This window comes from Anoplopoma fimbria, chromosome 5 (genome assembly GCF_027596085.1).
Source record: "Anoplopoma fimbria isolate UVic2021 breed Golden Eagle Sablefish chromosome 5, Afim_UVic_2022, whole genome shotgun sequence".
NCBI classification, from domain to species: Eukaryota; Metazoa; Chordata; class Actinopteri; order Perciformes; family Anoplopomatidae; genus Anoplopoma; species Anoplopoma fimbria.
Window position 1 is genome coordinate 8929863 of NC_072453.1, and position 71755 is coordinate 9001617.

The following is a 71755-nucleotide window of genomic DNA, read 5'->3' on the forward strand; positions in this document are numbered from 1 at the left end:
GATTATTATATTTTTTTACATAAAGATTATTATTATTTTGTATAACGATAGGCCCCGGCTCTATTTGGATGAGCCCATGTCTGCATAAAACCACGTTATGCTTTGCATTTTATGACGCATCTGTGTGCGTATGTCTGTTACGTATGCTTTTTTTAAATTTTGTGCGTTTAGCATGCATCTGGTGTCTTCAAGAAATTTCCTCTTGAGAGCAATTAAATTGCTTTGAATAGGGATGAAATTGAAATCTTAAAATAATTTTGGACATAATTTGTTTTTTATACATTTGATAGTGTAGCGAAACGCTCTATATTTATTAATCCTCATTTCATGCATCTTTGGTTGCATAATTTTGGTCATTCATAGCTGTGTGTGTGTGTGTGTGTGTGTGTGTGTGTGTGTGTGTGTGTGTGTGTGTGTGTGTGTGTGTGTGTGTGTGTGTGTGTGCAGACCCTGTGTGTCTGACTATCAGTCTTTTAGTCAGTGCATGACAGCAGAACAGACACATTGGAGGAGGATGTGATGTTCTGTGAAGCACACGAGTCCTTAGATGCCGGGGGAACAAGAAAAGAGTGTGAGTCGAGTACGAGAACGAGTCGGGACCACTGGAGCTGGAATGATTCGAGCCACTCCAGCTGTCAAGGTCTCTGGCTGGCATTAATGTATGAATTTACCATGAGGCGGAGTGTGTGTGTGTGTGTGTGTGTGTGAGATGGGATCAGATTGATACCGTTCTCCAAGTTAAGGCTGTGAAGTCAAAGCACGCTGTAACACTTTGCTTCAGAACATCTTCTTCCTCACCACCTGATCCTCCCTCGCAGCGGGTTATGAAAACAAAATGCTGCATCACTAGACCCAAACCACAAACCAGAACCACACTGCACATGTGAATAGCTTCACATTATGCATTACCTTGGACGTTCACTACCGCCCTAGCTAACTCATTTTTGTAATGCTAAATATGGAATATAACCCAGTCGGCTTTCATCCAACTACACAACACTTCTAACGAGGTGGGGGGCGAGGTTAACACGCCATGACCACGCCCCCTTATAGAAGACAGGAAGTGCATACCATTTCAGACCATTAGCTGAGCTTATTATGCGTTGTAATCTTTGTTATTGGGCATCTTTGGTTGAACTTAGATCCACCTCTAGTGTCACTTCTGGTTGCTAAAAAAACAAGATGGTGTCGGTAAAAATGCTTCAAAATCATATCACCGTGACTACGTCCACTTCTTATAAACAGTCAATGATTGTTACTAACTCCTGATGCTGCTCTTTAGCAACTAAATGATCCACTATGTCCAGGTGCACAGCTCTACAGCTAACTTGTAGCAACACCTACAAAAAAATAATGTGCTGTAATTCGTAGATATCCCATGATTAGTTTGTTGTATGTTATCCACGTAATCTTGAACTAGGACGTATAAAGAACTAAATCACACACCAGTCGGGCGAGAGGGGAGGTGTGTGGGTTCAACAAACAGAGATCTTTCAACCAGATGATTGAAATTTGTTCCCCACGTGAAACGAGAAGTTACAATTTTTGTCAAGTAACTTACGTACTTCAGTAACGGCACTTCTGTGGTTATTTTAACCCAAACAATGATCTTTTCCTAAACCTAAAACTTAGTAGTTTTGTTGCCTAAACTTACCTGAGTTTCCTGCAAAGACGGAGGTTTATTTTGAAAAGACTGTATGCATGCAACAAGCAGAAATTGACACGTGTTGCTGGACGTTTATAGTTAAATGCACAAAATACAAGGAGTAACTTTTTATAGGATATCATACAAACCATTGTGTGAGTATAAGTTGAGCTGACGGCATCCCCAGCTCTCTCCCTTTCTCCTCTCACCACATTCTGTGTCTCTTCTGTCCTGATCAGCCATCTTTCACTCCGTCCTGCTGGCGTACCAACTGTGCATTGTGTGAAAGCACCTCACTCTCTTTCTTAATGCGCTTTTCGACAGCTGAGACCAAATTACAAGCTTAGTTTCTCTGGGAAACACAGTAGTGCTCATGAGTCATCCAACTCACTCACCCCGTCAACATGTATGTGTGTATTGCATGTTCACCGCATGTGTTCAGGACCGCTCATGTAGCTGTGGTTGATTAGGGAGGCTAAGTGAGGTTGGTAAGTGGAGGGTGGGCTTCTTATCTGGTCCTCTCCGTCCTTTTCTCTCTGCTCTTTGCTTTCTGGGCTGCAGCTTAGCTCGACTTTGACTCAGATGTCAGAATGAGGGAATGAAAGTATTGGATTGGTTGTAGTAATAATGAGGGGATTAATGTCTTTTTATGGGGAAAGTTCTCATTCAAAGTCAAGATAAGAGGGTTTTTTCTTTTTGCTCCCTCCACTCAGCAGAGCTGTGATGAACTTTTGTGCAGTAGAATACCAAGATGGATGAATGACAGAGAGGGAGAGGCAGTGGTGGTAGAAGGGTTAAAAAGAGGCAGGGGAGGGATTGATGGTTTGATACTCTTCCTCTGGCGGAAAGAAAGATGAGAGAGGAGACAAAGAAGGGAGAAAGGGCGACAAAAAAATACAGCAATACAGCTCATTGTCTCCATCCTGCCCCTGCCATCAATCTCCTGAACGGCAGATGCCTTACTGTCACTCTCTCACACACACACACACACACACACACACACACACACACACACACACACACACACACACACACACACACACACACACACACACACACACACACACACACACACACACACACACACTATGTCCGCCTGCCTACACGGCTGATTCCCCGAGTGATGAATCATGGCGCGGTATGGCGCGGCACAGCGAGGCATTTGTTAGAGGTTGGTGTTTTTCTCCTGTGCTGACAGGCGTTGTATAAGTGCTTTGTATAGTTTGTGTGTGTGTGTGTGTGTGTGTGTGTGTGTGTGTGTGTGTGTGTGTGTGTGTGTGTGTGTGTGTGTGTGTGTGTGTGTGTGTGTGTGTGTGTGTGTGTGTGTATTGTGGACATGGACAGCAGTGGCACGTGGCGTGGGTGCTGGGCTGAGCTGTGTGTATAGTACAGTATGTGTTTTGAGAGTACACGATGTCTTGTAGGTAACTGAGTCTGAACGCCTCACAGCAACAGCAGCTTCATTATACGGAACCCAGAGCTTCATCTCAGCTTTGACATCACGAAAGAGAAGAAACAAATAAGATTAAATCCCACAATAACACTTAGACTAATTTATTATCACATTATAATGCTTTGTGAAATAATTATAATATGTTACAATTATGGAAATTATAATATACTATGATCCTTGCAAAGAAAGTCAGTGAGTGACCAGCAATTATGAATCATTATGACGGCTGTGGCGTAGTGGAGAGCAAGGTAGTTCTCCATTCAGAGGATCGGTGGTTCGATACCCGGCTTCGGCAGTCGATGTGTCCTTGGGCAAGACACTTAACCCCAAGTTGCTCCCGAAGGCTTGCCATCGGTGTGGACTGGATGATGAATGTTAGTTAGAGTCTGATGGTGGCACCTTGCATGGTAGCCTGTCATCAGTGTGTGAATGGGTGAATGATATGTAATATACTACTGATTGTAAGTCGCTTTGGATAAAAGCATCTGCTAAATGACTGTAATGTAATGTAAAGTAATACTTGACCTTCATTATAAAAATGCTTAATAATTATGAGTGTTGTTACAAAGAATTATGAATATGTATAAGGTCTTATAACTATAATTTACAGTGCAAAAGCGAAATATAACACGTAAGAAAAGTGTTTGTAATGTATTATAGACCAATGTTTTTTTTATTAGTTTGTTACATTATTCTGTTATTAAACATTACTGAGATTATTCATGTAACATCATTTAATTATTTATTTTAATTTAGTTCAATTCAACTATTTTGTCTGGGCCTGAATTTACATTTCAGCTGCTATTGGTGTTACCAACACGTCATTCATTTGGTACAATATATGGTAAATGTTACAGAGTCAACACTTGAATTAGAATTAAAAAGGTGCCAGTCGTCTGCATATGTTTGCATGCACATGAATGATTCAGAGGTGTCAATCATGTTCAAGAATGATGAATTTAAGAATACAAATCAGAGGTGGAGCGGCTATGAAGGACACTGACATCATATACTCAGACGGAGTTGTAACATTAAGTAACTTTAAAAGTGTCCGGGGAATTTTTGACCACTAATAGCACCAAGAAATGCGGCCAAAAATGTGCCAGAGGAGGCAAAGAAGAAGAAGAGTCTAGACCAACATAATGAAATAATTAAGAACGAGGGATGGGTGTTGATTTTGGGCCCAGTGGATGGCCCCCAGTTCATAGAAACAAATCTGAGTACCAGCATGGGAGCAAAGCAATATTCGAAGGTACAAAAGACCTGAATTATCCCTTTAAATTAAAAATATATATATAAAAAAAGAAGCATTGCCTTAATGAAATAAAGTCTAAATTAAGAGTAGTGTTCCGGGGTTAAATCAGGAAATATTTGCTCAACACATAAGCAAGCCTAGAAAATCTCAGCAAGTATTTAATTCAAGCTGTAAATACTGAACAGATGAATATTCAAAGCTACGGATACATTTTGCTCGGTTCTTAGAAAGTATTGGGTCCAACTAAACAAGATCCCATGCTGTATATATCGCATAGAAAGAGGCTGCAGTAAATAATAATGTAGTGAATAACTGCACAAGGTGAACATGCCGGTGCTCTACACTAGTTCAAGCACTGCATGTTTACTCTGTGTACTTGACACATGCAGGCAGGTGAGAAGGAAAACTTCTCAAGGTATCTGAATCAAATAGTATTAGTTTAGTGCTGAGATGTCTTGGCATTGGTTTGAACCGGTCTGGAGTACCAGATGGAGTTATTAGGCCGGTTACCAGGAAGGACATGGCTCAACGGGTGTGAACACAAATCATTTATTTTGTCTAAACTTTTACTCTGTCGCATTTTGTTTTCTTTTATTACATAGACTTAAAAATATATATATTTATTTAACAGATTAGGGAAACTTTCACAAATCAAGATACTAGAAAATAAGACCTTGTGACACGATTAAAAAAAAAACATTTCACTCTATACTCTAGTAGTAGCCTGGGTCAAATGCTGTTATCACCCTTTGACCCAGGTCTGACAGCTATCAGAGGTGTTTACCCACAACACTAACCCGACAACACTGGCCTGTCCATCATCACCAGTGATGACTGAACTCTGTGTGGCAGGTTTTAACACCTCGGTAGCGATCTGTCAATCACAAAGTAGCCCCACCCTAAAGCATACCCTGCTTTCTGGTCTATTTGACTCTAAATGGACCATAATTTACTGGATGAATATCATACTGTATAGAAAAAGACTTGAAACTAGAGATTGAGACCATAAACTCATGTTTACAATTTTAACACTTCTGCATTGGCTTCACTCGGCAGAACTCGAGGTGCTGCCTGGTCACGACCCAGTCTATGGGAATAACTGAAACAGATTATATCTCCTACTACATCGACCAGCTCACACACTCCCATAAGGACAGTGCACTGGCCCCTGATAGATGGTTAAACGTGGTCTCTGACTGGATGAAATAAAGAACGGGGACACAGGAACATCCATTTTGTCTGAGCTCCTCTCAGTGGCAGCACAGAAATGAGGCATTCATCACACACACACACACACACACACACACACACACACACACACACACACACACACACACACACACACACACACACACACACACACACACACACACACACACAGCTCCCCTTCCTCGATCCCTCTCTTGCTCTCTGCTCCTCTACCCGAAATATCCCTCCTCCGGCTCCTCCTCCTCCTTCCCCATCACGCACTATCCACTCCATCTCCTGGACCTCTGGGCTCATTTGCTGAGGCTCTCGGGGGCCCCGACCGAGACTGTAGAAGAGAGATCGTATACACTCCGCTCCGAGACCAGTTCATTACAGGGATTACCACAAGAAGTCATACATTACCGGAGGCCCACATGGCGTACGTTGTTCCACAGAGACTACCATCCTCTTCCTCTTCGTCACCCATTTCTTTCCTTTCCTCTCCAGAGGTTTAAGCATCACAAATTTACGTGCAGGTCTCCTGTTTGAATGAGTAGAGATCTGACGAGGTCGGACCTGCTGACATTTACTATCAAGTCTGAATCAAATGTTGTCACATTGACGTCTAGGCTGTTGACACTTTCAACCAGCACCTAAAAACATATCTTTTTCACCAAGCCTTTCTTTTATTTCTTTTTCAGTGTTCCACAGAGTCACACATATTTCTTTCAAATGACCTTTTATGCAGAGCTTGTTCTACATATGTAACTATTAGAAGTCCAACTGAGGTTGTTATTGCTCATCATCAAGTGTTCTGAAGTAAATCTACACACCTGGTCATCCTCAGCAAATTAAACAACACAAAATATTAATCATTATATAAATATTTCTCTATTGTAGCCTATAAATCGCTCTATCACCCGTTAGGAAATTCAGAATTGCATTTATTTTCATCCTTACTTGTTAAACTGATTGTATGTTTGGTTCTCCAAACATTTAGCAATATATTAATAATATTTGGAAATATTAGACTCTATACTGAACTTCAAAAGCGAATTTGTAATATTGATGTCTCCTCGATTAAACGTGATGCACAACAGCTGGAGTATCCAGCAGGGTATTCTATGATGGGTTGATCCATCATCCATTTAAAAACAATCATAAGCCTATCAAACCCCAGAGCTGGTGCTCTCTGTAAATACTGCAAGTCATATTTTTAGGAGCCTTTGAGGGCTGAAGCAACATGATTGTTCTTTCTCTCTTAGTGAGGTCAAGTTAGATAACAGTTGCCAGATGTAGACTTAAAGGAGCAGATCTCTTCTTACAGATGTTAATATTGATGCATTCTGTTCTGGTTCCTGCTTTATGGCTCTTTCTTTGGTAACAAGTTATGTAATCATACGTTATTCATTTCTTCTCCACCATAAAGCTTGTGTATATTCAAGGTTCTGTGAATAAAGTGCTGCAGGGAGGACGTATTTTAAGCGAGTAAGCATTGCACTGGTTCTCTCGACAAAAAGCACATTTTTTCCCATTGGATTTGGGATTATTGCAGAAAATAGGCTCTAAACATTTATGATACTTCAAAGTTTTGTTCAGCAAGGTAATCTTAACAAATAAACCCAATTTTTATGATTTTTGAAGCGTGAATACAATCAGCAGAAGTAAAAACTAATGTTAGGCTATAAAGCAACTAAACCACGGTCCACACAACCAAGCTAAAGGATGACTAGTGTTCTAGTGATAATGTTTAAGTTGTCTCTTTTTGACACTTGTTAGCAACAGCCATTATTAAGAATCATTAAAGTTTCTAAATTTAGCACAAGGCTATTTACTGACCTATTTTGTATCGTAGATCAAAACGTTAAAATCCTTTGTGCAGGCATCAAACGACAAACGCATTCAAAATACGCTTTGAATTCAAGACGAGAGAACCAGAGGTGCAAAAATGTAAATAATTTATTTTATTTTATTCTATTGATTAAAGGACTCTTTGAGGAAAAAAAGAAATGTATTCCATCATAAATCTGCCCTGCTTGGCCGTTTTGTTGCTTTGTTGCGTGCTGTGTAAACATAGCATAATTATTTCTGTGTCTCTGTTGCATCCCGGAGCATAAATATATAAGAGCAGCAGAAATCACGCCAGCTGGGTTGGGGCTGGGTTTTGCTGTGATAACAGAACCAGGACCAAAAAGGGAAACAGAGGAGGAGAGAGTCTGCACAGTGTGTGGTTTTAATGTTGGATCCTGAATAAGGGAGATGCGACCACTTCCCTCTCTGTCTGCAGCTCAAAGTGTTCTTTTCTCTCTTTCACCATCAAACCCCGCGGTACCTTTTTTCTCCCTTTTCACCCCCCTTCCTCCGTCCCGTCCTTTTATTTACTCTCTCCTCTCTGTCTGGCACTGTTAAACAGTCCAGCTCTTCTCAACGCCACCCTGTGATCCCCACGGGCCGAACGTTTGGCACCTCTGACTCAGACAGTATGTCTGTTAGTGGAGAGTCCCGGGCAAATGCTCCCATAATGCCTAGCAACGCGCTGCTGCACCTGTTTCCTCTGCAAGAGCTTCGTTCTCACGGAGATGGTCGGTCCAACACACACTGAGAACCTATTAACATGCCGGCAGGTAGCGTTTGATTGTGTGCGAGTTTGTGCGTATATCGATGCGGACATGTGAGCACATGCACATAAATGTGTGTGGGAAATGAGCCGGTGCACAGAAAGTGTGTGTGCGTGTTTTAGTATGTGCGTGTGTCAGTACAAGGACATGGCTGCAGCAATGCAAGCAGGAACAGTGCTCTGTATATGTGTGTGTGTGTGTGTGTGTGTGGGTGTGGGTGTGTGTGTGTGTGTGTGTGTGTGTGTGTGTGTGTGTGTGGGTGTGGGTGTGTGTGTGTGTGTGTGAGAGAGAGAGAGACAGGTAGGGAGGTATTGATGCACTTATCCACTGTACTGGATCTGTATCGACCATGTGCACTGACCTTATTAAAAGGATCAGTTATTAGCCAGACATGTCTGATCCGCATCAAATACTGTTTCTTAGCCACACGTATTAAAAAAAAAATGCAACTAATAACAAATAAGAACTTGAGGCTTCAAAGCCTAAGTCTATGTTTGGACGTCAAGAAAGTCGTCGGTTTGTTGTAGCAAAGCTTTCTTTACTTGAAAAATGATCTTTTAAGTTGACAAACATCACGTGCAATTCATGTCAAAATTCTAATTCACATAGAAGTTGACATTCTATTCATATGAATGATTGTATTGTTATGATAATTGTAGCCTATTTAGAACATTAAATCTAATATGAAAGAGTAGATTCCATTTGTTTAAACAATTAGAGGACTTAAAAAGCATTTAATTGGTCTTTGCATTTATTAAGTATTTAACATGTTTCAATAACACATCTATAAAACAACCTTTCTTCTAATTGGTGTACCTATTTCAGATAATATAAGATGATTAACAGTAAAGTTCTTTTACGCACAAATTAGCTTTTCTCTGGATTTTGTAAAAATCGGATCCCTTGAAAAAATAATGTTTGGGAAACCCTGCTTTATGGAATTGAGTCTGTTATTATCATGCAGCCTGTGAAAAGGTGCTCCGCAGGCAATTGAATCATAACATCCACTTGGCGATTTCATCAGATTTTTGGTCTACGGATAATTATGTGCTCGAGCCTGAATGTAGGCGGACGGCGAACGGTGAACGCCGCGTCCGTAGGAGATTTTTATGGAAATGTGGTCACTACATAAGAGCAAGGTGAAAGCTCAGCCTTTTTAATAAACATGTTCCATTATTGTTTATTTTTTTCTAGTGGGTACAGTCAGCAGCAACGTTTCAGTTTTTTTTTATAGCAACTCTTAAACATCACAGGACCATGATATCATCTCAGCGTACACACCTGTCTCCATGCTTCAGGTGACCAGAACAGACTGGTCCACACATGCATTTTGTCTTTTTGCAACTGTTCCTCTGTGTATTTTTTTTTTTGGCAACATGTGCACGGACGTGTGTTTGTGTGCACGTGGGAGTGCTTTTGGATCATCCTGTTAGACCAGCGAGGAAAAGCGCCGTTAGATTGGCTGAGGCTTTATCCCCGCTCTCTCTTAAAACACAAGGAAAATAGCAACCGTGGAGGAAGGGAGCAGATGAAAATAGCTCAGTAGGCAATCGCTGACTCACAAGGCAGCGCTGGGAGTCAGGAAGGCATCCATCGCAGTGTGCATCAAATCACTGTTGTGTAACTCCATCAGCACCCGTAAATCAAAACCCGTCCTCCGTGTTCCACAGCTACATCGTCTACTGTGACTTTTGAGCAAATGTTCCCCCCTTTTGTGGCTGCATAATAAGGAGGGCGGTGACATCACAGGCGCCATTCATCACTTTTGACAGCAGTCTTTAGGGGAAGGTGGGGGCGGGCCAAGGCTGTAGCATGGTCAGCTAACTACCCGGCTCATTCATCACGCAGATCAAAGAGAGCGGAGGGCTTTCTCAGCTCATGTTTCTTTAAGTACTGTGAAATGGAACAAGAGCACGAACCAGACTCTAATGTGAGTCTGATTTACATATCAGCTACCGTAATGCACTGGTTACTCATGCACCTGTAGGACAGCTCTCAGCAAAAAAAAAGAGACCTGTTGTTATTAACAAAAAAGAGTGATGAAAATGAAGGATAATGGTATTGGAGCAGCTAGAGAAAATCCATACGTTTGCATAGACACAAGTATCTTGGTTATGATCAAGTGGAAACCTCTGGTTCTGCAGAGTAAAGCCAATGCTTCATGTCTTAAAGCTGCATTCTCTCTACTGTCCATCAGGGGGCGACTCCTCTGGTTGTAAAGAAGTCTATGAGAAAATGACTTTCTTGATTTATTCCCTTTTGTAAACATTGTAAACATGAGTTCATGGTCTCAATCTCTAGTTTCAAGTCTCCTTCAATACAGCATGATGTTCATTTAGTAAATTATGGTCCATTTAGAGTCAAAAAGACCATAAAGCAGTGTATGCTTTAGGGCGGGGCTTAGTGTGATTGACAGGTCACTGCTGCTACTAGCGATGTTTACGGCGTCTCTACGTCACTCCTCAAAATTCCAAATATGTTTACTTCATTGGCTGCAAATACTTTTTTTATTTTTATTATAATAGACAAAGCTTCTTTCACACTTTCTATGACACCCATGTCTATAATGCATTATAACAAATTATTGTTATAAGCACTCATAAATATTCATAATGTTTTAAAAACAATGATAACACATCATAAAGATAAGATAATCGGATAAGATAATCCTTTATTAGTCCCACAGAGGGGAAATTTGCAAAATGATAAAGTGGTTTATAATGACTTGTAAGATTAAGTATCATAATACCTGATAATTGCTATGTCACTTGCTGACTTTTGTTTCTCCAGGATCATAGTGTTTAATAATTCCCATAGTTGTAAAATATTATTATTGTATAACTTTCCAACAGGTAATTATCACCTGAATCCTCGGCTCATACGGAGCTTCACAGCGAGTTTCAGCCCTTTGTTCAGCTGTCCGCCTGCAACTTCACTTCTTTTGTTCCGTTTAACTTGTTGTGGTTGGTTGGTCTCACTCACTCACTCAGAGTTTTCTAGAACCACAACAGTGGGAGAAAGTGATCGTCAGATGGGAGTGATGTGGAGATCTGTACCTCTGTAAATAGACTCAAAGAAACGCCGATACATCTCAGTCCTCAAGAGACGCAGAAGAGTTCTCTAAAAGCTAAGTGCCATTAAAAAAAGAATCTGCGCGGAGGGGTGCTGTGGTTTGGAAAATATTTGGGAACCGTAGCGCTTTATTGACGACAATGCAATAACTTTATAGACATTTTCTATAGTTGGCAACAGCTCAGCATTGACTCTCAGAACTTTACCAGGACTCTAATTCTTTCTGTTATTGTCTTCTTTACATTCCTGAATTGGGAGTCATAAACCCGAAGCGTTAGAAAACATTTTCCCACTATGTCTTCACTTCACTTTTTTGGACTAATCCCCATCTATGATGCGTCGTCACTCTGCCTCTAAAGTTCTCTTCAGCTTCGGTCTGAACAAAAAAACTTCCTGAAACCGGGAGATGAATGAATCAGATCTCACTTTGTTTCAATGTAAATGTCACAAACATGGTTCAAACCTGTGCACGTAAACAAACTCAATGTGATCATGTGACTCAGGGATTTGTCTGATGATTGTACAATTATTCACTGAGTCATCTTAAAATTTCACATGGACCAACAGCGTCTGCATCCCGTCTCTCTCTCTCTCTCTCTCTCGCTCTCTCTGTGTACTCACTCTGCTTTTGAATATTTTACACTGTGTGTGCCAGAAATTCGACCGACTGCCGCTTTGTTCTGTTTTGTTTGTTGCGAGTAGCCGCCAGCTTGATGTTTTTTAGTGCTGCTGCAGGGGCACCGATAGTTGACCCCTGCCGGGATTATGAAATGCTGTTTTTATTTCTTGGTAGGTACATTTAATTGAATGGAAGCAATCTGGTGATTTAATAATTCACGAGCAAATAACCGTCTGTCCGCAGGTTGAGGCCCTGAGCGATGCAATCTATGTTCGGCGGAGGGGAGCTGGGGCTGCTGGGAGGAGGCGGCGGCGACGGCGGGGGCCTGAAGGAGGACGGCTGCGGCGGCGTGGCGTGGCACTCCTCGCCGCTGCCCCCGACGACGTCTACTCTACCTCCCACTTCGCCCTCATCTCGGCCTACCAGGACATCAAGACCAGGCTGGCCCTGCTGGAGCGCGAGAACACCAGCATCAAGAGGAAGCTCAAGATCTACGAGATCAAGGTGAAGAGCTCTCACTTCAACGCCGAATCACAAAGTCAAATATTAGCATTTCTTTAGACCTGTTATATTTGTTGTCCTTGTTGGTATCAGACAGAAGGTCTCAAGTGCCACCAAGGATGAGGCCAGCTTGTTTTTTTGATTTATTAGTCTCTCAAAAAAAGGTGGTGAGCCGTCCACCCTTAGCATAATGGAGGCAGGGAGAGTGTACACAAAGATAAAAGGAGAGAAAGCTTTGGTGGGCTTTGATCATGGACCGGCGGGGGAATAAACAGGAGAAATAACTCATTTTTAAGTAAAAATAATTTAGAGCAACAACCGTTAGGAGCCCCGGGAGCAAACGGAGCGGCTATAAAAAGGGTTCTGCACACATAAGCTCTTGTTGAAACGGTTTAATCTCTCACAGGAGCAAACACAGACCTTTAAAGTAACAATGGAACCCACTTACACCTGGTAATAACAACGGGCTGTACATGCGTATCTGGATAATGAGGAAAGGTCACAGGCTTTTGGATTCAAACTGTTACCTGATTTCACCGCATTTTAATAGGATCCCGGCACATTTTTTAGGCAAATTTGTCAACAAACATGTATGTCCCGGGGTTATAGGAAGCTAAGCTGCTGAATGGGCCCTACTTTTTTTTATTTATTGTCACATGAAGAGAGCCAAATGTTAATCAGCCTGCAACAATGCTCATTAAATATCATATAAAGAAAAGCACAAAAAAAGAAGAAAGGAAAATAGAATATAACATGTGAAATGATATATGTGGACAGTTATGTAGTAGATGAAGGCTTATTGGGGAGTAATATATAGATAGATAGATAGATAGATAGATAGATAGATAGATAGATAGATAGATAGATAGATAGATAGATAGATAGATAGATAGATAGATAGATAGATAGATAGATAGATAGATAGATAGATAGATAGATAGATACACAAACACAGATGAAAATATGGTTGTAAAAAGTTAAGTAAAAGTATATAAAGGCAAAGGCAAACTCATAAGTGGTTGGGTGTATATCTTTCTTGGGCTTGCTTTAGACAGCAGTTCATTAACGATCATACTACACATTTTTGTATTGTTTTATATTAATTAAGTAAAAGAATATTAGAATTATGGGTGAAATCAATTCAGCTACTTTGAATGAAAAATTGTCTCTTCAGAGGGAGTTCAGAGCTCATCCAGAGGGTCATGAGGGTTCAGATATTGGGAACAGAGAAAATGAGCTGCACAGGTCTTATCTCACTCTTCATAATGTTACTCTGGATGTAATTTTAGATAACAAAGTTACATTTCAGCGCAGCCAGGCCTGTTTGCTTGGTGGCGGAAATCGGACTACTTTTCGGTTGGATGAGGGAGGAGGTGAGGCAGAAATCCACCTCCTAGCTGGGCCAACGGACACATATTCAGAGGGGGAAGGAAGCGTAACGATATAGCGTGGGAGGACAGAAAGCGAGGAAAAATGGAAGAAATAAGTGGAAAGAAGGAGTTAAACGGGCGGAAAGATGCCGTGTGAGGCCCAGAGAGGGGAAGAGAAATTAGGGAGTAAAGGGAGATAATGATGCAAAGAGCAAGGGAGAGATAAATTGCTGAAATTAAGAACAAAAGAGGATTAAAGTAAAAAAAAAAAAATCCTGGAGGTTCTTCTTATTATCATGAGAGTGTGGTGTTCCACTTATTCTAGGAATTATATGGTGTAATGTACCCACTCTCCCCTCAGATAGTGCTGCCCAGTTTTACTTCAGGTGCATGAGGACTTTTAACAAGCTGTGCTGTTTACAACAAGAGAGAGAGAGAGAGAGAGAGAGAGAGAGAGAGTATCAGAAGTACTTGTTTCTTGTCTGAAAGTAGAAAGAACGAAAAGCTTCAAATGACAAAAAGTTATCAGAGAGGCTGCTGACAATTCCAAAAAAGATTCAAGCTGTTGCTGCCTCATGGTCTATGAGGGATACTGTCGGTAGGGGAAAGAGAAAATCTTCTGTGATGTTGGAGTTAAAACTGAAGCTCCTGAGAGCTTTGATTCAAGGAAAGTTGAATCAAGAGCAGACCAGTCGCAACGGAAAAAAACATCTGCATTGTAAGTCTCTGTAAACCACGGATACGTTTACTGTGGACGTCTTTGCATTCGGTCAGAGAAAGTGACGGTTGTTAAAAAGTTACGTGGTATAATAACGAGTGAAACAAGGAAGAAAGTCCTCCAGATGGAGTGGTGGTAGAAGTGTCAAACAAACACAGGACTTTCACCCAGGAGGCCACTGTTCGTGTAAAAACAAAAAAGTTACTTGTCACATAAGAAAGTCTATTAAGAGCAGTTGTTTTTATTAACCGTAATTACTATTTGAACACAAACCACAATGTTTTCTTCTTACCTTAATCAAGTAATGTCACAACGATTATCACGTGGTACTGTGTTTTTCTGCAAGTTTAATACAAAGCTGATATAAAAGGTATTCTTGGTGCAGGAATGCTGAAATTCAACACATCCTGTGGTGAAGTGATGACATTTTAGACAGACATGGATGTAAACTGCAACTTGACAGGTTGGCAGAGGGTAAATCTAGTTTTTCCAGTACAGAAATTGATGGAAATGCAGTTTGACTTTGTCTTCCCTCTCCTGACACACGTGCCTGTCTAGAACTCCTGCATCCTTTTAGCGAGCAGCTGTTACTGAAGGCTGCAGGCTGCCACGTCGCTGTTGACTTACTCGCAGGCGGCAGTTTGTACAGGGCCGATTCCCAAAGAGACAGGTGTTGATTATTTAAGGGAGAGCAGGTGCAGATGTTGGCTGTTTGGAGTTGGAGCTGCAACACCTGTGACTCTGTAAATATAGCATGTGCCTTTTTTAAATTTGGAAAATCAATCGATAGAATCACAATATTGACTCCTGAAATGGCAAAATCCCCATGTGGGAAGACCTTTTGCTCATTTGCACAACTCTGGATTGTTTTCTATTATTTCAAGCCTTTTTTTTTTTCAATTAGAGGCATGTGTTGCTGCAATCTTCCTGAAAACAGAATGCCTAAGTACAGCTGCTGTAATGAAGCAGATGGCAATGCTTTCCTGCTACTTAGAACACGGGTTGTGAGAGCTCCTCCGATGCTCGGTGGTATGAGGAGTCTTGGAACTCCTCAGGGGTTTTTGCCCTTGTTGCGAACATTTACTGTTAAACTGAGCAGAGAGAGGTGTTCTGCTAAATGGAAAAGGGTTGTTTGCTCCTCAAATAGACATTGCATCAGCAGCGTCGACTTCGTACAGAAAATGAAAAAAGCCCTCCCTGCTTACGGCAGGCACTCTAAATGTAAATGTGTTCATTTAGGTCGAACCACATGCAGTTATATAACTTGTCGTGTGTGTTTTTCTATCACTGGAGTCTGCAACCAGACAACAGTTTAGCACCATAACTAGACAAATTGCTTACTTCACAAGTAAAACAACAGCAAATGTGGTGCAGCCCATAAAATACAAATTCTACAGGGTTATGATGACATAATCAATCGTATCTGCATAACCGTTGCTGCATAAAAATGCAATTATTTCTGCATAATTTAAATGTTTATATGTAATGCTGCTGCACATCACATAATATGAAACCGTTAATATGTTTTCCCCAAGAGCTGTGCAGCAATAAGATGTAACTAATATAATAATACTATTGATAAGAATAACAACAACAATAACATTAGCAATAATAATAGTCAATGATAATATTCTTTGTTTTTCTCTTTGTCAATTCATCCCATAAAAAAAGATGAAAACCAACAATTAATGTTATTAACAACATGTATCGGGAGTCTTTCAAATTCTGATTTATCTTCTTCCTCTGAGCCATAGAGCTCAATAAAAAACACATCAGTGAGCCTCACTGCTCCTTCATCAACATGAACACACACTCACTGTAGTTTGCTCTGACTTAATCACACACACACACACACACACACACACACACACACACACACACACACACACACACACACACACACACACACACACACACACACACACCGTTCTGCAACCACAAATACTCACTAGAGGATTTTTTACTCTGGTTTAAGTAACGTCTGTTAAAAACTACACTGACCAGCTTCTAAGGAAATACTGAGCATTAAAAAAAAAAGAAACTGCATGTTTGTGAGCAGTTTTTAAAGATTTTATCCTTCAGTAGAAACCGATGGGCTGAGTGCCACAGACAGGAAGTCAGAATGTTTTGAGAGAAAAACTAATATATTGTTGGTTTTGGTCTTTTCTTTTCAATTTGTTGACAATAACTAAATATAAAATATTGCCAGCTGTTGACTTTTGACTAATCAGTGTATTTATTAAAATGACTCAGTGGACTGATTTAAGAAAATCTGCTATATAATTGCTAAGATATTATGATTGGCAAAAAAAATTGTAGAACCAACAATGGGTGTCATTCTGAAAAAGTATTAATAATTCAGAGAGTTTAGTCAGGAAATATGAACAGATGGACAAACAAAGTAACTGATGGACGGACAAACAGCAGCTGAGTCACACGCCCAGATTTCATTGATTTCAACGATTAAAGCAACTTTCTATGTAAATTCACAGATTAGTTTAGGAGAAGTGGAACATAAAATCTAGTTCATGATGAAAAAAACAAAACATGACATGAGTAAAAAAAACACACTGATCCTATGAGTGATATCTGGGCCAAACAGAAGCTGCAGTTGATACAAAATGAATCTTTTATGATCCCAGTGTGAAATCACAGCAGGATAAACAAAAAAAAGCATAAATAAGCACTGCATTCTAGTTCTCTACACTTATTATAAACTTATTTTACCACGTCTAATCTTATGTTTCTGTAATGTCATTAACTTCTCTTTTTGTTTCTGCAGTTCCCCATGATCAATGAGTTCGGGGAGGACACAAACTCCTACTGCTCCTTTGAGAGCAAAGAGACGGCGCTGCTGCACTCCGAAAATGGCAGCCTGCAGCAGAGAGTCAACGTCCTGACCCACGAGGTGAGAGGAGGGATGAGGACAGGAGGGGGAGACAGACGGGGTGGGGGAGGATGGGGGACATGGGAGGGAGGTGAGAGGTGGGAGAGGAAGAGGAGATATGAGACAATGCAGAGGCGAGAGGGGATATGGTTGAAATAAGAGGAGAATTATTTTTAATAAACTGAATAAAATAAAAACCTTATCACAGCAAGTTTTTCTTTTCCTCAGTGCTTGAATTCTGCAGAAAATCCCTCATTACAAGTGAATTAATTTTATAAAAAAGAAAAGAATTAGGCCAACCCTGGTGGACATACGCTGAAAGATGTCCAGAACTAATTAAGCACTGAAGCTGCTATCCGAGCAAAAAAAAAGACTGTGTGAGATCGGGTGTTTTTTAAGAAACCGTCCAAGGAGCAATGCAACGTGGGATTTTCACTGTGGTGTTCTATTTTTGAGAAGCGCTATAATTGGGAGCAAACCTGGCCAAGATTTTGCTGAATGTGAAAATGCCTTTTAAACCTTTTTAAAATAACAGCCATGGTCATTTAATAATATATGCAAAATCTAATTCTAATCTTTTCTTCCTGTGAAAGAAAATATTAAATGTGCTGATGCAAGCTAGTAAGAACCAAATATCAACCAGTAATATCATGACATACATACATCAATTAACAGTGATAAGGGAGTACAACCAGGAAGAGACTCAAAATGACCACAAAGAGCCACAAAGCAACACAAAGAGACAGAAAACAACAACAAACTGACTCAAAATGAATAAAGAGACACAAAATTACATAAAAAGGGGCAAAACAACCAGAAAAAGACAAAAATCTTTAACTAACCCTAACTATAAAAAGACACTACATGACTACAAAGAAACACAAAACAACTACACAGAGACTGAAAATGACTTTGATGAGACAGAAATCAACTACAAAGAGACTAAAAACGATTATAAATAGACACAAAATGACAAGAAAGCGGCACAATAACTACAAAAAACCTAACACAACTACAAAGACACTCAAAAATTGCCAAAAAGAGACGCAAAACAACTAAAATGAGATTCAAAATAACTTCAAAGAAACATAAAACAACTACAAAGAGACTCAACATGACTACAAAGAAACATAGAATACCTACAAAGAGACTGAAAACGACTACAAAGTGTTTCTTTTTCTTGCTCCTATAAGAGACATGGTGGGGCCTTTGTATATCTGTGCCCAGGGGCCCTTTGTCTCATAACACAACCATGAGGGCGGTGTTGATCCACAGTCCTCTGTAGCCTCTGTATCGTACTTAACTCCAACCCCACCCAATTTTAAGCTGTCCAATCAAATGCAAAGGATTTTATTTAAATCCCTATTTTAACTGTACACCACTCAGATATTAGTTAAGTTAAAGTAAAGTAAAGTTTTGGAAATTAATTGGTTTTATTTAATTCAATTTAATCAGTTTTACTACTTTTCCACTATAAACTTGACTGTGGAGAGAAGAATGGCAGCCCCCATAATGTTCTTAGACTGCTCATTCACCTCACTTGCAATTCTACTATTTTCCATGACTGAGAGCATGGGGAAATAGAAATGACAAACGACTCACACAGGAAGGCAGTGGTAAAACTGGCAGCGGTAAAGAAAAAAAAAAAAAAGAATAAAAAAAAAGGAGCTAGAGAGCAAGAGAAAGAGGAAGGAAATGGTTTATGGGAGCAGCAGAAGCGATTAGGGTGGAACACACAAGGTCACACGGTTCAGACACCGGGAGCCCCCTCCACACACACACACACACACACACACACACACACACACACACACACACACACACACACACACACACACACACACACACACACACACACACACACACACACACACACTCACACACTCACACTTTATCCTATTCCTTTTGGTAAAGTGGTGACTTGCAGTTATCAAGGAGAAGCAGAGAAAGGTGACACGTTTCCTGTGTCACCTTTCCTGTCCAGAATTTAAAGGTCACAAACCAGAATGCAATTTTTTTTTTTATGTTTTTCCGATAAAATGCAGATAAAACAGACAGTCAAGGGTACAAACTGAGCATGCTGTGTGTACATTTTGTTTGGGGAATATACACGACTAAAGCACAATATGAGCTGGCATAAGTCTGCCTAATTACTCTACATTGAGGCCATGTTTTGCAGACGCTCTGTACAAAATGGTTCCACGGTACTACCCATCCAAACATTTACTCATAAGCTGCTCAAATGAAGATAGACATTTCACTTTGTCATACAGATGTTTACAACTAATGATAAACACATTTTATTGAGGCTCCAATGTACCCTTGGTTCGGAAACCTGGCTAATGTCACTGGTTTTCTCAGAGCTTATCACTTTAATTTAACATTATTTATCATAACTGATATAGTGGCCAAAATGATGAAAATAAGTCCTTTGAATTAGCCGTTTAATCAACCCTCCCCATCTTTACTCTCCTCTCAACACATTTACACATGCACTTTTCATCACCTCACATTAGAAAATACAAATTGCAATCAAATCGAGTGTTTCAAACCAACTAATTAAGCAAAAAAAAGCTTTTCAGCTTTGAACCCAAGAGGATGTTTAAAACAACAAACCCATCCCACACAGATGAACTAAGATGAAAATGTAAAAAAGGTGATAATGAGAACATCTTTTAGGTATTAAAATCTCGTATCCTTGTGCATCTCCTTAGTCTCAGTCACGATGCCGATGACAAGCCGCTCTACACCTCTGTGATGGTTTTCTACCAGCATATGTTACCATAGACACACTGCACACAGCAGCGGTACACCTCTTTGTCCTCTCTTATTTATCTCACTCCCTTGCTGCCGCTCCCACTCTCACTCTCCCTCATCGTCTAAAGTGACCATATTCTTCAACACTTCCCTCACCCGCTTTGAAAATCTCCCTTCTTCACTCAATTCCGTGCGCCACGTCGCTGCTCTCAGACCTGTCAAAGGGTGTGTGATTATGCCATCCAGCGACATTCACCCCCTCATTAAGCCACAGTGTGATGGATCAGCAAGACATGGAGAAATAATTCATTATTTAAAATAGTGCTGAAGATGGTTGTTGAATTCATCATTCATCCGTTTTTATGGAGATGGGGGAGGCATTGATGCTGAAGTGTCAGATTTTCCGTGTCCTAAATTTGCGTGGTTACACAACAGCTTCTTAGAGAAATGGAAGTTTTATTTCTTCTCCCTCTTTGTGAGGAAGTTTGCAAAACTGACAACGAAGGTAAAAAAAATTGTATGTCAACCTTTTTTCTTTTGTTGTCTGTACCTCGCTGCTTCAGCTCCAGAAGAGAAAGGAGAGAGAGGAGCAGCTGGAGGACGTGATCCAGGCCTACGAGAAGATCCACATGGAGAAGAGCAACCTCCAGAGGGACCTCGACAAGATGGTCAGAGACGTGTTTCAGTCCACTGCACCGTGTGCATTCATTTTACACAACGCAGAAACCATATGGCCCATTAATAAATACATTCTCACATCTTCACATTCTGCTGAATATTAAATGTAAACGCTGGCATGGATGACATCATGAACTAGCGATGAACATGTGAGATGATTATGTTTTAGGCAGTAAATGCACAATGTGGACAAAAGTATGTGGACGTCGCTGGGCATAGATGTTTGCAAAGTTTTGGTTGCAAGCTTTTTTTCAGGTTAAGGTTAATGCTACATAATGACTAATGATCTAGACAATATAGTGCTTCTTATGGTTGGCACTTTCCTATTTCAACATGACAAAGCTGCATGGGTGATGTATTTTTGTAGGCTGACCAGGAAGTTAACATCACACTTTCTCCCTCAACAAAAAGCCAATGAGTTAATGGACTTACTCTTTAAAAGGCAGTCTGTATACTTAGTCATAGCTTTCATACAAATGTGCAACTGAAAAAAACATTAAACTCTTGATAAATGCTTCTATATTTCTGTAACAAACGTTCTCCCTATTACCTAATTTGGTCATATTTTATTATCACTACACCATGTAATAGTAAATGAAAGAAACAGTAATGTAAACAGCTTATTTGTCTCTCTCCTGACTTTTACATCCGTCACTCTGATAGTACGACCAAGAACAAAAGAAAAGAGTCACCTAATGAAATGCATTTGATCACTTTGACTGGGCACTCAACACAACACTGCTCAATTCAGAGTAATTGCCCTCTGAGCAAACTTTCTTCATTACTTCTTATTCTGAGTCAACAGTCCTTCAGAGAGAAAAGTCCTCTTAGAGTCAATCAGTGAAATTTCTCCTCCGACACAAAACAAAACAGGATTGACTGGAAGGACACATAAATCTCAAAACAATTTAATTTAGAAAATGATTGTTTGTGCTGCATCTTTCAACCATTTAAAAACATTCTAAGATTAGTTTCTAGCTTCATCCTCTAACTCCTTTTCTGTTGAGACTTGTGCTTATTTCAAACACATTTCTGTGACTGAGTAACAAAGTCGATGCAGACCAGGTAGACGCTTCCAACTGAACAGATTGTCTGGCTGCTCTTTCACAGAACCCCTCTGTGATAATAAACCCTCTCGTATGACAGTGAAGTCCATTGAGCAGCTCATGCCGAGCCACCTCAGCAGTTTTTATGAGGGCTCAGTGATTACGGGACGAGGTGCGCCAAAGATGTTGGAACTGCCACAGTGTCAATGTCACCCCGAGTCTGTGGCGGCTCCAAATACCGACTGGGCCTCATTGACCTTTAACCTTCTAGCAGTGCACTCACTTACTAAAGTACATCATATTTTATGTTATAAATGTGTTTATTATATATAAAAACTTTACAGGATAAACTGTTAACATGTTCAAGGCTCCTAAATATCAGTTGCTCTAATCTACATTAATATCCTGACGCTGATATTATTACTCGGTTATTTGCAAATATTAAGCACTTTTCTTCTACAAAGAAGAAAAGTACCCTGGCTGTGTGTTTAACTTTAAACATAAATTACAATATTGTTTGAGCATTTTGCCAGTTTTACTTTATTTATTTACGGATTTACACATAACATCATTATATTTCAAGAGAGCGCTGTACTAGAGTTTAAAAGTATTAAAATCATTAAAAATACATTTTGATTATTATTTATTAAATATATTGCTATTTTGATACATTTTTTATTTTCTATGACATACTGGGTTTTCTGGTTTTGAAACACAGACTTTCTCGCGCTGGAACTGGTTGAAAACTACACATTTACTTTTGTTTGGCCCTAGACTCTATTATGTTTCTGTGTGTGGCCCAAACTCAAAAAAGCTTGGTATATAACATCTGTTAGTTTTTAGAATCCTGTAAAGTCGTGATGTAATTGGCGGTTTAAAATAAAATAAATGTGTGTGATTGCAGACCGGCCTGGTGGAGAAGCACGTGGAGCGGATCCTGGGCCTGGAGTCGGCTCTGAGGCAGAGGGACAACTCTCTGCAGAAACTCAACATGCAGCTGCACAGCAAAGACATGCAGTACCTGCAGCTGCACGCCGGACCGGACGCACACAGTGAGTGACGGTCGCCTCCACCTCCATTGCCTCCATCACCTCCATCACCTGAATATGTAGCTGAGATGTGCCAGTTTACTTATTTTACTGTCAATAAATTCTGATGGTTACATCACAGCCAACAACGATTTCTGTTACTATCATTACTGTGATTATTGTCATTTTTCAGACGGAGTTTGTTGCAATTGCTAAGACACAATTTGTGCAACTAGGGCCTCTGTTTGTTGAAACCCTAACACAAAAATGTATACACAAAATATATTAAATTTTATATAAAAAATACAATCATTTTATTTTATATTTTATATATGTCTATCCTCAGTACTTATATTCTCATAACAGAATCAGACACAAGTCTTGATCCCTAACCCTTTAACTAAAGTTGAACATAGTTCCGGTATTGTTCTGAAATTGCTAACAGGTGTTTTCACAGGTGCATTCTGGGTGCAGGTGGTCGATATTTGAATGTGGTGTTTCAATGGAAGTGTTTAGCAAACAACACACTTCACTACTCCACTACACACCTGCTTTAGTCACTGTAAAGTAAACGTAACTACAGTAAATGATAAATACATTTAACCAGCCGAGACATCATCTCTGATCGTCACTGCTCATCTTTTCTCTGCAATCAAATCCAACAATCTGGCCAGAATAAAAAACACACTGAGGTCAAGTTAATCCTGGGCATGTTGGAGAGAACCAGCTTGGACATTTTGTTCCAGCTCCACAGTCACAGTCGCAGAAATAGAGACCTCCAAAATCCAAACATTTGTTGGTGCCTGGTACTGTATATCTGAGGATTTCTCTCAGTATCATTCAGCCTGTTGCTTCCATCTGTACAGCCGAGTGATCTCTGTTGTAATGAGTCTTTGTCACCAAATGCTAGAACACCTGTGAGATAATTCAGCGTATGACGATGCTAATTAATTCCTGCATGGGAAGTGTGTAAAAGTTTTTAAAGATGCTTCAAACAAAGGCAGGTCACTCATATTTTTTTCACTTCATTTATTAATAGGAAAATAAAAAAAAACATGTGAATAAAACCTTACATTTTTATAAAGCTTCACAAAGTCAGCAGATTCCCTCATTTTCAGACTGCAGCATTGAATATATTCCACTAGATTCTGTTAAACTTTAGCTGATCTAGAGTCAGTCGATGCCCTCTGAGACGTTGTGGGTGGCTGAGTGAAACCTGGAAGAAATGTGTCACCGCCACCTCAACAGATGCCCCTACTGATGGTGTACTTGAGTGAAGGGGAGGTATAATTTTGCCACAAACTGTCGTATTTAATGGAAAAAAAGGGCGTTGTGCTCCTTAAGGGGAGAAACCACAGGGGAAAAGGTTAAAACATTTAACTAACAAATATCACCAAGAAACTTCCCCAGTTTATTATTTACATTAAGGACATTACTTTTTGTTACAATTTTTTCTTAAATTGTATGTTTAAATATGCAAATAAATTAAATATGTGCTCATTTTCATACATTTGCAGAACATAAATCTGAGCATTAGATAAAGCCAGGTTTAAAATGATTGTTTCATTTTGTTGACATATTAGATTCAAAGGTTTTTACAGAGAGAATTTTGGATATCTCTTTGTTTCATTCTATAATTCCAAAGATACTGTGAACAGCCATAACAAAAATCTATTTTCTCCATGTTTTTATAATGAAATGTTGTATTAATCAGGCTATGAATGATATATGGACAAACCACTCAGTAAAAACCTTCAGAATATAGATAGGAATGAAACTACAAAGTTTGGTGTATGTAAGAGCTCCTGAAGTGGAGATTTCTGGATCATTAAAATGACACACATTTTGAAGACACTACAGGTGAATAGGGTAAAACCATTAACTTATAGATATCACCATGAAATTTCCCTAGTTGATTACTGACATTAAGACAAATATTTTTTGTATTATAAGTTCTCTGAAATGTTATGTTTAATATGTAGATGAGGAATTATCTAATGGTAACTTTTGGTGAATTTATAAGAAATCTACAGATGCAAATAGACTGTATTTTGAATGTTTTCTCTTTCCAGTCTGAAAGAAGATTCTCACAATTTATCAGTGCATAGTTTCCCACCTTCATTTTCTTTGTGAGGAATGCTTACAAGGTATTCTTGTTGATTAAAAGTGTGTGCGGTGCGTGCGTCTATGAATGTGAGGAAATATCTGTGTGCAGTATGTGTGCAGAAGAGGAGGCAGGAAGAGTCGAGATATAAAAGACGATGTCCTGTTCCAGTGTCTTCTGGAGTGTGAGTCTTTGTGAGCGGAGCTGAATCACTAACATGCCCACGCAGATCACATCATCCAGGTACAAACTGAAAGACGCTGCCCTTGGAAGAAGTCAGCTCCTCTGCTCTCTCTTACTCCACTATTGTGCAACCACCGTGGACAGAAGATTCAAAAGAACGCAGCATTAGTCAGGGCCCAAAGCAGTGGAAATAAAAGTGTTTTCATTTCTCTCTCTCTTTGCTTCCAGTGCTGGACTGTCCAGCTATGACCCTCCAGAGCTCCCGTAGCCTGGACGCTCTGTCCGACCTGAAGCTGCAGCGGCTGGAGGCCGAGCTGGAGGGGGCGCGGCACGAGGCCCAGGGGGCATGTCAGAGGGAAGAGGAGCTAAAGGGGGAGTGTGAGAGACTGAAGGAGGACATGAGGATGCTGCAGAACAGCCAGAGGGACCGGGTCAGTGTTGATTCATTACATTACATTACATTACATTACAGTCATTTAGCAGACGCTTTTATCCAAAACGACTTACAGGAAGCACTACTAGTCACCATAAGTCATAAGTGCATCTCCTTTCTTAAACAAGCATCTTAAAGCATAAACCAGAGCAAAAGTATAGTGCAAATTACTACGAAAACAATAGATTCAGTCCTTTGAATCATGTCAGGAACGCTGTCAGAGGAGCAGTGCTTTGTTGTGATGCATTCCTTGTATTATCCTCAGTGATGTGTGAGAAGGATAAAGAGAAATGTCAAATCTTTCCCAAGAACACTAGATATTGGACAATTATGCAAACCCTACATTACGTTAAAAAACAACATTTCTTTTACCTTGAAATTTGGTGCTGCAGGGATTCTGGGTTGCACATTTACAGTGGTGGTCATCCAATAAAAACAACATATCCAAGATGGACAGTGTTATTTAACTAGCTTTAAAGCACCAAGGGGGACCATATGAATATCTAGTGCTGCACCCACTGTTGTACATAAAGGAACAGTTCTCGAGTAAATTCTGAAGATCGTTACCACTCTTACATCTAATATGAAGCTACAGCCAGCAATCAGTTAGCTTAGCTTAGCACAAAGACTGGAAATGGGGGGAAACAGCTTTTGTGCAGATTAAATAGACAAGATATAATGTGTTTATTAGAGGGCTTTATATGTTCTGTTCATAGACTGTTAATAAGAAGTAGACATTGTAACCGTGACATCACCGGTTGGTTTGTGGACTAAGGTTTTGGCTTTATGCAACCAGAAGTGACACGAGAGGGTGGAGCGTAGTACAACCCAACGCTGAATTAGACATTTTTAGTGCACCAATAATGTTGCAATTAACTTTCATGAATTAAAAACACGTTGTGAAAGATCCAGACAACGCCATGGCAATGACCTGTCAATCACAAGGTAGCCCCGCCCTAAGATAACTCCACTTTATGGTCTATTTGACTCTAAATGAGGGAATAAATCAAGAGAGAAGTAGAGTCATTTTCTCATAGACTTCTATACAAGCAGAGGAGTCGCCCCCTGATGGACAGTAGAGAGAATGCAGCTTTAAGACATGAAGCATTGGCTTCACTTTTCAGAACCGGAGGTTGCCACCTGGTTCTGGTTGGTGGGTGTTGTTTCCTTCCTACAGAGTAAGGCAAGCTGTTTCCCCTTTGCAGTCTTTGTGCTAAACTAAGCTAACCAGCCTCTGGCGGTGGCTATATATTTACAGTACAGACATGAGGGTGGTATCGATCCTTTCATCTCACTCACAGCTACAAAAGTTCCAAATACAGTTGTCTCTCTCTTTTTATTGAGCAATATTGCTATCAAATTTGGGCTTCTTTGATGACTTCACCTATACACATGAAACCATAAAAAGGTCCACAGTGGCACATAAACAAACACAGTGCTTGAATGTTAAATATTACTGACTAGGACTAGGACCCGTTTTCGCCCACGTCCACTTTATTTTCTGACGATGTTACCTTCAAACACGTTGCCTCGATGCGCTCATGCTGTCAGATTTTGTCCAATATTCTACCAGCACCTGCATGCTAATCTAATTTCACGCTCTACTTCGGCAGGAAATGACTTCTCCATGCAAGCAGTGTGATGTGGAGTGGATAAAGAAGGTGGGAGATGAGCAGTAAGTGACCACAGCCGATCTCTGATGGGAGGGAAGGAAGGGGAAGAAATGAAACCAGGAGCGATTGGAAGGAAAGGTAGTTATGTGCAGAAGGAGAGAGATATTGGATGAGCATCGTCCACGGCAACGAGCACTAAGAGAAAGAACAAAAGGAGGCTCGTTTCAGTAAAATCAGCTGCTCATCTGTATTTAAATCCTCCTGCACTGATGACCTCCAGAGGCCTCATTAAAAGCAAGACGAGCTCGCCATCTCTGGGTTCAAACCATCACTAATAAAGGAGTGTTCTTCTTTGTGCACAAATGCTACATTTACTATGTGCATTGAACTGTAACACCATTGTTTCTGTATTCAACATTTGCTCAGAAGATATTGGTCAGAGCAGTAGGGGGCAGTGTTAGCACAGAGTAGAACGTCTTCCTGTCCACTTCCTCGTCTCTATGAGGCATCAATCTACTGCCTTCTTACACCTGAAACCACACAACAAAGAGCAACAGTGGGCATTTTAGTGTTTCCACTCGTTTCTTTGTCGCTAACAGCAAATGAAAGAGAAAATAAAGTAGCTTATGTTCATGCGTTTGTAAAATATCCCCATGTTGCGTGGCTGTTTACGAAGAGTCAAAACCACAGCAGGTTGGGCAAAAAGAACTCCCACACAGTGAAACCCCAGAAGTGTTTCGATGGGGAGACAAACTGAAAGTAAACGCTGTGGCAGTGAAGAGAGAGGCTGCGTTGATACTTAGTGTGTGGTCGAAGCCTACTGCTTTTTCCAGACATTGGTCACCTTTTGGTTTTACTCAACAATATCAGTAACTCCCACTGAAAACCTACAGTGCCTCTCCTCTGCTTCCTGCTGCTTTTTCTTGTAATTGGCTCATTTAGTGTAAACTGCACAGATTGATATGGAGGGTTTTGCGTTTTTGTTGAGCACATTTATACACCACCTCTGCCCTAATAATCAGCAGTATGTTAAAGGAATAGTTCACCTGCAAAATGACAATTTTTATATCAGTTACTCACCTCTTGTGACCTTGACTTCGTGAAGAGAACTTTATCCTTCTCCCATGCCTCCACAGTAAATTTATCCAGTCTATTTCCATTAAAATAATAATAAAATTAATAAAAATTAATAAAAATAGTTTTTGTGGTGTTTTTGTGGAGTAGTGAGCATATGACTTGATAAATGAGACTTGGAATGAGTTGTTTTAGAGTTTGTAACACAGGGTGAGTATTTGATATACGAGTGGTCATTTTGGGGTCAAATATTCCTTTAAGAGCAGGAAATTGGTGTTTCTCTGACACTTTAAAGCTTCTCCGCTACAATGAAATTATTGATAGCAGCAACTGAATTGATGAATTCATGAAACCTTCACCTTCGAAAAAAGGTAAAAACTAATTTCCATTCGTCACAAAATATTCTTGTTTTTGTCTTGTTTCTCTGCTTCCTTTGTTTGTGGCTACAATCGTACAACCAGTCAAAAAAAGTGACTTTTTCGTTTGCCTCACTCAGAACTAGACTTTTTCGTTTGCCTCACTCAGAGTGGGATGCCCTCACCGACCACAAGCCACACTGCACCCCCCCTCCCCACTTTACTTAAGTATTCAGAGCGACTGACTAATCCCTCTTCAGCTTTCAGAAAGTGAGACTATTTACAATAAATCACGACATGATGATTTTTAAGTTTCTTCCTATTTCTTGTTGGAAAATTCCAAAAACCAACGAAGCAATGATTTGTCTTGAGCCTGGCGTTTACAAAACACAAAGTTTTTGCTTTTGTAAATCCATTTTTTAATAAAACTATACCCCAAAAAACACTCACAGTTACCAGGTCGAAAAGCCCAGCACACTGAATGATGGGTGCACTGAGACGTAGTGTGAGGACAGTTTGACACCTCTCTGTGTTGGGCTGAAAGTGCCTCATGCGAGTGTGAAAAGCCCCCTCCGTTTTAACACCTGTCCTCTTATGAGGCCGAAGGCATGCAGCCAAAACTCACTACTGTGAATATCTTCCTTTTTCCAACTAAACACAACCACAGTAACAAGTTTATGAGAGTATTTGTTATGGCCACATCAGTTCCTCATCCGAGGCCACGTCCTCCATGTGAGTCACTGAGCTGCAGAAGGTTTGAAAAAAGAATGTTTATTATTACTCTAAGCCAACAAAGAGGAGCTGCGGTGACGGCTCTTTCTTTGAAGCGTCTGATCAGATCAGAGGTCAGATTCCTGCCCACACTCCCTTCACTTCATCTCCTACACACACATGCACTCTTGTATCTGATCGATTCAGAGGTGCCAATCTTCCATCAATGCTGCATCTGCAATCATCACGCCCCTCCTACGCGCTGTACTGTACATTGTACAGTATGTTCGCGCAGTTACACACAAACATGAAATAAAAGCAAAAAGAACAGATGCATGTCACACATCTAAAAGTATTTTTAGACACGTGCAGACCATAACAAAGCTCTTTGAATCTGAAATGATGCGTGCAGGTGTTCACACGTCCGCTTCGGTGCCATGAGTGAGAGGTGTCACAGCCCAACCTCGATGCTTTGTTTGTCAAAACACACCGGCAAAATAGAAAAGTGAGACAGTACAAGTGTGAAAAGGAAGAGGTGCATGAATCTAAACTGTCGAGAAGTTCAGTATACACGGAGGATTAGAAAAGAAAGTGGTCCAAGCAGAGCTGGAGCTCTGTCTGACCTGAAAGAAGTCATTTTTGGCGATATCAATATTATACTTCATGCACCACCCACCATGCAAGCTGCCAGTAAGTAACCTACTGATTGCTGTTTTCCTACTGACGCACTGAAGGTGTTGAAGGGTTTGGAGCAGACTTCAGATGACCTTGAATCACATCAATGTCAGCACCAGGTTCCAACAACTTTTACCACAAAAGGGGGGATGTTGTTTGTTATAATGTGGTGGCTGAAAGGGGTTCGAGACCCCACTCTCTCTGAGTCATGGCAGAGTCGGTGGAAAACTAGGTGGGCCTCTCTGCAACTAACCAGTGGAAGTTATGACTTATTTCCAGCTTGTGAGCTTCCCTGAAATGGGTTCCCTGACTTTATTATATATAATATTGGGGCGAGGAATTTGTATCAGCGTGTGGAGAGTTTAAAAATGTGTGACAAAGCGACATAGCTAGATTGTTTTTCAGTGCACATTTTTTCAGATAAAATGTTTGTTGTTTTTAAAAAAAAAAAAAAGCAGAATAAGATCCTAGCTCTAAAGGTAAAAAGATAATCTGCTGTTATTAATATAAAAAATATGCAGTGTTGCTCTAATACATACCCAAGTAGCAGACTTAACATAAACACACACACACACACACAAGCGGGAAGACTTAATTAAGTTAGTGCGCGGGTGTGCCGGGGAACATACTTTTAATTTGACAGTGTGTTTTATTTGCTGTGTAGGCAGGATAAGTGTTATTCTCTTCTTGTTTTTCTTTTGGTGCTACAGTGGAAGTTTACATCTTTTCCCATGTATGCAATAAGTTTATCCGCCACCATCTCTGTGGAGGAATGAGCTGAGTCAAATTCTGATCAAGAGGTTCAGAATAGCGTTTTTAGGAGATGCTTCATCAGATAGAGAGAGAGGCAACGATATGCCTCTCGGGTTCAACAAGACGTCTGTATATTTCCATTCATGATGAGTGGGCAGGTGTTCAAGTTCACTAATAGGTTTTTTATTTTTCTTAAAATGTTTTAATATAGTTAAAAACTATAGAAGTGACAAGAAAGTTAGGAAAGTTGAATGGAATACCACATGCACAAAAGCAATTTAAAATTCTAAAGTAATTCATTAAAAACATGTTTTTAAAAGACAAAAATAAAGGGAAGGAAGATGATTCTTGGAGAGTTGTTTAAGTTTTGCTGAACATGCAAAACAAAAATTATTCAGAACACAAAAGGTTGTAACCTTGATTTAAATGTGCGTGTCACAAATATCCTGTGCAAGTTTGTCTCAGCTCTATTTTGTTATTGCATTCATGAAACTAATAACACCCTCGAAATGCAAGTTTGACACCAGAAAATGACTCACACTGGCAGAATAAACTGATTATCTTAACAGATTTCAAAGTTAGATTTCAGGGTTTCATATCTCGCCAGTCAGGCAATCAGCATTTTCTACCACTGTCAATTCTGAAGTGAGTAGGTTTAAGGGGGAGTTTACAAAAAATTGGTTAGACATTTGAGATAAGTTGTGTGTTATCAGATTCGAGGGCAGCTGGCAGTGACTAACCACTAGAGCTGCTTCTTTTCTGCTTTTAACCACAGAGAGTTAGTATCAGTCTCTTAAAATGCTTAAAGTTACACAGAGATTATTCCTTAAATCTGCTTGTGTAACACTCGCCTGACAGTAATTTAAATGATGGGCCTCAGAACAGTTTTGGAACTAATGAGTTGACTTAAAGTCAGCCCCGTTGCCATGGTTTGACAGATGCATGGAAGCCAACCGTTCTTGTTTACTGTTCTTGAAATAGAGAAGCTCCGTCAGCACTGCCCCTGAGAGACTCATGACACATCTTTGCATGAAAACGGTGTGATTTTATGCACTTCAAAATTATGGGCTGTGACATGCACTCTAAAAATATAAGCTGATAAGCCTCTTAATTAGCGAGGCAGTGTCAGTGCTGCAGAGCTCATTCAGCTGGAGATCAGTGTGGATTCAAGATGCAGTTTCATAACATCTGACTCTGATTAATTTATATATTTTGTAAATAGCACACCACCAAACATTGTGATATTCTGTAATGACAATCATTATGATGATTACATAATTGCCTCCATCCCCTCCCTCCCTCCAGGGTGAACTTGGCTCTGGCCTACACGGAGCTGACGGAGGAGCTGGGACGCCTCCAAGCGCTGAGCTCCAAGCAGACGGAGATCCTGAGGAAAGCGTCACAGGAGCAGGCTAGTCCAGGTTAGCATGGAAGGATACATGTGTAACGATCACCACAGTGACTCAGTGCTGGAGGAAGTACTTAGTTTCTTTTCTCGAGTGAAAGTAGCAAACATTAAATTACAAGTTACGCCTGCATTCAAAGAGAAAGAATGCAAGATTATTACAAGTAAAAGTAACCAAAGCAGAAGAATGGTGTGTTTAATGAGTTGTACTATAATATTATTTAATTATTATCACTGTCCAAGTACAATTGTATTGCAGTAGTTGTTGATAGTTTAATCCAGTGTTTATGGGGATCCACTTTTTAAAAATGACAAACCATCATCAGTAGCAAATTGGTGCATAAAAGAACAATCCTAACCAGTTGTTACATGATCTAGAATAGGTAAACCAGCCATTTAGAAGTGACATAAACATTTCATAAATCACAACTTTGTTTTGTGCATATTCTTGAAAACATAAACATGTCAAATATTTTATAAATGAAACCAAATAAATGCATTCAGGCTGAGTTAACAGGCTATTTACTTTAACTATATTGTGATATCTAAAGAAAAAATAAAATAAAAATTATAATTATCTTAGTCAAATTCATCTTTAACTTTGTTTATTGGGATTTTTTTCTCTTTTTCGGGGCAAATTAATGACTCATAATACGAGTGGAGCTGTTGGGGAAGGGAGACTAAGCGAAACAGAAAGAAAAGTAAATATATTATTTTAACAATATTATCAATTTATTATTAACATGATACCATTATTTCTTTTTAAAATAGAAATGTTATCTTGAATACCAATATGTTGCGACACACATAACTGCAACATTTGTTTTTTAGCTCATCATATGCTTTGTGTGTAAAATCTTTTATATTAAGTAACTAATGAAATGTAGTGGAGCAAAAAAAATAAACAATATTTATCTCTGAAATAGAGTGAAAGTACAATAAATTAGCATGAACTTTAAATACTGAAGTAGATTATAATTTATTCATACTGTCAAGTTACATTCAGTCAAACCAAATCTATTCAGAATATTTTGTAAATTTATCAAATTTGCTGGCACTTTGTGAAATTAAATGTAATTTAAATAAATTAGCATTAATACATCCCTGTAGGTCTCAACATGTTGTCCTGTGCTGTCTAATGGCAGTTAAAAAAAACAAAAACCTTCATGTTGTGATTTGTTGCTTCAGTTTTTCTCACTTAAGTGTAAAAGATGGAAACTAACATATGTACAGTTAAGTGTTAAACAGTAGCAACACCTTTCCCTTCCTGCACACACACAGTCAAACACATATCTAATGTCTCACAACTGTGCAACTACTACCTACCACAAACCAAAAGGCAGCACGTGCTTCGTCTTCACTGAGCTGTCGATAAATCAATGAATAACATTTTAACGCAACTAACAAGTGGGGGAAACACAGAAAACAATAATAAACGTCGTGTTTTGTCACATCAATATTGAAAACGTTGAACGCCACTTCTTCTTAATTAGTAACAGGATGGTGCGGGGCGATGTGATTGCCTCTTGGCTATTTTCTAATAACAAAACAAATATTTTCTTGTGAATTGTTAAAAATAAGGAGGGATTTTGTGTGGAGCCCTGAAAGCTCTCCTGGGTGTTACGCTGTAAGAGTGAGCGTGAGCCGAAAGAGTCCCGCTCGACTGTTTCCATCTCATTCGGAGGTTTTCTGAAACACCTCCGCCCTTTTTAACACCTCAACCAACCAGCAATAAATGATGTTTCCTCTTTGATATGAGAAGTGGTGACTAGAGGGGGGAGTGACTCATCAGCATGTCTTGTAATTAGACTAAACTGTACAACTGTGCAGATCTAAATCTTTGTATTAATATATATACACAGGGACATACTGTACCTTTCTTTGAACTGAATCCTAAACTGTAGGAAGGTTGCAAAAGTGTTGTAGATGTCTCGCCTCCTGTTATACTAAATGGCCAATAGTATGTGGACACCTGGACATTACATCTCATTCAAAAACCATGGGCATTAGCCTGCTTATTTAACAGACTCCACTCTTCTGGGAAAGCCTGGCTGCAGGGATTTGCTCCCATTCAGCCACAGGATCATCAGGCTGGCAAGAACGTTGCATTCAAGTTACCAAACTGGGAACACCATTTCTTAATGGAGCTGGCTTTGTGTACAGCGGTACTGTCATGTTGAAACAAACACAATGCTTTACAAACACTATAGAGAGGTGAAGTCCCTCCCATTCCGGTGTCCTCTATAGGACCTTCTTTTGGAAAACAATATGTACGGAGGTCAACGGCGAGAGACAAATATTTCATCGATCCATTTGAACTGTGCAATGAATTACACATATGATGTTTGTCGATTTAGAAGATTTTAGAAGATTTTGAAAGTCAAGGAAGTTGCGGTTTGTCATGGTATCATTTAGTTTTTTGTGAACTTCATCTCTCCTCTCACACAATGTACGTCACAAACATTGGCTTGCTAGCTGGCTAGCTAACTTAGCTAGGTTCCACTCACAAATGTACCGTTATCCTACCTGATGTGTTTTTATTCAGCAACTCTTTTTATCAGCTGGGAAGCGAAAGAACAAGCGAGACCTGTTGCTAGTGTGAGTTCAACCTGGTTAAAAACACACAGGCATCGTAGCTTCAGAGAGAGAGAAATACTTATTTTCTCAGTCTTATACTTCAACAGTTTTAGGGCAAAATGTGACTTTCTTGATGTCCAAATGTATCTTTTCAATTGAAAAACATGATATGTGTAATTCATGGCATAAATCAAACAGGATCAAAAAAAGATTTGTGTCTTGCCGTTGACTTTCTTAGATTTTTCCTCTGAAATAAGGTCTCATGGTGGTCCACCAGCAGGCCTGACCCAAACCACAATCAACAGCCCCAGACCAAAAGTACACAAAAGTAAATGCACAAGGGTGTCCACATACTATTGGCAATATAGTGTCAAAACAAGTTGCCAAACTTTATTTCTCAAGATGTCAGGCACCATTGTAAGTTAAATAAGAAAGAACACAAATAAAATAAAAGGATTACAGATATTACATCAAAGATAATATCAGCCAACCTTTATATACCCCCCAAAACCTTTTCAGCCAAAAAATATGTTTTAAATGTTTTTTCACTGTTTTTCTTACCCCAGTCCAGCGTCACTCTCCCATCCACCACCAGCGCCACTCTCCGGTATCTCAGCGCCACTCGCCCATCTCCCAGCGCCACTCTCCGGTCCCGCCTCCATCACACCACTCCCCCATCCAGCAGAGACGCTCCCCGGTGCTGCAGCGCCTCTCCCCGGACATGCACCGCCGCTCGCCACTGCTGGATGTCAACAACGGGCCGGCCTCTTACTCCTGCCGCCCCCCAGCCAGCACCTGAGGGCCAGCTTCCAGGGCCGCCGCAGTTACTCCGAGGTGTCCGACCCCTCCGCTTACCAGTGCCCCCCCCGCTTCTCCCTGGACCCTGTGGCCACCCTGCCTAAGCCCCGTCCCTACATCGACAGCTACTCAAAACAGCAGGCCCAACACGTGGGCTCGTCTCATGGAGGACTGCAGCACAGAGGCTCCCCGTCCCACCATCAAGGTGGCCCCGGAGGAGACGGGGGTCTCGGGGAGAGCTCCATGCGCCACTCAAGAGAGATGCCATTCCCACTGTCGGAGGTGGCCCATCTGCATTTCGAGCCCCCTCCGCCTTCCACACCGGCCCCCCAGCCACCACAGTCCTCCGAAGACGAGGAGGAGTGGACCTGCCCGCATCCCATCAGCCCCCCGCGGACGCTGGGCGTGCTCTCCTCGGCGGTGCCCGGCGGCTCCATGAGAGGCCCGGCGTCCTGCTCAGTCTTCCCCATCCCTCAGAGGTCAAACACCCTCAGCTGCCACCCTCAGCCGGGTTACTTGTCGGCGGAGCACGCTCAGTCCTGGCCTTCAATCAATGTGAGTTCAAACAAAGTGTAAAATTAAAGAGCTCGTACGGATGCACGTATGAGTGATTCTGAAACCACGAAGGTACAGCAATGACACGTTTTCAAAAACGTGTCTTTTTGTCACAACTGTAGTTACTGAGTTGGTTCACGGAAAATTACTTTCCAATGAGTATTTTTCTTTAACACTGAATGTCACAATCATAAAAGGGCCTTTATCTTCATCACGTCTCTACTTCCTTTAAAGTAATTACTTAAGAGAAATACAGTCACTTGCTTACTTTCTGAGCTTGAGATGAGAAGTTAGATATCAGTCGAGTTAATTTAGCTTTGTTTAGCGTAAAGGGGGAAACAGCTGGCATGGCTCTGTGCAACTGTAACAAAATCTACATCAACATCTCTGAAGCTCATTCATTTACATGTTATATATTGTAAAGAAAGAACTGTAATAACAATAATTCAGTTTTTTCAAGTGAGTGAGTTAGAACTATTTCTTGGCAAACATTACTGTGCACGGCTTCATCAAATTAAGGTTTTTCCATGTCTGCTTTAGACCGAAACCAGAACCTGTACTCGCCGACCAAATCTGGCAACCCACGTCAGAGACGGCGCACAGAAGTACAGGATGTACAATGCAGGATGGATTACCTCGTTTTTCAAGAAATAACATTCTTTAACTTTTGACAGAGCCATGTAAGCAGTTCCTTTTGTTTTCAGGCATTAAGTTTAAGGGTTTAAATGTTTAAGGGGCGGCTGTGGCACATGAGGTAGAGCGCTTGTCCCGTAACCACAAGGTTGGTGGTTCAAACCCCTCTACCTGCAACATGCCGAGGTGTCCTTGAGCGAGACACCTAACCCCAAGTTGCTCCCCAGGCGCTTCATTGCAGCCCACTGCTCTTCTGGGATGGGTTAAATGCAAATCCATTGTGGGACTAATAAAGGCTTAATAATAATAATAATAATGAATGCAAGAAAAATGCAAAAAACATTTGGTTCAGCAAATATCTGACAACCACATGTGTTCACGTTGGAGGTAAAGCCCACCACAACTATAGTAGAATTGTCACGATACTAGAATTTCTAGCTTTATTACAATACCTTGAAGAAGCATTTTTATTTTATACTACAGGGACATTGGGGGGCATAAGATTTTAGATTTTAATTAAAGGATAAAATAGCCGCATGCGTTTGTGTGTCAACTCCCAGTTGGAGAGAAAAGAGAGCAGAAAAAGCAGCTGGTATAGGAGTAGTTGAAATTGTTTTGAATATACGGACTCAATATGTATTGATGCTTAGGTATTGTTAGCAAGCTATAGGACTTATGGAGAAGGTCGGGTTGGATGGATGGTTTAACAAGACGTTGAACTTTGAAGAACAAAACCAGTGTTGGTTTTCCATTTCCTAACAACTATGTTTTTTTTCCAACTATGTTATTGATGAGGGCTCCCTTACCTAATTCAGTATATAATTCAACCCAAACCAGGATTTCTTCCTCATTCAAATTAAGTTGTTTTTGTGCCTAAATGTAACCCAATAATAACTTTAAAACATTTAGCTTCGTCAGGTCAGTAAGCCACTGACTAATGATACTTAAAACACTTATATTCAACAATCTTGTGGGCAATTCTAAATGAGGCACGGACATGAAACTCAAATTGGTCTTCTCTCTAAATTGAACAATGAATCCGTGCTTGGATGAGAGTTTCCACCTGGATTTACTACGATTTCCATCCATTTCAAAAGTCTGAAGTGATGATCACTCACCAAAGTAGTAATGTGATTGACTAATACTATCCAGTGAGTTTGTGCCTGCATGTGATGTGATGTATCCTCCTGTCTTATACCTGTGTGTGTGTGTGTGTGTGTGTGTGTGTGTGTGTGTGTGTGTGTGTGTGTGTGTGTGTGTGTGTGTGTGTGTGTGTGTGTGTGTGTGTGTGTGTGTGTGTGTGTTTTTGTGTGTGTGTTTGTGTGTTGCCCCCGCAGCTCTGGATGGAGACGGAGGAGAGCGACATGCGGAGCTGCCCTCTCTGTCAGCTGATATTCCCCGTTGGTTACCCCGACGATGCCCTCATCAAGCACATCGACTCCCACCTGGAGAACAGCAAGATCTGATTGCCATGGCAACCAGCCCGCACACATCAGCGCCCTCCTCTCATAGATTATGTAACCAGACGGGGGAGTCAGAACGCGGAAACGACCAGTCAGCTATGTGTGCGATAATCTATGGGTCGGGATGCAAAATGAGTGCAGGAGCCTGTTATATATATTGGGAAGCACTTAAAACACGGGTCTCTCTTGGACTCCCGAGTCCACATGCAGAGTCCCTTACTGGTCGCCCCTCCAGACAGCTCTGCCCGTGCAATCACCGGCTCTGGTCGCTGCCGTTTCGTTATGAGTCTCGTTGTGTGGTTTCAGGCGGTTTCAGGTATCGTGTTGTTTTTTTTCTCGCTTCACAGTGTCGTACACTTTGATTCAGCAAAGTACGCCAAAGACGAGGTAATGAGAGGCGTGCCGGCAGGTTCAGGGGGCTCTGCATGTCAAAAAGTTAGCGTTCATCAGCGAATGATCAGGGAGATCTAAATGCGTCAGACTATTCTAAACACTTAGCTTTAAATACTGTACACCTGCTTGGACATTTTCTATCTACCACACACACACACACTGCAGTACATGTTGCAGAGGTTTTCTCTTCTGAGGACAGTTAGAAAATGGCTTGTTGAAATGATCTGACAGATATACTGTATATGATAAGTCGTCAGAGTGATGCTGAAATGGAGAGAACGTTTTTCAAGATTTCTGACTAATGCCAGCTCACTTTCACTTCTCTAAAAACAAGGTTTCTGTGGCAGTTAAGAAAGTATAAAACATTCCAGTCTCACATTTCATCTACTGACTATTAAGCTGGAGCATATGAATGTGAAAGTATGATGATGATGATGTCCTGCAGGGCGGGGCACTGCTGTTGAAGCGCCTTCTCTACAAGTGGAGTGGAAGGAAAGTCAGAATATACCTTAATGCTTGCGGCTTGTTAAAAAAAAAAAAAAAAAAATCGAAGTATCTTAGCACTTTAAGTTGGCACAGCCTAAACGATGTATCCGTTTCCAGTCCCAACTCCACGTTTGATTTAATATTTATATCGTCTATCTGTACGGCAAAAAAAATTATAAGGATATATTTTTGCAAATGTTGACGCACCACATGTCTCATGTCGGTGTTCCTCCCATGTGCTGTATATAGAGAGGAGTCGAGGGTTGAAGTCCCGCCGCATGGGATACTTTTCTGTACAAAGATTTTGAAATTATCTACTGGGATTCTTCTCGGTCTTCCTAAAGATCTGTGGACAAAACGAAAACAGTTTGATGTCACAACTGCCCAGACCACCCAACAAAAAAAAAAAGAAAAAAAAGAAGAAGACACACAGTCGGCTGCATGAGATCAAGAACTGCTTTTTAAGTGTACTTTATTTCTATCTCGGGAGATCTGATACCAGAAGCTTCATCTCCCATCAGCAAAGTTATCTCTGCAGGGTTTCAGCAATGATTATACTCTTCTTTTGATACTTGGGTTTCTTTTTTGTCGTAAGTGGAATCTTAACTCGAGATCTGCTTTTTTGAAAATAAAAAGAAAACAACAAAGTTATACTGATGTCAGCTAATCTGAGGCTTTCAGTTCCATGTGCAGTTTCTAATGTACTGTAGGGGGACGTCCCTACGCACCCACCCCTGCATTTAAACTGGTTGGAAGTTATTGAAGAGGTGAAATGCGGTAGATTAGAGCACATAGGTCAGTGGTTGTGGCAGCAGGAGGATGTAGGACATTGGTTTCAAGTCCGCTGGAGCAACACACTGAATCCCTACAAGCTCTGGAGGCTTTGCTCAAAGCGAGGACTCTCTTACGAAGGTTTAAAGAAACAAAAGTGTTTCAATGGGGTCAAGGAATATCATAAAAAAAGGTTTATAAACACCTGGACCTTATTTTGGGGTGGGTTCAGACACTGGTTTTGTTGGTGATGATAACATTGTACTCACCTTGTTGATTGCTGAGAACTGGGAGAATATTGATTTCTCTAAAAAAGGAGCCAGACGAGTTGCTGAAATGTTGCTGCTGGCGAGCTAACTGCTAACAAGAAGTGCTAGCTTGTTTACTCCCCCCCCTCACCGCCGATTTGTTCACCATTTTGGTCAATAAAAAGAGGAAATTAAATTGCCAAGAGACGTTAGCAAACTCATAAGCTCATTGACTTATCTTGGTCCCTAACAGGACAATAAGTCGACACAGTTTATTTAAAAAGAGTTATTTGTACCATCATCTCTTGTCTTTAAACCTTCTGCAAAGCAATCCTCTTTTGGATTGGCTTAGCTTTCTCCCCTTTGGATACTCCGGCTTTCCATTCCTTTATAAAGAATGTTGCCATTTGAAATGCTGGTACAACCAAACCTTTAAAAACCTTTAATTTTAGTAATTTTACGGTAGAGGTGCCTTGCCTCGTCTGAAATATAGACTAACTAGCGTCAGAAGAAATTATTGCACTTTTATGAAATATAAAACAGAGCAAAGGCCACATATTTAAGGAGTGAGCCTAGTAACTAAATTAATCACAAGACGAGACGAGTCAGGATTTGGCGGATTCAGCTCGGTGTTGTCAAATAAGAAAAAAAACTTTTTTAGAAATGGGAAATGCACCTACCACCTCCACTAAACCACGTCCTGGGGAAACCCTGAAAACTATTTCTCAAGAATTAAGGTAAAGTTCAGAGTAGTCTGAAAAACAAACAACTATGTGTAGCAGAATAATCACATTTCCTGCCCTATTGATCATCTTCATGGCTCCTTATGGGGGTCTTGATCTGGATAACCAATTGGCTTGTTTGCAAACTGTTATGCCTGTTTTTTTGCTCCATCTGACTTGTTGAAGCTCAGAGATTAAAGCAATCAACTTGTTGGTTATTGTCACTGATAGAACCAAACTGAAATAACCTGAAATGGCCCACATCCCGAGGTGTACAATCAAAACTTTGAAGGCAGTGCAGAGATACTTGGCCATTAAATTGAAGAGGGCTTTAAAGACTCCCAATTATTCTATACTGTATGTATGTTCCTATATCACTCTGTATAAAAAAATATTTAAAGTTGTGTACAGGCAGGTATTTTGCAAGTGTGTAAGGCTAATGCAACGTGTACTCTATTATTCAACAACTTCAAATTGGAGTGTCTGTAAATCAGTATATATAATCCCAACACCACACTACGTATGAATTATATACAAGTACTACCCTACACCTATCTTCTTCTACTCACTAGGTAGTAGTATGATCTCTAGTCAACTGATATCTAACTACATCCTGCAGATACAAATTTGTTTGTTTTAAGCTGTGGGATGTGTGATGGTGTGCACTTTCGTGCTCAAATGATCCGGACTGAAAGTACACATTGTTTAAAGAAAAATTACAAATAAATGTTTGTCTAAAGGTTTCAGTCATTATAAAGAAATAAGATGCATATTTTTCTGGTCTCATTCATCATGCAGCAAAGAAAGAAAGAAAGAAGCACAAAAATCAAAATGTGCATTTCTTTGCTGACGATGATGTAATGTTGCATCATGAACCATAGTAGTTAAACTGCATTTGGAAGCTTTAAATTGACTTAAAAAGATATAATGATGTGAATTTGAAGTCCGACTGCAGTCTTTTTTTTGATAGAGGAAACGTTGCATTTCAGCGGTTAAAGATTTCACAAACAATATGTATTTTTTTCCCCCAAATCAGAGGACCTACGTTGGCTCACAACCAAAGACATCAAATGGTTTCCTGTATTTTGAAAAAACAGAGGACATAGTTTCTTGTTCATGTCAGTGTGTGGCAAGATGCTGCATTGTGGTCAAAGATGCTGGGATGTTTGCAAACTACAACCTGTTGGCCAGCAGCAGCGAGGCAGAGTGACGATCACGCCTCATATCAGCTCACAGTGTGATGCACTCAGATGTCTATGCTGCAACACATCCGCACCTACAGAAGCTGTGCTGAGGTCCATAACATAAAGATCAGAAACGCTATTTGCCAAGGTTTCATCTGTTTTTCTTCTTCCTGTTTGTGTCCTAACGACTACCTGTCTCCTTTGTTCACTCAGGAGATAAACAGAGAAGATCAGATCTCTGGATCTGAGGAGGTTAACGGCTAGGTCCAACAAAGAGTAACAGTTTTTTCTTTTTTTTCTTGTATAGCTCCTCTCTATTTTAAGTAACTATGTGAGTCAAGTTGTTCTCCTGGGTAACACTAAGCGCACATGAAGACCTCAGCACTAATGAACACTCCACAACACTAATGAGAAGTAATGTCGACTCCATGACATTTGTGTGGTGGAACAACTCTGCTGTCATTCAAGGACTTTTAGGAGTGAAATAACCAGAACAGAACGCAGCAACGGAGGTATATAAAGAGTCACTTTTTTCTTTCTGTCTCTGCCTGTAAATATTCTAATAAATAAACTGGAACATGCACTGGAATAATGGATGATCTGGCGTCTTAATGCACGTGATGATCATTCTCGACTGCGTTTCACATCCTCTTTCTTTATTGAAAAGTAAATGTATAACTTGCGATGCACATGAGGAAGGTTATTTCAGGACTTACAGTTTGTTTTGACAGACTCTAAAAAGCACAAATTGCAACTGGAGAAGTTTTCTTCAATGTTCTTGCTTTTGAAACACTTTTAGAGACATAAATATTGTTTATAATTGCATTACCTTCAAATAATAACTGCTGCTTGTAGATATTTCTCCATACAAACAAAATACATTTTAGGTTAAGGTAGATTGGCTCTTTGTAGGTGCAAACGTATTAAACTGAATTATGAGTTTACTTCACAGCATTATCAAATAATATACTTTTTTTTTTCAGTGTAAATGAAATATTGGTAGAACACATGACTTAAAACAGGCGTATTAAAAGCTTCAAATTCTATTTATAGTGATATTTTTTAAATGTAAAATCACCGGAACTGACAATATGGTTGCCAATTTAAGTCACCTAATATTTATATTTATAGCTTAATGAAAATGTGACATGTACACATGTCATGTGCATATTGTAGATGCTTAACAGTATAATTTTCCACCCAACTCAAAGATGTCGTGATACTTTGCCTCCAAAGAATTCATAAATTACCTTTTTGTTTTACATTCAGCTTCATCTGGTTATTTGTCTGTTGAATCAATTCGCACATTAGTTTGTGATGTTGTTGGGTTAGTCTGACTTTTCACCCAACAAACAACTTTAACAGGAACATTTAAATATCACTAATGCAACAAATATTAAAAAAAACACCCTATTTTTATTTGTTAAAAAGTAGTTGTTACTGAGGGCAACCAAAGGTCAATCACTGGTCATCACTATCACAAAATGGTTGCAAATGGTAACATGACAACTGGTACTGACTCTGGTGCTCATTCATTAATTACATTTATCATATTAAAATCAGCACCTAAAGTACAGCGAAGATGATGATTCTGTAATCTCTGATTTGTTTGGTGTTTTTGTGCATTTATTATATAAAATATTATTTTCTTGTTTCACATGCATACCCATACTGAATGATGGCATAAAAATAGATTAGAGATTACAATATAAATAAAGACAGATATTCTCTCATGAACTGCTTAACCTTCTTTTATTTTAATGAATGACGACATTTATCGCAGCAGACTTTTTAGCTATTTTTAATCACAAAAAGCCCCACGACTATTTATTGATGCCCTCCTGAAATAAATAACAAAAACTTGATGGCTTTGATAAATATAACCTTCGTCGGCTCCTTTATTCAAATCTGTTTTAACAAGCTGAAAATCCCAAATTTGGTTAAACGTTGACTTTAGAACATGACATAACTGTCCAGTAAAACAAAGTATTTATTAACCATTAAATGAGTGAAGAAGCAAAGAAAAATAATCTTTTTTTAAATATGTAGTTTTAAGTATATTGATTTGCACACAACGCATGCCAGGCAACATCATTTCCGAGTAGATCAACTCATTTATCATAAATACAAATAAATATTTTTCAAAATATTGAAATTTGGTGCAAATACAAAGTAATGAAAGATCAGACCAAATAAGAAAAAAATCCCCTGACCTTCTTTGTGTAAAGTCAAGGTTGTTTGTTCAGCTCACATCAGAGCCTCCCTCCCTCAGCCTCCAAGCTTCTTACCAAGTAAGTTTCCTCCATCTTTAGCTCTGTGCTGTTAACCTCAATGCGTAGTCTACCTCAGGAAAAAGAAAAATGCACCCACCCATCCGGGCCACAAAACCACAAACCCTAGACTTGTATATGAGAAGCAACACAGGCAGCAGCAGCTACGCAGCGAGAAAAACCACACAAAGTCAGTCAATAAGTGACGAAATGCAGCACTTACTGCTCACTGATCAAAAACAACAACTCCTCTGTACTGACACAAACACATGCATCATCCACATGTGCGCACACACACACACACACACACACACACACACACACACACACACACACACACACACACACACACACACACACACACACACACACACACACACACACACACACACACACACACTGAATTCTTAGAAGTCACAGATTTTTTGTCATTTCTGTATTTCCAATAATCACCACGTCACTTCTTGCCAGTTGTTTTTAGCAACAAGGTTAATGTTGAATCAAATGTGATAACTTGTTTACTGTTTTGAAGTGATAGAAAATGTGCATATTCAAGATTGCATTTAAATTACTGCGTGTTATCAATGTAATTTCCATGCAGAGAGAAAAATGAGAAGAGAAGACATGCAACAATTAGCAACAGAAAATGTATTCCGTAATAAACTGTTTAAAGCACCCGAGCGTTTGAAATATACACACACACACGTGTGTATATATATATCTATATATATATATATATATATATATATATATACATACATACATACACACAGATACAGATACATATAAATATATATACAGATACAATATATATATATATATATATATATATATATATATATATATATAGACACGTCTCTTCACTGTCGCGTGGAAGTCGGGTACAGTGCCTGTGGAGTGGCAGACCGGGGTGGTGGTTCCCATTTTCAAAAAGGGGGACCGGAGAGTGTGCTCCAATTATAGGGGCATCACACTGCTCAGCCTCCCCGGGAAAGTTTACTCCAGGGTGCTGGAAAGGAGGCTCCGTCCGATTGTCCAACCTCAGATTCAGGAGGAGCAATGCGGATTCCGTCCTGGCCGTGGAACAGCGGACCAGCTCTTTACCCTTGCAGGTCTGTTGGAGGGTGCATGGGAGTTTGCTCATCCAGTCTACATGTGTTTTGTGGACTTGGAGAAGGCCTTCGACCGTGTCCCTCGAGGAGTCCTGTGGGGGGTACTGCGGGAATATGGGGTACCTGGCTCGTTACTACGAGCCGGGGTAGACCCAGAACAGGCTGGAGAGATTATATATCTCGTCTGGCCTGGGATCGCCTCGGGGTTCCCCAGGAGGAGCTGGAAAGTGTTGCTGGGGAGAAGGACGTCTGGAGGACCCTCCTTAGCTTGCTGCCCCCGCGACCCGGCCCCGGATAAGCGGAAGGAGATGGATGGATGGATGGATATATATATATATATTTACAGGATGACTCAGGTTGTGATTGAAAAATGTCCTACTGCGTTTGACTTTTTTTATGTATTTGGAACAAAAACAAACATGGAGGTTGACATCTATGAATTTCCTCTCTGTGTTGTGGTCCATCTACCTTTTAACACTGTTGTCACTGATAAGTAAGCCACTACAAACCAAGTGAGGCAGTTCTTTACTTCATTTCTCTTTTTGAATCTAATGCATCATATAAAATACAGCGTTTGTTTTCACGTTATGAATGTGATGGTACTGGATTTGCGTGCTGATGATGACGGGATCTAGTTTGAATTTTGAAACACATAGTAGAGCCAAATAAATCAGGGCAGGGAGAGTGCAAATGAGCTTGTTCTTCACATATTTTGACATCAACAACACCTGTTTGTCTATATTATTGCAGATCCAATAGAAAGTAGTGGCATCAGTCAAAGGGGTAAACAGATGCATTGAAAGGTTTATATGTTGACTGCCACTGAGAAAGTTTCCTCTGCAGCTCTGCTTTTTGTTTGCATATTTGATCTCCCCCAAACATAAAGCCTTATTCAAACGTGGTAGTCTCAGTGATTCGAACTCGAACTGCCTACATTTATTTTATTTATAATTATATGGTAAATTGCTGTCTACAGTTGATAGATAGAATCTAATTGAACAGGAAGTGAAAATCATCATCTCTTTTCTTGGACATTAAGCGACAGTGTGTCATCAGAACAGAATCTGTGTAAAAAGACATCTACAGGAAAAGAGAAACATTTTCCATCCCATGTTTAGTCTTTATGTGGGAAGTGTTTCACCAGCCCACTAGATGGCCACATAAACCACATAAACCACAGAACTGCATCCAGCTTCACACCACAGCAGACTCAGAAAGAAGGAACAAACTCTACTCGTTGTGTTCATATTAAGTATCTCTTAAGGTTCTTTAGCATGCTGACAGACTCAGTGGCCACGTGTGAGTGGACTTTTGGACTGTTCTGGACGCCCTCATACTGTGTGTGTATTTTAAGTTGAAACAAATGATGGAAAATTTTGATTTACAACACAGACAGAAAAAAACATCCTCTTCAAAAAGTGCCCCTACATCCAAAAATATCTTCACAGTCCAAAAGGAACCTAATCTTCCAAAAATGGCTTTGAAAATATGTACTCACTGTCCAAATTGTCTTCATTATCCAAAAGCATTTTCAAAAAGATGCCATTAATGTCCAAAATAATTATAAAAAAAATGTCTTCTGTGCAAAAAAATGTCTTACCTTCCCAAAAATCTCCTCGCTGTCCAAAATTCTCATTTTCCAAAAATGTCAAAATCATCTAAAATGTCCTCATTGTCAAGAAACATCTTCTGTGTAAATATCTTCTCACCTTCCTAAAAATGCCCTTACAGTCCAATATGTCCTCATTTTCTAAAGGTATCTTTCAAAAAGATATCCTCACTTTTGAAAAGATGCATTCACTGTCCAAAAATGTCCAAGTTTTACAAAAGTGTCCTTACTTTTTAACAGATGTCCTCACTTTCCAAAAGGGTCCAGACTTCTTAAAGTGTCTTTACTGCCCAAATGTGTCCTCACTTTCCTTAAGATGTCCTGACTTTGGAATGTAGATTCTTCTTCGGACAGTTGAGTTCTTATTCACCTCCTCTTAGACTACGTCCTTACTGAACTTGCTACTGTACATTTAAAAACATGTATTAACATTTTGAACACCCAGTAAACTAGCTTTTTGAAAACACACTCTCGTGTTTTAGTTATTACACTTATTTGAACGACAGCTGTTGTCATCATCCCCACCTTAATTTGTCCGGTAACATTAGGATCATAAAATCGTGATTTCTTATTTATGAGCTGCGTTCAACTGAAAAACATGAATGAGAACATCTTCATTGAGAGTTTGATTTTATCAAAACACAGTCTTGGTGATAACAGAGAGCAGGAAGCAACAGAACAGAGGTTAAACCATCTGAGAGTATTCAGACTTTCCGTTCCACTCTTTAACAGATTTTGGCTGCAAAGAGCAATTTTGTTGTTTGTCCACCAAAAAAGGACCGAAAAAGAAGAAAGTTCAGTATAGATGGAGATCTTTACGAAGACAATTGGCATTTTTCAATTTAACTGGTGTGTCACATGGATGTGCAGAAAGCCACTGAAAGATCAACCAAGACGACTACTACCACCGTAATGATTGTTGCGTGACATTTTCCTTCCAGTGACTGAGCGCAGTGATACAGCTGATCCCACAAACACACACACAGATTCACCACCTGCTGATGGAGTTGGACTCAATGCTGGTTGTCCCACATGCCCTACTGTCGACATGTTCATTATGTCGGCTGGCAGAAGGCCCAGGCCGGGGGATCGAATCCCTCAGTGTGCTGTGACTGAGTGAGTAAACACGCAAACTAAATGATAAAAAACACACACAGGAAGATGACACACTCTGACACTCCCAACACACACGTGATCTGCACGGGGAGAGACACAGCCAGTGTTGGTGTGAAGCGGTGAACTGCGTTTGAACCAGCGACCTCTGTAACTCACCCATATTGATGGCGGGGCAGTGCACTCGCTCACAACACAGCGCTTCAGCAAGCACAGCGTGGCCCGAGGGACTGTAGGCGTCAATGGGGGGGGGATGGAGGAGGGAGGATGGATGGATGACAGGCAAGCGAAATATAGCCAGTCAAGTTTATAGGTCAAGGTGTTGTGGTGGAATAACAAAGACACAGAGAAGAGACATGAGCTGAGAGTATGTTTATGCGCAGTAGGTACTGAAGGTTTAGTGATGGTGCTGTAGAGATAACAGTGGTTTGTGCTCCATTGTTCAACCTATTCATCTTCAAAGAAGAAGACGAGAGTGGGTGTAATTCAGCAGCCCAGTCGGCATGAAGAAATGTTGGCATTGTACATTTCTGCAAACCGCAGATACATGGAACGTGGTCGTTTTTGCATTAGGTTGGTTTCAGGTAATAACACGTATAACTGGCGAATAAGTCCTCTAAGGGGGGGATAGAGTGGTGGAGGACGGGTCAAAAAAAACACAGAAGGCTGTTGTGATATTTTTACGTTAGTGGCATTCTTACGTTGTCACGTAACAGTGTGCAATGTATCCATTTACCACACTTCGTAGATCTTACAAAAAGATATACATTTTTTGTGTGTTTTCCTACGAAGTCCAGCAACACTTGTCAATCAAGCTTGTGACATGTATCCAGTCTTTTGAAAATAAACTTTGGTTTTCACAGGAAACAACTTAAGTAAGTAAGGTTAAAGCAACAATACTATTTAGTTAGGGAAAAGATCGTTTTTGGAGTTAAAATTACTAAAGAAGTCCAGTTACGGAAGTATGCAAGTTTCATGACAAATAAATCACCATTTACTTCTCGTTTAACATGGGGAACCATCAGATTTCTCCTGGCTGAAAGATCCATGTTTGTTGGACCCGTCCACCTCAACTCCCTTCAACCTGTGTGCTTTAGTGTTTTTTAAACTTCCTCGTAAATGATGCATAACATACAAAACTATTTTGTGGAATATCTTTAAATTACAGGGCCTTATTTTTTGTAGGTATTGCTAGCAATATTGGATGAGACCGGCCTGCAGTGTGTAAGAAACTCCACCAAGGGCGATATTCATTCATGCTAGTGATGTTTGTTTTGTTGCCTAAACCTAACCAATTGTTTCCCAACGTTAACCACATGGCATTGAGCGTTTCTACAGTGATAGGAGGCTGAAATGAAACCTAATTATGAGTCCCGTGGTTTGCAGGAACGTTCAATGACAACTTTTTGGGGGGTTACTTGCATTCAGTTGTTCATTCTGACTCCACTATTTTTCCTTTTTTGTGAAATACTGTATACTTACAGCTTCAGACATTTGACAAGGTTGTCTAACACACTTGGCCATTCAGGGTATGATGATAAAGCAGGAGCATGAGGAAAACATTTGTTTATGTATCTGTTTAAAAGTAAACTGTACGTGAGGACATTCTGTTGAGCATATGTGTTTATCTCAGTGTTCCCAGTTGAAGGATGTGACTAAATAGAGCTAAATCTTCATTTTTCCCCCAGTCATGTGACCTCTCCAGGAACCCATTAAAATCTGGGGTGACACAGAGGTGAGACACCGTCTCCATAAATCTTTAAATTGCATTCTCATGTATAATTGTCTAATTCGCATTAGCATATCACTGTAAAGCCACATGACATCCTCTAGAATCCGGTATGAAATATTCAGCGTCATGCAGTTTTTCAATGCAGCGCAATCATTCACATGTTCTAATCCAGAACACTTGATCCATCATTGATGTTAGAAGGTTACTACAGTCAGCGAGAGGGTTGAGGCGCCGGTTGTTACTGTCAGCACTACCTTCTACTTTAATATTTGATCAAGAACAGGCAGCCACTGACGTATCACAAGGTCCTTCAGCCGGGTGTCCACCTACATGAAATGCCTCTCAGACGCCTCACATTCAAAGAACCGGAGTTCATCTGCGTCCCACTGACGTGACCGGGTTACCATCTCACCCACTGGGATCTAATGGCTCAAAGAGGATGTTTTCAGACCCTAAAATTATTGTATACAACAGGTTTCCAGGTATGAAACCATAAAATATTCTGGTATTAATACAATATATGGTCAAAGTATGAAGACACACAGAAATCACACTCTTCTGGTTTCAGTGTTTCCACCAGATGTTGAACCTGCTGCAGGGATTTGCTCCCAGTCAGCCACAAGAGCATTTCAAACTGGGGACATTAATTGAGGTGGCCTCCCCATATTCCCGCAGTACCCCCCACAGGACTCCTCGAGGGACACGGTCGAAGGCCTTCTCCAAGTCCACAAAACACATGTAGACTGGATGAGCAAACTCCCATGCACCCTCCAACAGACCTGCAAAGGAGGGCTTAATGAGTTATTATGAAATTCATGTTTTTGATAAGAGAAGTGATATGTGAGGTGTTTATCCTCCCTGGAGTCTGGACAGTGGTGATGAAGGATGAAAGGAAAGATTTGATTCCTGGGCGGCGGTTTAATACTTAAAAAAACACTTTTCCTTCATCTCGTTGGAGAACGGCATGAGGTCAAGGAAAGATGTGAAGGGGAAATCATAAGGACTATTTTCCATATTTGCAAAGCATCTTTTAAAAACTCAATTCTGCACAATTCAAGTAAGAATTAAAATGTACCCATTTGTACAATTAAACAAGGACGTTGGATTTAAATGACATCCGAACGGTGCACTTCTTTAAATGTTGCTGACGCAAGGAATTATGGGACGGCATAATTTCCTTTCCTTTGGTAAAAGATGATCTAGTGTATCCTATGCTAAAGGAGTTAAGGAAGGAAGCAATGACACACCTTTCCTCAGCATTTAGAGAATTCATCCAGCTCTTATCATGACTGCCACTTTGATGCTTCTGGGTCATTTCACTCACTGGGAAAACTGTTTCTTTTATTGAGGTGACTTGCACAGGAGCATTATCATATTTACAAGGAAAAGAGTCCCAAAGAAGAATGACAATTTCCTTTAATTGGAGCAAAGGGTGCATTAACAACAACCCCTGTAGACACACATGTCCACATACTTTTAGCTTTAGACTAAGCTTAATAAGGTTATTTTAAATAGATAATCTGTTGGGTGTTTCATTTTGTTGCAAGTATTCTTCAGCTACCAAGCTTCCATAAAGTATTGATCCAACATCTCTGGTAGAAGTGTTCTCTGTACTGCTATTAATGATTATTAATTATAGAAACTCGGAGAACGACATGACCATTTTCTCTGGACTCAGATCACTCGCTCTGCTCCTCAAACAAACCCCTTTCCAGATCATCTTTGAGGCAAACAAACAGAGGCAGGTGCTCGAGACTCTGCCAAATCAACCATATGGCCCCCGAGGTGGAAGTAACGAGAGCGAGTGCATGGAAGCTCTCGTTTTCCCCAAACATTCATCTCAGCGGAGTACATCCAAGCTGTGGGTTTCTGGATAACAGATGTGACAAAAGGTGTCGCAGCCCCGGAGCAGACCCACTTGACCTCGGCTGCTTTGGGTGAGAACGTAGTGTTTCAACACTCGTAGCTTTATTGTCAGTTACAATATGGAGTTGAGCATCACCCTGGCTGCACTGGTCTCCACTATGTGACATAGAGAGAGATAGAGATACGTCTGTCTGCACATATCAACCCGGTGATTGGTGGGCATATTGCTCGACCCGGGGAGTTTTCATCATTAGCCTTCGCTGCATGGCAAACGCATGGCGTGGCCCCTTTTTTTTTTTCTTTTCTCCCCCCTTACAGGCGGCAGTATCACAGCTCTGATCTGTCACCCTTCGCTTGCCTTAATGTGTGAAAGCAAGACGTGTTGCGCCTATTAGCACTTCTTGGCAAGGCTGGCATGCTGATCCCTCGTCCCCGGGGAGCCCGGCAATATGGTGCCGCATGGTGACCGCCCGCCAGCCCCGGCTCCCGCTGTCACAACACATCACACATCGCCAGCAACCACCGCCTCCTCTGCCACACCTCCATCACCACGGCTGGATGAGTGACAGGAGCGCCCAACAGCCAGGGCCAGGGGTCCGCTGGGTGGGACGACAACGAAAACTTTGAGAAAGAGAGAGAGAGATGGGGGGGCAGATCATGTTGACCATTTTTCCTAAACCTAACTAAGTGGTTTTGTTACCTTAACATAACTGCTAGCGTTTCACGGTAATGATGTAAAATGACACGTAAAAAGCCTAAAATGCGCAATAATGACTTGAAAAGTGTTGTGCCATTTATAGGCCTTCCCATGAGATTGGGTTGTCGATTCGGTGTCGCTCAAATTAATTTAGATTAGGGACTGCAAAGGAAGTTACTCATACCAGATATTTTTGTCAATATCAACACCTCTGTCTCACTTCTATTACTTAAAAGATGCAGTGTGTAGGCATTTGCGGCATCTAGTGGCAAGGTTACAGATTTCAACCATCTGAAACTTCTCTCTGGTAACAAGCGTGTAGGAGAATTACGTTGGTCAACAGGATGATTGTCCAGATGCAGAGCAAGTGTTTGGTTTGTCTTTTCTTGGCTTCTGTAGAAACATTGCAGCCAGCTCCGTGAAGAGGACCCACTCCATATGTAGATGTAGATTCAATACTTTTTTTCTTACCGACCGAACTGCATCAACAGGAACTGAAAAATGTTGAGTACAAAGAGTCTGCATCTAATCTCTTGTCAAAATTACAAGTTCAGTTCCGGTAATTTTGTCAATTTAAACTATTTTAATTTAGGACAAGCTCTTGTACTGCTGCACACTTAGATGATAATATAAACGCCCTCTATACAACAGTATGATTCATGCAAATAACACAGAGAGTTACCGGCGTACATTTTGGTTACAATTTCCATTTGAATCTGACTGAAAGCTTTCACTCTACATCAACAATTACCCAGTTTCCCGACCTCTGAAATCACCGCCCACATCTGTGATTTGTGCAGTGATTCCATTAAATGAATACAGTTAAATTAAATTACCATTCTGATGAACCATCAGCAAAAAAAAAAAAAGACAACCTTATCTACTGCTTTATTAGTAACAAACCAAAGACGCCCCCTCACATGATCAAACCATTCATAACCAAAACTCTGCAGTGGTGATCACAATGAGCTGAGAGGCTCGTTTGTGGGATGATGGAAAAAAAACCTGTATATTTTTATATTACAAAAAAGGGCAGGATTGGAAACACAGGAAACACCAGACAGGATATTATTGATAGTTTCCATTCTATAGTCGTGACAACCGACCTATTACACAGAAGACTTGTGGCGAGTTGATGACTGTGCTGCCTGGATCTGGATCTGAAGATGAGTGGTCTCTCAGTTAATGCAGATGGTGTTGACTCTGTGAGTCACGAGGCTTCCACTGACTAACTTTGAGTATCGCAGACCACAAGCAAACATATCAGCCATGCGCACGCGTCTGTATAGGTATGTGTGTGTGTATGCGTGTATGTGTGGGTCCCACCCACAATGTCTGTGTTTTTGTGGTGAGTAGATACTTTACTGGGAGCTGAAATGAGCCTTTATTTAATTTTTAACACAGATAGCTTGCAATTCTTCAGTTTAACGTGAAATTTTACTTGAATACTTTTTTCTAAATTACTGCATGTCTATGGCCAGTTTGTCATACATATGGCATTTGTCTCAGGTGGTAAAATGTGTGTACAATAAACATCACTTCTCCATTTAAAATGCAGATATCATTTATGTACCACATGCAGATAAGTCTTTCTTATGTCCATATTGTTTATTTCAGATACACAATCACTTAAATACGTATCAAACACCGACAAAGCCTGACTATAAAAAGACTGATCATTAATGATTAAGGGTCTTTTTAGACAAGCAACGCTGTGATCCTCAGATTTTCATCATTGATCAACTCAAACTACAGGCTCATAATTCAGCTTCAAGTCAACAGATCAAACATGTTTAATCCGATGTGATGGCTCCGACTGGTCTGAGGGCCCAAAGAAGAAGTGGTAGTTATGAGACCTTTAAACCCAGCACACTACAAGACTTCTGACATTCATGGTGCCATATTTAGATTAGTGCAAACTCTAATCTAAACAATCTGTTATCATGGTAAAATTGAGGTCTGCATCTGCTCTGGCTTTAAAATATTTTCACGTTTCAGCATCACAAGCAGCACTACAGAGTCTCAGCCACAAAGCCACGGTGCTTACTGTGTACGTGATGCTTTTCACACAGCAGTGTAATGAAAAGGTCAGCTTAAGGGAGGGAGTTGCGACACAGCACGTCAACGTCTGCACACTTTACCTGCCCGGCACAACCATACACTGAATCTAAGCCAGCCATATATGTGCGGTAGTAAGAGTTTACGCCACAGGTTAAAGCTGCTGTGACACCGTGGCTTTCAGCCAGGAGTGTGACGCCTCTGAGGCGGCCATCACCGCTGATCCTCTCTGCCACCCCCCCGCCGATGCCCACTAGGCATCCTCTGTGATGCATCGTAGCCCGAGCGCCAGCGACGGGACGGGTTCTGACCTGAAAATTTAATTAAAAAAACTCCATATGCCAGAGGTGATGCCTGGACAGTAAAGGATATTTAATCCATGTGCTGAAGGCAGGGAGGGCGAGGGGAGGAAATAGGGTGAGAGGAGGTGGGAGCGGGTGGGGAGGCAGGGGTTTCGTCTGCTGATCTGTCACAGCTCCACGCCTGGCTGGCCTTGCTCACATTAACACTGACAAGACAAAGAGGTGACACATTGCGGGCCTGCAGGGGCCCGGCTGTACGGACACGCTCATGCACGTGCACATGCAGGCATTTACTCACAGTCACATGTGCACCAATGCATTTACAGTTTATGTCACTGTGCACTGGCAATGACAGGAAAAACTATGTACACTGAAAAAAGGTAATATTGAATAACATTCTTTTTACACACAATCCATTTGTCTGTTGTGTGAATTCTTAAGCTTCCCTCTTTGCCCCACCCATCTTCATTTCTTCTTCTTGACAGAATTGTTGCAGTCACCATGATTCAGACGGTAAGATTAGAGTAACTTTTGACACCCAGTGTTATGCAACATTACCACAAAAGAAAACACCCATATTTACAAGAACAGACAGAATAGAAATAGAATAGGGGAAGAACAAACATTGATATTTTTTTTCCCTTGTCATTTGACTTATACAAAAGATAATGGAGTTCATGGTGTCATGGTGACAACACGTGTCAGTGGGGCCATTAACTGTTGTTGAAGGTCACTGCGGACACAGCTCCGGAGGCTTTAGCCATGTGGCTTGTCCTTCCATGGCGAAATTAGCAAGCTCGCTAACTAGCTAGCTGTCCACTTATTTCCTTCTCCAGAGGGGAAGGGAGTGAAACCGAGGGACTGTAAGACCAAAGGTCTGCTGCTGACCACCAGCACGCTGTTCGGTTCATTTCCTGTAACCAGTCACGCATTTAAGTGTAGTGGAATTAGCAAACTATCTACTTAGCTATTTTTCTGCAAGTTAGCTTGCTAATTCCACCATGCTTTAATGCTACACAGGTTCCAGGAAATGAGCCATACAAAGTTGCTACTTAGTTAAAATGGAAGTTAGCTCGCTACAGCGGTTGCAATGGCAACAGGAAACATAAAAATGGCCGCCGCTCTATCCATCCTGCTACGTTGATCTAAACGGGAAAGTCTATTCTACTCCAGTTCTATTTCTATGACACAAGAACACTTTTCTTTAAAGCTCGGATCACACACGAGGACCACATTATGGTTCACAAACGGTTTGGCTGACGGACGAGGGGTCGGCAGAACGCGTTGCCAGAGCAGATTTAACTTTGGGACGTCTCTGCTTTGGACAGCTTCAACAAGCGGAGGGCACGCGGCGGTCACTGGGGGCAAAGCTCCGGTCAATGGGGGCTGGCACAACATCCTGAGGAGGGTGTTGGGAGGGAAGGGGAGGGGGGGTGAGGATGGTGGGCTGGGGGGAGGATGGGGCGCACAAGGCGTTGTGGTGTCACCGTAATGTCAGCCAGTGTCAAGTGCAATCATCGTTAGCTGTAATTTTCTGAGCAATTAGAGTGCTTATATTGAGAACGCTCGCCAGCTGACAAACACGAGGGAGTAGCTGAAGGACTTCCTCACAGCTAATCTGGATACACACACACACACACACACACACACACACACACACACACACACACACACACACACACACACACACACACACACACACACACACACACACACACACACACACACACACACACACACACACACACACACAGAGTCTCAAAGGGCTACACACAGAAAGAGACAATCGAACTTCAGCCAGCGAACAACACTTTCCTGCACGTTCCAGTTTTTCTGTCTAGTTGACAGCTGTTTTATGATTGTATTTACATTTATATCATCATACGTCATATAACTAGACATCTTACAAAGCACTTTCATTTGTGTTTGTATACTGCATAGTTACATCAAATTGAACATTAATTAAATAATAACAAAACACTTTTTTAAAAAATTTGCAAGACTATTCAAACTTTAGATGCTTTTCAAGGTTAGTTTAGAAAAATATACAATATTCAAAAGACAAATGAAAGCAAGTAAACAAAAGGACACCGCAGCGTGTCTTGCAGAAACCATAACCTACTAGAATTAAATCTAATAGTGCTGAATTCGCACCATGTCCTCGTAAAAACAACAACAACAAAAAGGAATATTTTGGGAAAAAAACTGGAGGTGTTCACGGTGCAGTGCCGCTGGTGTTTGTGACAGGGACATGATTTGGGGAGGCCACCTCGATCTGACACAGTTAAAAGAGGGGCATGTGGTCCCAGTCCGCTCACTCACAAACTGGGTGATGACTGACTGCCTCACCCCCCCCCCCCCACGCCCCCACCTTCCTCCTCCTCCTCTTCCTCCTCCTCATCTCTTCAAACCCTGCACGCACACACAGTTGCATGCACCTACAGTACGTGTGAACAGACAGACACACACACACACACACACACACACACACACACACACACACACACACACACACACACACACACACACACACACACACACACACACACACACACACACACACACACACACACACACACACACACACACACACACACAATGTACAATGTTTGCACGACTCATTCACACCTTGGAAGGATATAAATACTCACATGTGGGCTCAACTGCACCACAAGACAGTTTATGCTCTATGATCAGACATTACATTGAGGAATTCATTTTCTCAATAATAAAACAAACGTTTAGAGAAAATGATACAGTAAAGATTACCTTTTTAAAAATGTATTTTTTGCAAGTGATTATCAACAAAGACGACGAAGATGTCGTTTTCTGGTAAAAGTCAATTGATTGTTCACTAAACCAACTCATAGAGCTGATAGCTTAAATATTTTCAGTGGGAAAATCTGCGGTCGTCTAGTTAAGAGAAGGAGCTGCTTTTGTCTCCTTCTGTTTGAAATCGACGACAATTAATTCATAAATGAATACAAATTTTGAGTACTAAATCTACTTTTATCATTGTGAGCTGCATATGATAACACAGACCGTTCTAATCCAGTGTTCAAAGCTATACTTTTGAAAATGAAAGCATTAACCTTAATTGATGTCTTATTTTGATGCAACAATGTGTGCATTAGCAGTAATGTAGCACAACATGGAAGTGAAAGCAGTGCTTTGTTTGGTTGGATTTACACTGTGTAAAAGGTTACATTCTGATGCAACGATCTGTGCATTAGCAGTAATGGAGGTGAAAGGAGTGCTCTGTTTATCTAAATGTAAAATAAAAATAAGTTGCCCCGAAAAATAAATAAATTGCAATGATAAATGGTGGTGATCTGATTATCATTTTGGCCATATTCATGCAAACAAGTACCATGATTTATTCCCAAAGTTTAGGCCATAAATTCAAAGACAGAGAGTTTGATAGGAGTCAGTTAATCATCGTGCTGTGTTTGTATACATTATTTATCTTCTGTGCTGAGGATTAAAACAGATTTCACTCCGTCTCGTCTTCACTTTCTCTCCGTCTCCTTCTAAGACTTTCAGAAAGCTTTAACATCTTCCACCAAACAGACGTCCTCCCTCGTCACCCGTTGTCTAACTGACACGCACCCGGGACGAGTCGTTGCCCACATCCTGTCTGCTCACGTTGGCCGGTGCCTCGTCACCTGCAGCCGCCCAAATAAAACACCAGCGTCTGATAGATGGTGAAGGGGGGGGGGTTTGAGGGTACGACGCCAGCCTGGCAAGCAGCGAGCAAGAGGTAGAGAGAGTAGGTCAAACGTCTGCCATAGTGTGTGTGAGAGCGTATGAGGTTTCATTTAGCAACTCTACTTAGGTTTAGCTCGGACTGTGTGCAGAAATGTGTCTGTAGCAAGGAGTATCAAAAACGTTTGGATAATAATTTGCCAATTTAAGGCTGTATTTTATTGAAGTTCTTGTGACTGCTTGAGTTCAGACAATGTTTAAAATGACTTTGGCTTCTTTTGATTAAGTTTTAAAAAGTTTCTTTAGAAAAAAAAAAACTTTTCACCATCCTCCAAAACGATAAATTCCACTTTCTCTTTTTAATCACTACAACTTTTTTCACCCGAACCACAACCTTTCTTCCAAAACATAAGCATGAGTTTGTATTTAAATTGTCTCAATGTGAACCACATATTTACAGTAACCATAGTGTAGCCTCTCAGTTTAACAGTAAGAAAGAGGTAGAGGGACAGGACAAAGCGCTGGTATTTCACGCACTGGGATGAGAACAGGTTGCAGAGAACTACGATGGCTTACAGGTGATATAAAGACGCAGAAGGCCGTCTCTATAGGGTGACAAACATGGCGGACTTTCAGGTGATTAAGCGCTAATTAAAACATAGTTATGAATATTATATTCTGCCAATAGGTCCCCCAAAAGCCTACACACTTTCATGATAAAAAGCTAATTAAAAAACATGCTCAGTAATGGTTACACAGGAAAATATTAGCTTTCTTATTTACCCACCAAAAGATACTGGTCATACTAGAAAACGTGTTGCTGTAGCAGAAAATCTCTGACTTTAGTTTAGTTTGTGAATTTTTATGAATAAAACGTTTCAGTTCTGAGAGGCCGACTGCTGTCTTATTACTTCCGTCAAATGTTACATAATTTTGCTTTAAAAAGAAAATGAAATACATGTTTAAAGTAGCATTATTTGTTATTTTTCGCCTTCTTACCTTATATTAAAATAAATGAATTACGAATGGTAGGGTTTGCTCTCTAATCTGTCTTTGAACATCTTTGAGGTAATCCTGTAATTCTTAATGTGGCAGTGGGGGGGTGGGGGCAGGTGAGAGGGAGGCAGAAATAGAGAGACAAAGACAGGGGGAGGTAAACGGAGAGACAGGAAGTACAACAGACGGAGAGAGAGATTCAGGGCTGCTCCTCTCCTCCCCCCCTCCATCATGGATTTAGGTGCTGGGTGTATAAATACCCCACTTTCCCCCTCAGGGTCAGCTCAGCCCAGCAGGACCTGCCTCCCCCCCTGCTCAGACCAACCCCCCCACACTTGCTCCCCTCCTTGTCCAGCTCCCTCTCACCCCCTCCCTCCCCTCTTACATCGTCTAATTAGGATCTTGGGCCTCGTTAGGGCCAGATGCCCGGGGGGCCCGCTGATACAAAAGCTGATTCTATCTGACGTAACAAGTCAATGCCAAGGGGACGGATGCTAATTTTAATTAATTAAATGGAAGGGTCAGCTCGTGACAAACGAGGGCCGGAGGGAGGCTCGCTCGCCGGTGTGCTCGGACCAGCCGGAGACCCGGTTCCTCTGGAGGGGGGAGATCAGCCCGGTTGTTGTTATTAATGCGGCCGTTCATCTCACAATGAGAGACCGTGTGATCCCAGATGAGAAGTTTACAGGAAATATGTGGCTGGAAGGCAGAAGGTGATTGGAGGGGGAAGAAAGGAGTTGGCATGAATTATAACATGCATTACTCTTATTTGTGGGTGAATTATCGGAGAAACGGTGCTTTACCTCACTATAATTTCCATTAAAATGACTATAGTGGGCAATTTTTTTGTCTTTTTTATTACTAAATTAAGTAAACTAATACATGCTGCCACTATAAATATAGAGACCTTTTCTATTAGTGCTGAAACAAGTTAATATTTTCATTTTTACTTAATCTGCAAAGTATCTTTTGGGAAATTCACTCTTTTCTAGACACCAAAACAAAGCCCAAATATATTGATATAAGGGGATATAGAACAGAGACAAACAGAACCTCCTCAAATTTTGATTGATAATTGTCAATTCATTGATTATCAGAAACATCGATTAATCAAGCAATTAATCGACAGAACTCCTTTTGACAAATTTTTCGGGTCTAGTTTCCTTACTCACTAGTGCCGCTGGGTTTCTGATATTTTTTGATACACGTGCTGATCTGATACCAATCACATATTCTAAAAATGAAAGCCAAAGTTTTAAATATTTAAACAAGGAGCCAACCAAAAACTTTAAAAAAATATTTACTACAAAACAGATTATATTTATTATATTTTTATTTATTTTGTATAAATGAATCTGCTCATGCAATACAATATCTTCAAAGACCAACTAAAGCATTATTTTTTTTTTATTATGTTATTGGCAACTCAAAGCACTCTGACTGGATGTTTTTACTTTATTGAAATGTATCTGAAACCAAAATCTTTGAACTGTACCCACAATGTTTTTGTTGCTTAAACCAACAGCTTTTTTTGCACAAATTTTTTTTTTTACCAGGACAGAGTGGAAATGAAATAGTCAAAAATTGGCAATTAATTGAAAAAGATACCTTTCTTATCAAAAGAATATGATTACATTTCATGTTAACTTTCGGTACCCAGGCCCACTAGTGACAGATGCTCCTCATCATGAGCATTTTCAAAAGTTATATTTTCACATTTTCTTCTCTAATGTGTTCAGAAAAGCTCCTGCAACGCATCTAGATGATCACACTCTCACAGGTTCATATGCTGCCCATGTCAGTATCGTCTGGTTGTGTGGGGGATCTGCAGTCACAACCACAGGTGACCTCTCAACAGCATACGGACCAAACCAACACTGACAACAGAAACCACAAGTCTGTCATCGTCTACCGGCTCCTGGTCGGCTTTGGCACGCTCGTCTGAAAGTAGTAGATGAGTGGATGATAATGACTGACTCTACAGCGTATTCTGCTTAAGGTGCTAAACACTAAAATAAACATTTTCTTTTCTAAATATTAGGACACCCCCCCCCCCCCCCCCCCCCCCCCCCCCCCATTCCTCCTCCCCGTTCCTGTCTCTCTCTCTTCCCTCTGACCTAGTTCTGGCATTTGATCCTGACTGGAAGATCAACCCCTAGAGGGTGCACGGTGTCAGCCCTGCACCATGTCAATTCCCACACAAAGGGCACCCTTTGTCACTTCATATTTTCAAGGCTCCAGAACCCCGGCTTTTTCATTGTTGTCTCTGGCAGGGGTCATTTGCTGGTGGTGGCCCGGCCTCCCTGTTGTTCTTCCCTGTGGTGCACCTGCTGCCGATGTTGACCATCGCACACCGGGGAGCCAAATGTCTCCGTTCACAGATTAGAGACCTGAACTTGATCCACCTCATCTACGGTGTTAAAAAAAAAAACACGGGAAATTCCCTTACACATAATGTTCTGTAAATTTTGTGCAAAGTCTGACCTTTCAAAGCCAAAAAAAGAGGAGCTTTATCAAGCTATTTTTAAAAAGGATATTTGTAGTTTATTCCAATTTTTATTGGCCAATGTTTCTGTAGTTTAAAATACATGTAACACCTTTAAGTGCAGCTTGGTCTGCCAAAAATTACACCCCAAAAAACGAAAGAAAACGTATTTTCATTTTTCTTCTTGTCCTGTGTTTAAAAAAAGTCAACGTTGCTTAAACCGTCCATTATATCACGTAACAAACATACTTTTTGTAAGCCAAATGATGATGTTTTACTAAACCAAACCAAATAGTTTGCTGCAATTTAATTTATTAAAAGCTGTGACCGCAATCCAGTAGAAAAAAACCGAGAGTTAAGTTTAGTTGTATAGTAAAGTTATTTTAAAGGAGACAGGGTTGCTAGGAGACGTCCAAAAGGGCAAAAGAGAGGACAGGATGTAAATAAAACCAATTTAGAGGTGAAACTGGAAATGAGCACACAAACGTTGGTTATAATCCTGCACTCTGTGAAACCACAGCTTGGTTAAGTAGGTCTAACTTGAATTTAGGAGGTCAGTCTGGTAAATGTGAATTTTGTTTACCACTCAAAGTTTGGGTAATCGTTCTAATATTCTCCTCCAGTTTGTCTTTGTTTGAAGCCTGTGTGATGGACTGACTGCTGCAGATTGTTGATCTGTCAGATCTCAAATTGCCTTGCAAAGAACCGATGGCTTAATCTACGAGAATCAGATCTGAATTATGTTAAATGACCTTTTAATTCCCGTGAAAGTGGAGAAATAGTTTGTTCAAACTACTTTCCCGACGCTCCCTCCCTCTCATCCGTCTCCTCCATGCTCTATGACTCACACACATGGGGCATTTTCACAGGGTGTCCTTGATGAGGCCCAGCACAAATTACCCAGAGTGCCATCTTTGCCTTCGCCGCTTACTGTTTGACATCAGGAGAGTGAGGGCTGCTCCTGGCAGGAAGTGAGCCCAGGACCTGGTTTGATTGGTGCCCAACACCGGGCCAAAGCGTCACGGCCGCCGCTCTGCCGGGGGTCAGCAGCCATCACACGCGGCGGCCTAATGCTGCTGATGAGAGAGAGCCCGCCTCGCAGGCCTGCACGCCCCCGAGGTGTGGCCGCTCAGCGTCAGCTTAACCTGAGCTGACAGACCGGCCCACCGCTCAGCACTCACGCCGGCCGTGCACGCACTCACACATGCACGGATTCATAAAAATACACTCAGGAATACAGACAAACTTGTAAAAATACCCATAGCCACAAAAACATTAGAACAGAGTCACGCACACATACAGAGCAATCATGAAAAAAAATAAAAACAGATCTACAGATCAATATACTTTTATAAGACACATTTTTATGTTAAATGTCTGCACAGCTTCAGTGAAATGCAACAATGCTGACAATAATAATGCTGTAGGTGCAGGTATGATGTTTACCATCAGCGTGTTAGCATGCTAATAAAAATGCATCCTTTAGTTTTCAAGACATTTTCCTCAAAATCACAAATGTCAACATCGTGGTGACGCAAGAGGAAAAGTCAGGGGATCAGCAGAGTCTGTAGGTTTCATCATTTTCAACTCGCTGTCACAACAATCCATCCAATAGATGCTGAGACATTTCAGGTGGTGGACTGAACATCACTAGAGCCACTAAAACACTTTTTAAATAGTTCTCATTAAGTTAATTAAAGTTGATGACACAATTATATCCAAGAAAGTAAAATATTCCATCTCCATCTGTTGTTTTGCTATCAACATCACCAGTGAAATGCACTCACACGTTCACACAAATAGAAATAAAAATGCAAAGGTCTAAGAGGATGTGATGGTTTTCACACCCAGCATGTTCATGTGAGCATCATAGTGTGGTTAGAAACCAGATCAGAAACAAAGAGTGGAAACTGTTTTAGGTCAAATGCATCTCCACTGGAGTGTATTGTAGTTCTTCAATCTTAATAAGACTTTAAAAGGACAAAGTCTCATCTGTTGTGAGCCAATTATGGTGGTTGATTTATTCTTTTTTACTATTTCTCTCAAGATAAAATTGACTATTTACATATGATAAACCTTTAACTTTGCAAATATCTGCTGAAGGCACAAAGATAACGCTCCCTTACATACATCCCTTACAGGTTGGGCATCAGTGCTTTGCTCAAGGGCACTTGGAGGCAGTGGGAGGCCAAGATGTAACACCAGGCACACGGCGCATAATGTACCCTGAAGTTTAAAATGTCACTTCAAAATGTCACTTCAGATCCTTCCATCTGAGTCATTAGCGAGCATCGATGTTCACACATGAAAGAATTCAAGTCTGAAACTGAGATTTGGACGCTGACATCATTGGTGGCTTTTCCACCGTCTTACATGGTCCGGCCTGAGCGGTAGGTTCGGATGTTTTAGTCAGACAATTAAAGTAGAATTGGCTTATTTAGTGCATTGATCCTCAAACTGGGGGCAGTGAAAGGTTTTTAGATCATTCCTTTGAATTATCATGATATAAATCCATTTTTCTTTTTACAAAAGACTTCAATGTACAATGAATAATATTTTTATATTTATATCCACAGTATAAAGTTAATAGAATATGTTCTAATCTAACAAATCTACAACTTAAAATCTACAAATATGATTAAAATCTTTCAAATACATTTATATAAATAAGACTAGACATGTTAAAAATAGGCAAATTATTCTATTGCACTTACATGTTTTGGTCCCCAGTATATTTTCTATTTTGTATGGGGTCTGTGACTAAAAACCACATTAGTTACAGAGCTGTGGATTTATATTTTGTGTGTGCGCTGAACTGTAGCTGTTGTGTTGCCATACCCAGACAAAACACCTTGAACCATTTCGGTACATTTGCTATGAAGTGATGTAACATAGATCCATCCAGACCCAACAACCCACCTGATAAACTGCAGCGAGTTATGGCACTTCAAAACCTCACAGCAGCAGATAATTAGTTGCCAACACGTTAAAAGAATTAAAGAAATCACAGCTCAGGTGTGGTGTTGATAAGCAGCCATGGTCTGTAAGTGTAAATGTAAGTGTGTGAGTGTAACTGCTGAGTACCTCACAGAACAGATGCTCAGGAGATCAATGTAGATGCAATTATGGAGATTGAAAGAGTACAGCGAGTTCACACATAAACCCACAGCTTTTGAGTTTATCTGTATTGCTTGGAATAAATGTAACTACATGCTGTGTGACAAAAGCTATGAAAAGCTGTCATTTCTAAAACAATCTCTACAGGACTAATTAGTTTGCAATTAGCTTAATTAAACAACTGCAGCTTAAATATGCGCAAATCCAGTTCAGGCCAGAACAGTCGATCATATGAGAGTATTAAAGCATCACAATGCACGTTCCAAACAACAACCAAATCAAAACAAAGTTCAGCCATTACAATAAAATAAAATAATGCAACAACCAACTCCAATTCAAATGTGGCACTTTGCATCAGAAAAAGCAGAAAATATCAACCACCATGACATAGCTCACAGCATTCTGACATTTCCAAGCACACAAACACAGACTGAACAGAACCAAGACATCAACTCAGGATAAGAAATGTTAGCAAAACTGAGCTTGACGAAGTGAAGCAGTTGGGCATCTCAATGAAAACCTTCTTGGAAGACTTTCTGTGGTCCAAAACAGCTGACAGCAGGACAGGAAACTCCAGCTTCAGGCTTGAGGTGAGTGTTTGAGGCCTGCAGCTAATATGACCAACAGGGTTGACTCCATTATTTCCTCCTCAAAGCTAAACAGAAGAAAAGGCATTGGCCTGGTGTGATGAGAAAAACTACTCAAGTACCTTTAGCAGTGTTGTATAGTAGCTGCAGGCCTCAAACACTCACCTCAAGCCTGAAGCTGGAGTTTCCTGTCCTGCTGTCAGCTGTTTTAGTAGTGTTGAAGCACTGCAGCAGAGGTGGCAGAGCATTTCCACCTTAAATAGCCCGCCTTGTGACAAAGGGTGTGTTTGATATAAACAACAGGAACAGGAAGTCGAATATGTAATGTGTGAGCGTAGAAGTCATTTTGAGTTGTCTGCTTTCATTTGCTTGCAGGCAGTTTCATGGCATCAACATGATGTTTTGTGTGAAATATCTCAACAGCTAATGGATGGATTGCCATGAAATTTTAACATGTTAATTATGATCAAATTCCAGCGTGGTCTACCTTCACACTGCAGTTACCTGGCTAGCAAGCTGATTCCACCATGCTTTCATGCTACACTGGTTACCGACAAAGTTGTCACTGATCTGGTGATAGCAATGTGTTTTCCAGGTTTTCAAATTCTTACTCATTTAGCAGCTGGCTAGTTAGCTAGCTGTCTAATGGTTTTAATGGTTTAAATGCCGTCTTCATCATCTTTTAGGTGCATTAACGGCACCTACTGGACTGGAATGTGGAGCAGTAGATCAGCAGGAAAAAAAATGACTTATTAATTAGAAGATTGCGTATTTGCGTGTTTGATAGTTTCCGTTTCATCACAGTGTTTGCTTAGTCCAGAAGGGTGCTTGCCCAAAAAGTAAGCATTACTATAAAATAATGAATTGATATATATAATAATAATAATTAGGAATGATTAATACTAGTTGTCCTCTATTATGTGCACCAGTGCACATAGATAGAGGACAATTATTATAAAATAATGATTTAATTAATAATTTATTTATTATTGCACATAAATAGAGAAAAATATTATAATACTCATTATTTGCATCCGCTAGCAAGGCTGTAGTTTCTTGGTCTTGTTTATGTATTTTTGGACATTTTTATACCATTATTAGATACTTTGCTTAAGATAGTTGTCAGGATGTGAGGTGACAAAGGTGTGTTGGGTGACGTGTAATAAAGACTCCTATCCAGATTGAACAGGGAACATTTAATTACATGTTCATCCGTCCCTAACTACATCCCAAACAGGAGTCACAGCCAACAAAGCTTGCAAGTCTTAAAAATGTTCCAAGTCCTTCCATAACCAATGAATTACTTCTCTGTAATGATCTTTCCATTGCATGGATTTGGATGAGTGTCAATCATCTGTTGATGTTTTGATATCAAACTATCATCCTCTGTCAAGGAACTTATCTCCTTCAACACCCGACTGAAAGACTACACTGTTAGGGAGCCAGCATTTCCAACACACTTGAACCAAACAAACTGCTTGGAGATTCAAGAGGCAACGTCTCGCCTCTTTGTTCAAAGTATAAAGTATATTTATGTTGTTGGAAATAGATTTTTAAGGCATCATGAGGCAAAGTTGAACAATTCTCGTTGAAACTGTGGCAAAAGATAATTGTTAATGTTAAACATAGAGTGACACAAAGTCAATGAACAAGCTCAGTCATGACAATTTTGACATATAAATCAATGTATTGAATTGAGGAAGGGTGTACTTTATTGCTTATAATTTCTTCTTTTTATTTATAAGAGAAACAATATGTTGTGTCACTTTGAAGATCATGTTCTCCCTAGTGTGTTCAATTTGAAGAAGTCTCTGTATTGAACACAGTGTCTGGACCACTCTACATTGTTGTGGCACATGTTTGTTGTTCAGATGATAACACTTTTTCTTGTTCAATAAAGATTAATTGAATACAAATGGTTCTGGGTATCGGGGTGGGCGGCAGGGTGGTGGATGTGGTTAGGTGGGGGTGAAAGGAAACACCATGGTGTTGATCTCCTGGAATGCGGCATGCCAGAAAGCTGGCTCGACTGGCACCAAACCAAATGCCTTCAGCCCCCCCACCAACCCCACCGCCAACACCACCACTCTCACTCTCCCTCCTTTCTCTCATGAGCGTCATGTCCCCAGTCCAACTCCCTTCTCTCTCCTCCACAACCCATGAAACAGGAGAGCTGCCATCTCCGCTTCCTCCGACAGGATCAGCGATCACTCTGCCCATGCCTCCGGACAGACGGCATTCCTTCCCCCTTTGCCGCTGTTGCTGGCCGGCTGTTGCACCGGGCATCCAGAATAGATCTCTGACGTCCGCCTGGTTACTAGACCACTCCGACGTCCTGAGAATCAAAAGGAACACAGAGGACATACTCTTCTCTTAAAAACACGAGCAGATTCATTTATACGAGACAAAGGTCAATGTTGATAGCTACAGTGTGGTGCTGCAATGACAAACCATCATGACTACATCACACAGAGTGGAAGGCTTCAAATAGTCATGTCGGGCGTGCTGGGAGAGAGGGTGGTTTGAATAGTGACCGGAGTTTGACCCCAAATCAATACTATCAATACGACAAACGGCAACACACAAGTTGAACTACTACAGCCAAGGTCCTCCACAGCTGATGCATTGATTTTTTGAGGCCTGGTGTAAATGTCAAAACCATGCTATGTGAGAAAAGGATGCCAAAATCTATGTTTATTGTATCCACATTTTTTATAGTCACACGAGCTAAAGGCGGTTGGTTGGTCATTCCAGCACTTTGGTTCACACTGTAATATTTCAACAACTATCGGATGGATTGACATTGAATTTGGTGCAGATATCTATGATGCCCAGAGGATGAACCCTACTGACTTTGGTGACCCCCTGACCTTTCATCTGGAGCCGATGGCAGGTCAAATTGTCCCTTTATCCAGTGAAACAGCCCAACAACTATTGGATGGATTGGCATTTAATTTGGTGCTGATATCCATGATGCCCAGAGGATTAATCCCCCACAACTTTGGTGACCCCCTGACTTTTCATACAGCGCCATTGGCAGGTCAAAGTTTCCACTAATACAGTGAAATATCCTAACAACTAATGGATAAATTGAGGATGAACTATTATGATTCAAAGTCAAAGTTTCCCTTTTTTACAGTAAAATATCTCAACATCTACTAGATGAATTGACATAGAATTTGCTGCAGACAATCATGGTCCCCAGAGGATTAACCTCCTTGGCTTTGTGGATCCATAAATCTTTATTTAGCCCCAACATCAGGTCAAAAGTCCCTTTACTTTGGTTTTATCGTCAGCTTCAGGTGTACTTGTGCTAATTAGCAGATGTTAGCATGCTAACAGGCTAAACAAAGATGGTGAGCATAGAGCATAAACTTTATACTTGCAAACATTAGCATGTTAATATTTTCACTGTGTGCCGGTTAGCATTTCAAAAGTGCAGCCTCACAGAGCAGCTAGCATGGCATAAATGTCATACTCAGGATTAGGCCATTAGAAAAATATATATGAAATATAGTGCGCTAAATACAGAGTGGTTTAAGACACATTCTTCTGCATCAAGAAGTGAAAATAAATCCATTAAAAAATAATTACAAAAAGCTGCTCAGGCTTAATGAACAAACTTTTAAAAGGCTGGGGAGGAAACGAGGGAGGGGTTTGGTGGCGGCCCGCACGGTTGTCACTTTCGCTGGTGTCCATTTGCGTGATTCATGTTGACTGAAGCCCTGCGCTTGTCAGGGGAGGTGTCTGCAGCAAAAGTGCCACAGCCCTCCAGATTGACACTCATTAGTGAGGGGCTCCGAGGCAGAGGGTCGCCCGCAGGGGGCAAGAGGGCAGCGAGGAGGGCGAGAGGCCACATCCCACTAAAAATAAATGATTTCTAATGATTGATACAGATAGCAGTGGACTGATAGGGCCAAATGAATCAGAGGGCTTCAGTGGTGGTAGTGGTGGTGTGGTGGTGTGGTGGTGGTGGCGGGCAAGACCTCTGGTTGGCAAGCTGTTGTCAGCCGAAACGCCGCTTAAAGCCAACGCGTCCAGCTAAACGTGTCTGATCTCAACCCCAACACACATATATATATATATATATATATATATATATACACACCACCTCAGTACAAGTACACCTCCCCCTCCTCCTCCTACACTTGTTGTGTTTGAACACCCCTAGCAGTGCCCCTCTGCCTGCTGCCACTCAACCCATATACACAAATACGCACTTTCACATTGCACACAAATGCCAGCGCTCGCCCAGAAGCAAGTGTAACAAATAAGAGCTACTGCAGCATACACACACACACACACACACACACACACACACACACACACACACACACACACACACACACACACACACACACAACACACACACACACACAAACACACACTTTGGCCTTAGACTCTTGTGCTGCACTTTCCACGGCTACACGTCCCCTCAAAACACTGTGTCCGTCACTGTGTTTGTGCATCGAGTCCGTGGCTCAGGTCATTCATCGCACATGTCTCCAGCTGCCAATCATTCAATCAATCCCGGCTTCATTACAGTGATTGTAATATCGAGGCCCGCAGCATGGAGCTCGCAGGATGTTGAGGAGCAAAAGGGGGCAGGATTATTTTAATACAGCGTTCAGATCAGATTTCCTTCAAACTTAATTTTTCTGCCGCACCTTCTCAGGCGGTGTTCTTCAAAGACGGAGTCAAGCAGCAAGGGGGGGGTCGAAAGTTTTTAGAGTTGATCAAGTCTCTTGAGAGAAAGTTGGAATTTGACTATATTTGTTTCTCCAATAATTAGCATCTAAACATGCAGTCATCTCAAAGATTTATTTATTTTTGTGCATCCAGCACATAAGATGTAAATGCATTTTCAATTCTTACGTCTTATAGGACACATTCCCTCCATTTGCTAGATTTTTATTTAGCACATGTTAAAATCAAATAAGACCATGAAAGGGAATCACTCGTCTTAAAACTGCCCTATAATATTTTGGAAGACAAATCAAATAAGATCAATATAAAAAATGCTACATTTCTTGTTACATCAATCCAAAGCAAATAAGAAATAATGACAAAACTTTTATTTACTTTCCATGTTATTGGCAGTAAAATAAAAACTGCTCTATTTTTTATGCACATTTAAATTATTTAGTTATTTTGAGTGATATACGATAGATAATGTTATATTTGTATCTTTACTTCAAAGAACAAGATGCTTTATAGTCTTATCTTTGATTTTTCATGACTTTTTCATTAGAACATTAACTGTAATTTATAATAAGTTACTAGCAAGACCTAGCAGGGCAACGACAGGAAGTGGACCAAAATAACATGAGGAAGCTGTCGCTGTGACACTCGAAGAAGATGTTTGAGAAGATGTCTGGTTAAGAGTGGTTTATGAAAAATCACCAGGTCCTCCCCTCTGACAGACCGCTGTCAGCTCTGTCAGCAGGGTCGGACCTCAGAGACCACAGAAGACCACCAGAGACCACCAGACACCCTGCTGTCCACATGAGGAAAAGGTACTGGAGGAGAGAAAACACTGGATGCATCCTTACATCCTTTTCTCTGCTTCTCCTTTTATGGACCCCTGTGAAGAGAGTACACGTTCCAGGTGTCAGAGGTGAACATTGATTATGGCAAGTAAAGTGGGTCAATTTGAATTTAATGACGGCAGAGTGGCTGCTTCTGAAGATCTGAAATCTTGAAATCAAGCGAAGTCAGCAGAAACAGAAGGCAAGCAATTTTTGAGGGAAAAGACAAAAATGTTTTATCTTATATTTCTGCTGGTTTCACATATGCATCCTCTGAATGCCATCAGTTAAGATAACTTTAAGAGTAATAAAGCCAATTATCAAGTGTCAACAAACCATCAGAGGCGCCTTTATGTCCTGAAACTGTATGAGGCAGGATCAATAATTAAATGAACAGACCTTGCCGTTGTCTGGAAATGGTGACACGGATCCCTTGAAATCCTTGGCTGAACTGAGAGCACCTGACACTTTGTCCTGCAGGATTAATAGCCTGATAATTAGGCATTAGAACAAGCGGCCATCAGCTGCCACTGTGGATAGACAAAGACAACAGGAGGGTGAGTGGAAGGAAAAACATCCTGTATTTCTTTGTTCCATAAATAACTT

The 71755-nt window shown here is 40.6% G+C and overlaps 1 protein-coding gene across 1 annotated transcript; it reads left to right on the forward strand.

Annotated features, from left to right (window-relative positions):
* The first annotated feature begins 12109 nt into the window (after positions 1–12109).
* Positions 12110–40419, forward strand: tbkbp1 (TBK1 binding protein 1). Its single transcript, XM_054599394.1, is given in 11 exon segments — positions 12110–12223; positions 12226–12354; positions 17222–17347; positions 20647–20751; positions 22712–22859; positions 25351–25553; positions 27169–27230; positions 32043–32158; positions 35286–35501; positions 35504–36072; positions 38043–40419. Coding segments are annotated over 11 exon segments (1917 nt in total). The 3' UTR covers positions 38172–40419.
* Positions 40420–71755: the final 31336 nt, after the last annotated feature.